The 72,089-nt window shown below is 44.8% G+C and overlaps 3 protein-coding genes and 2 long non-coding RNA genes across 6 annotated transcripts; 4 read left to right on the forward strand and 1 right to left on the reverse strand.

Moving 5' to 3' along the window:
* Positions 1–6,346: 6,346 nt before the first annotated feature.
* LOC135371757 (uncharacterized) lies at positions 6,347–8,614 on the forward strand. The gene is made up of 3 exons (XR_010415716.1): positions 6,347–6,374; positions 6,498–6,616; positions 7,600–8,614. It is a non-coding gene; the product is annotated as an uncharacterized LOC135371757 (long non-coding RNA).
* Positions 8,615–12,443: 3,829 nt separating this feature from the next.
* Positions 12,444–25,595, forward strand: LOC135371674 (uncharacterized). Of its 2 annotated transcripts, none has more exons than XM_064605649.1 (12): positions 12,444–13,112; positions 13,188–13,392; positions 13,760–13,876; positions 13,939–14,022; positions 14,286–14,360; positions 14,445–14,548; positions 17,030–17,148; positions 18,117–18,267; positions 22,208–22,381; positions 22,721–22,855; positions 22,997–23,161; positions 24,980–25,595. In XM_064605649.1, exons 2-12 carry the CDS (start codon positions 13,233–13,235, stop codon positions 25,310–25,312), a joined length of 1,617 nt encoding a protein of 538 aa, XP_064461719.1. In that variant the 5' UTR covers positions 12,444–13,112; positions 13,188–13,232; the 3' UTR covers positions 25,313–25,595. The 2 variants fall into 2 exon arrangements, with proteins under 2 accessions (XP_064461719.1, XP_064461721.1); XM_064605651.1 differs by having other exon boundaries at positions 13,969–14,022.
* Positions 25,596–27,409: 1,814 nt separating this feature from the next.
* LOC135371651 (uncharacterized) lies at positions 27,410–28,346 on the forward strand. The gene is made up of 3 exons (XR_010415675.1): positions 27,410–27,462; positions 27,537–27,583; positions 27,668–28,346. It is a non-coding gene; the product is annotated as an uncharacterized LOC135371651 (long non-coding RNA).
* Positions 28,347–28,607: 261 nt separating this feature from the next.
* LOC135371639 (uncharacterized) lies at positions 28,608–29,078 on the reverse strand. The gene has a single exon (XM_064605627.1). It carries the CDS (start codon positions 29,076–29,078, stop codon positions 28,608–28,610), a length of 471 nt encoding a protein of 156 aa, XP_064461697.1.
* Positions 29,079–54,543: 25,465 nt separating this feature from the next.
* On the forward strand, positions 54,544–55,434 carry LOC135371640 (DNA ligase 1-like). The gene has a single exon (XM_064605628.1). The coding sequence runs from the start codon at positions 54,544–54,546 to the stop codon at positions 55,432–55,434; it is 891 nt and encodes a 296-aa protein (XP_064461698.1).
* The last annotated feature ends 16,655 nt before the right edge of the window (positions 55,435–72,089 follow it).

Genomic DNA, 72,089 nt, shown 5'->3' on the forward strand with positions numbered 1-72,089 from the left:
GACATGATTTGGAAAGCTTGAAACGGCTCGTGCTTGAAGACTCAGCTAGAGGTCCACGGGAAAGGTGCCATCCAATCGACAGAATAACGTTAACTACGTTCGAAGAACTGCGCACCCGATGTTCCCTCGGTGTGGTGAGGGGAAGTGATTGGAACGAAACGGCTACTCCTGTCGCTCTGGAGAGAGGTCGCCGCTAGAGCGTGTGCAGATTTTAGACGTCACATCAATTCGCGTAGAATGCGAAACGCGGCTTCGCTCAATTTCAAATCCATGCATCTTGTGAAGGAGCTTGGCGAAATCCACGCGCAAATCCGCTGAAAAGGGGGCGATTCAATCAAAATCCGAATCATTCGTGGAAAATGCGATTGAATCCAAATCCAAATCATACCTGGAATATGCGATTGAATCCAAATCCAAATCATTAGTAGAAAATGCGATTCCTGCCCATATTTTTTCGCGCAAATCAAATCGCAAATCAAATCCTCCAGCCCTAAGGTGGATTTAAATCCGGATTTAAATCAAATCCGTGGATTCAAATCCGCAACACTGCTACCTAAGGGATTCCGGGGGGTGTCCTGGGCGAGGGAGTCGCCAATCCTCCTCTGTCCTTAGAAGGACTTTAGGACACAGCCACGGGCGGGAGTTTCCCTGTCTGCCCATTCTCTACATGTAGGAGTCAAGATGGCACTAGAGTTGGTTGAGAGTGTTGCAATCTCTAAGGAAATTCATAATGGAATCAGGTTCAACCATTGGCTCGTCACCTAGAAGAATGGCCGGATGAAGCGGAACCTTGTGCTTGTATAGTACGGCAAAGTGTTTCAAGCGAGCATTTTGAAACGAGGGGCAAGTTATAAGGAGGTGGACCACAGTGAGCTGGACATTGCAATGGCGGCATTCTGGTGAGTCTTCTCTGCGTAGTAGGTAGCCGTACGTCAGAAATGAATGGCCTATCCGCAATCTGCACAATATTACGTCAGTGAATCTGTCTGTCTGCTTCACATCTGTTTCTGCTATCCTAGGTTTAATCAAGTGTAGCTTATTGTTGACCTTGGTATCCCATTGCTGCTGCTATTCTTCTATAATTGCTCTCTTCATAACCGGTCTGAAATCTTGAAGAGGTATGGTGAGCAACGACACTTCAAGGATGATTCAACGACACTTCTTCATTCAAGGATGATGCAGCAGCGTTATCAGCTTGCTCGTTCCCATCAATGCCACAGTGACTGGGAACCCATACTAGCTTCACCTCAAGCCCTCTGGCATAAGTCTTGTTTAGGAGACTGCGAACATGTAAAGCAAGAAAGTTACGTGTGGTCCTCAGAGATACCAGTGTTTTAATGGAACTTAATGAGTCTGTATATATGACTGAACGTTGAATGCTGTTGCTTAGTATGTGCTCTAGTGCCATCTTGATTGCAGTGAGCTCAGCTGTGGATATACTGGCATAGTTGCGAAGCCTTTGCTTCTGAACCAAGTCAGCGCATATCATTGCACAGCCAGTGCCGGTTGTACGTTTTGTCCCATCCGTGTAAATGGGTTGGTGCTGTCCGAAGGTTCCTTTTAAAGTCAGGAATTCCTGTTTATACAGAGTGTGAGGTATCATTCTTGTCGTATCTCAACAGCGACAGGTCGTACTGAGGTACCTGAATGCTCCATGGTGCTGTTTCATTGATCATTGGGGCGACCAGATAATCTACCTGCATGCCATATTTCTGCATCGCATGTCGCACACGCAAATTTAGAGGTGGAGTGGCAGATGGCTTATTTTCAAATAGACGCTTAAACCGGGTTTCTTGGACTGCCACGTAAGCTGGGTTTCGGGGGTTGCTCCTGTTTTTTGTGCAGTAGAGCATCATCAAATAGTGCCTTCGTCTCTTCAGGGAGTATTGCCCCGATTGCACAAGGAGGCTGTCGATAGGAGAGGTCCTGAATGCACCAGTCGCTAGTCTCATGGCCTGGTTGTGAATGGGTGAGAGAGAGATTATGGTTTTAATGGCACAAAGGCCATAGAGCGCCAAAACTACGGTGAGTGTGTGAGAGATGTTTATGGGAGAGATGAGAGTGGGATGTGAGAGTGTGTGGTAGTTAAAAGCTATCTACAGGTATGAGCGATGAGATAGACCAGGATAAGAAAGAGAGGAGGGTGAATAGGCTAACATGCTTGGCGGACGATAACAAGTGAGTATCTACAAGTCTGAGCGATGAGGTGATCCAGGATGAGATGTTTACATGAGGAGTTCGGTGATATTAGATAAAAGCGGAGCAATACTTAACATCTACATCTGACTATGTAATCCACACATGGTCAAAAATTGGATGACATTATCAAACGGCACAAGAGGAGTGTCACCCAGTAGAAGGGCTGGGTGGAGTGGGACATGGTATCTGTAGAATGCGGTGAAATACTGTTGGCGTTGGTGTTCGAAGTGAGGGCAGGATGCCAGTATGTGCAAGCTGTCACCGCAGTGCGCACAAGCTGGCGGATCCTGACCTCTCAGTAGGTGGTGATGCGTGAGCCATGTGTGCCCAATCCTCAACCTCGCGTAAAGAACTTCGGATAATCTGTTGATGTGTTCAGTCCGATTCGGGGGGGGGGGGGGACGTGTGGCTGTGTGAGGTGTAGCTTGTTATTTTCTTCCATGTCCCACTCCTGCTGCCACTGTGTGTAGACAGCTCACTTTAACACTGGCAGGATGTCTTGGTAGGGTAGTCCTAGAGCTGACTCCTCTTGTGCCAACGCTCGCCGAGCCTCACGGTCGGCTCGTTCATTCCCCGGGATCCCAGTGTGGCTGGGGACCCAGCAGAGACAGATTGAAAAGCCTCGGGAACAAAGTTGGGTCGCAAGCGCTCGTACTCGCTTGACGAGGTGATTCTTGCTGTCATAGCATGAAAGCAGCGCACGCACAGAGCTTAGCGAATCGGAATAAATCACTGAATTTTGAAGGTCGTTTTGTTGAATGTGCCGCAGAGCCAGGAGAATCGCGTAAAGCTCTGCGGTGAAAACTGTGGCGTTCGTGTTCAGGCGTGCCGTCATAATAGAATCACCTTCAAGGGCAACGGCTGCCACACCATTGCTTACTTTAGTCCCATTAGTGTAGATTGCATGGTGGTTCCCGATGTTACGGTGAATCTCCAGGAATTCCTGGAGAATGACAGTGTGTGCAGTGGATTGTTTGTCAAACTGTGTCATTTTTAAATTGGATTGTATGAGATGTCTCTGCCAAGGCGCAGCATCGAGGACTGCCTGCTGCAGGGGAACGCCAAAGGGACTGAATCCCAGACGGGAACTCGCCGCCTGCACGCGAAGCGGAAACGAGGGTACAACAGAGGGCTTTGCAAGGAAGAGTCGCTCCAGAGCGGGGTTCACACTAGAGTGTACAACTGGGTCATCGCACTGGCATCTGTACTTTAGCGCAGCCTTCACATGCTCAAATTTTCTCCGTCTCTCGAGCGACCATTCATTGCCCTCAACATACAAACTCTTCACAGGGGACATCCGGAAGGCACCAGTGGCAAGTCGGATGCCTTCGTGGTGGATGGGGTCCAACACCTTCAATGCCGAAGGCTGCGCCGAGCCATACACGACACTCCCGTACTCAATTACTGATCGCACAACCGAGTGAGAGACCCGCAACAGTGTGACTGTGTCGGCTCCCCACGATCGATGGGATGAAACTTTGAGTATGTTGGAGGATTTTAGGCACTTCTGTTTTATATAGTTTATGTGTGGCACAAAAGACAGCTTCTTGTCAAACACCACCCCCAGAAATTTTTGCTCATCAGAAACTGGTAGTGTGTTGCCACCGAGGAGCAGCGAGGGCTCAGCAAATGTGCCTCGCCTCCTAGTAAAGACAACACACGCTGTCTTTTGCGCGGAAAACCTGAAGCAGTTTTCATCAGCCCACTTAGAAAGACGGTTGATCATGAGCTGCACTTGCCTTTCAGCTGTTGAAAGACTTGATGCTGAGTAGGAAACCTGGACATCGTCTACGTAATGGGAGTACTGGACGCCAGGTGGGATGGCTCTCGTTATCGAGTTCATTTTCACAACGAATAGCGTAACGCTGAGCACAGACCCCTGTGGAACCCCATTCTCTCGTACAAAGACGAGAGTGTGCCCAGACGGACAAGTGGAGCCCAGACGGACACGAAACTTTCGATCCCTGAGGAAATTCTCAATGCACCTGTATATGCACCCTGTGATACCACATGCGTGTAGATCCTGCAGAATCCCGAAGCGCCATGTGGTATCGTTCGCCTTTGCGAGATCAAAAAACACGGATACGCAGAACTGCCTACGAACAAAAGCCTCTCTGATTTTTGATTCTAGGTGGAGTAGGTTGTCCTGGGTGCTCCGGCCGGAACGAAAACCACTTTGGTGTTTGTCAAAGATGCCTGTCTCTTCCAAAACATATACGAGCCTTGCATTTACCATGCGCTCGAAAGTCTTCCCAAGGCAGCTGGTTAATGCGATGGGGCGATAACTAATAGCAGCAGACGGGTCTTTCCCTGGCTTGAGAACCGGAACCACTTCGGCTAGCTTCCAGGACGACGGAAGAGTTCTTTCTCTCCACACACGGTTAAAAAAGTGGAGTAAGATTTGTTGCGACTGGGGTGTTAAATGCCGCAACATGTCATAGTGTATGCCGTCAGGGCCAGGTGCAGTGTTCTTTCTTGCCTGCAAGGCTCTCTGAAGTTCATGTGCGTTAAAGGGTACATTGTAAGGTGCTGTATCTTGTTTAGGTTGTTTAAAGGTCAGATATGCCGATTTTGAAGTGCCGCAGAACTGAGCGATACTCGCGCTGTGTGTTCATTACCTGACACTGAATATGTGTGCGAAATATCTTGCTCCAACAATTCGTAGTTTTTTAGAAAACAGTTTTTTTAGTTCCCACGCCCGGCCGTCAGACCGTCGGCAAACCCTGCGCACGGGCGCACCGACGTCACTGCTCTCGGTTTATCTGTCTTTGGCTTGGCGTGGACTCTTGGCTTGGCCGCTTGGCTTCTTTCGTTTCGTCCTCTGTGTATCGTACCAATGCCGTACATAAGCGAACAGCTGTTATGTTATTGCTAAGCCGGAAACAAAGCATGTGAATATTTTTTTTTTTGCACGGCGTCGTTTGGAAAGTGCACTTCCTTGTTCTGACCTTGCCTTTTATGGTTGATTGATTGATTGATTATGTGTTTAATGGCACAAAGGCAACAAAGGCCATAGAGCGCCAAAACTATGCTGAGTGTGTCGGAGACGATTATGGGAAAGATGATGTGAGAGAGGGTGTGGTAGTTAAAACCTATCTACAGGTATGAGCGATGATTGATTGATCGACCAGGATAAGAGAGAGGGGGATGACGATAGCAAGTGAGCATGGCAGTTAAAAGCTATCTACAAGTGTGACAATGAGATATTTACATGAGGAGTTCGGTGATAATGGATAATGGATGGTGGATGGATAAAAGCGGAGCAATGCTTATCATCTACATCTGACTAAGAAACCCACACGTGGTCAAAAATTTGATTACGTTATCAAACGGCACAAGAGGGGTGTCACCCAGTAGAAGGGCTGGGTGGAGTGGGACATGGTATCTGTAGAATGCGGTGAAATACTGTTGGCGTTGGTGTTCGAAGTGAGGGCAGGATGCCAGTACGTGCAAGACAGTCAAGCTGTCACCGCAGTGCGCACAAGCTGGCGGATCCTGACCTCTGAGTAGGTGGTGATGCGTGAGCCATGTGTGTCCAATCCTCAATCTCGCGTAAAGAACTTCGGATGATCTGTTGATGTGTTCAGTCCGATGCGGGGGAGAAACGTGTGGCCTTTTATGGGCTGGAGCGATATGCCACGGCGAAGTTGTCGAAGATGCGACGGTGCTACGTGCTACGCTGTTAGAACAATTCATCGGAGCATTCAAGTGTTACCTTTTATAAGCTGCCAAAAGACCAAGCAGTGCGAAGCTCTTGGCTGACAGTGGTGCCTGCTAATTTCCACTGCAAGGATTTCGTCAACGAATGTTATCATAGGTTACGCGCGACGCCAGAGGCAATTTGGAATATCGGCACGAAATCGTCGGATGAAAATCTGAGGTGCCCGACGCACAACATTTTGAACGTGCCACGGAGGATCAAGGCAAAAAACGAGAGCAAAAAAGGTAAGTCGAGGTTCAGATACAAAAAATAGCAAGCCTAATGAGTCGATTGTGCAGCTGTCCTACTGCGCTTACTCTGATATAACCACGATTAACAACACAATAGTATTGATAATCTAACTTCTGAATTGTCACAGGTGCACGCTGAAGGCGGAAATGAAGCATGATCTGGCTTGCATCTGGTGCATGAAGAAATTGCTTGCACGTTAGTTGCAGTCTACCTCCACCAACAGGTACGACAGTGTGATGTTATAATTTGAGTATTCACCTATGTTCAACTTTTCATGTGCACTCGCATGCAGACATCTTGACACCACTTTTAAATCTGCCCTCAAAGTTACAACCTGTGCTTTCAGGGTGGAAAACAAAGGTCGCCATTCCGATTAGCTGCTATCTCCCAGTTCAAGCACTTTTGCTGTCTGGACACTGGTTCCTGTGGATGGGCTGTTACAAGCTTCACTGTCTGATATAGAAGGTACGTTACATTAGTTCAGTTAATTTGTCTTTTGCACATTTTCGTTACTGTTAGTTGGATTACTGTTGGACATACAATCCTTTGACACACAGAAGCTGATGTCGCCTCTGATAACGTTTTAGAATTTTCAGTGTCATCAACGTCCATTGAGGAAGGTACCTTTACTATCTGTGAACCTTTAATTGAAGAATAGCCCAGAATTCATGTTAACATTGTCTACTCTTATTAATTCACTGTCTGTGTTCTGAGAGCTTAGAAAAATCGAAACTATTTATTTGTCACAACTTCACACTGGATGTGGTACTGGCTTGACATGTAAGCTAAAATACCTGGATTCTACAATAATTGTGTTGAACTTGGTGCATTACCGTGGGCAATGCCACATTCACTACATTTTTAGTGGGTCTGGTGCACAAATACTGTGTGCATACTGCATATATACATACTGTTTGATAGGCAAAAATACCTGAGCAGTGCTGTGTAGTCTTTTTACCCAAAGCCCATACTCTTACTGCAAAGTCACAGTACGTAGAACAGCAATGTGCAGGTATGCTGCGATAGAGATTCACAACAGAAAGAAGACTGTTGAGAGCATCTAAATTTTAATGGGACGAGACTTTCGTGCACAAGGCTGCTCTTGTTAATGTCTAGCATGAAGTTACAAACTCCCAGAATATATAAAACATGTTGTAATGTAGAGAGCGAGGGTTGCTACAGACATAAAAATAATTACACAATCATATATAATAAAATAAAAAGGGGGTACAACTCCCCCCTCAACTCAACTTGACAGCTCAATAACTCTACTTATTCTCTACCTTACAACATGTCATATATTCTGGAATTTTGTAACTTGATGTTAGACCTCAAGAAGTACAGCCTTCCGTGCGAAAGTCTTCTTTCTGTTGTGCACAATCATTATACAGTAAATACGACTATCCATTTCTTGTCATTAAATGCTTTTTCTTTCTTTTTTTCTGCAGTGATGAGCATCCATAAGGACACATGGCAGAAAGGGAGTCTCTTTGAGATGACAAACCCTCATCACCTCATGAGGATACAATGGTTGACGAATGGTTCTCAAGTACATCGAAACTTCAACAAATAATTCATGAAAAAGCCAGTCAGTGCTAGCACCAGGAATTGAACGTGGACCGTCCTGCTACCAGTCAGAGATGTTACATTTCAGGCGCTCATTGACTTTTGGTGAATTACTTGTTGACTTTGTCCCAAGGTGGAGCTCGCCACAGCTCATTTGTCTATCTGTTAATGTTGTGGCGTGTGTTGCGTTTTTCTCTTTGTGTGTTCCAGACTCAGAACGGTTAATTTGGATCAGGTCAGGTACGTTTCATTTAGACATGGCAAACATAAAGTGGTGTTTCTCAACACAACTTAGCAGTGGCCTTCATGCATTACTGCCACGACCATTAAGCGTGAATGGAAGGCTGCACATTATGCATGATGTAAAACCCCAAGACTAGGAACACGAAGGGACAAACACAAACACGTCCCTTTGTGTTCCCTAGTCTCGGGGTTTTACATATGCATCATCTTCACCAGCTCACTTGCTTCCTAGCCATTTTTTCTGCACATTATGTTCACTCTACTTCTATCGTGTGCTATGTAATCTTGTTCAAGTTCTGTCAAACGACGTGTAATGCTATAAAAAAATTCAGTACACTGTTTATGTGGGTTGAATGGTAGCGCATAAATGCAGAAAGGGAACTGTCATGTTATGGAAAGTGTTTACGTATTGTACATTTAACTACTAATTTTATTGGTTAGCTTTCGCCGGCATATGATGTCAAGCCATGTTATATTAATTTGGAACATGTTCTTCTTAGTAGCCAGAGCAGCTGACACACATTGAGAACATAGGCCGTGTGTGTTTGTCTTTTCCACCGCAGCCCTTGGGTTTCCTCCCTGATGGCTACACATGTCAGGGATAGGTTTCAGAACCGGTAGTTCCCGCCAAGTGTGAATTACTTTTCAGGGGATCATCACGCTAGCAGATGAAACATATCGTTTAAATTATTTGCAGGACAGGAATTGCGTAGCTTCACACAAATACTACTACTACGACGTAAGAGTGGTTTCAAATCTAGCTTTTTTGTGTTCCTGACATTATCGCACGAGATGTAGTATCCACTATGATCCTTTATATGAGGGGTATGTACAGTGCAATCAACAGATGCTATTTACAAATCTGTGTTTTCTACTGTGTTGAAATGGGGTAGTTTGTATCTGAGAGATATAATGAAACACAGGCAGCCAAGGACAGACTTTTGATGCCCTCGAGAAACATGGCAACACATTGCAGGGATTCTGGATGCTGCATAAATTTCCAGAACACACAGCTCAAGGCAGCAGTTAAATAACAAGTGGTTACAGAAATACAAGACAGTTGCACGTGTAAGCAGTCTGCTGTTGGATTTGCTTCTGTCTGAGATACGTTATCTCAAAGGGAACACACGGACACACCCCGAATGATACTAGGGCTGCCTGTGAAATAGAATGAGGAGAGGGGAAGATATATAACCCTTTTTTCTTGTCTGTTATTCTATTGGTTAACTTGACATTTGCTTAGCAGCATATATGTGTATATTCCAGAGTCTGCTATTAAAGATATCAGTTGAGAGCTAGCAGTCGCATTGCAGATGTCTCATCCTGTCCTTGGCTGCTTGTGTTTCACTGTGGCCATGCTTGCTATTGCAAAAACAGAAAACAAAAAAGACAATAGAAAAACACGAAAAGAGCGACCTAAAAAGCTGCCTGTGCTAGTGCTCACATGGAGGGAATGCAATGAGGGGGCATGTTCCATTCATGAACTGTGCATAGTAGTACATATCACAACGACAACCGATTATTCAGATTTTTTTTTAAGTACTTTGTTTTTTTTTTAGCTTTGTTTGCACAGTCTATTATTGGAGCTTTATGTGACTCCCCTCTTGAGATACTTTAAGATTGCTGATGCTGTGCAGTTTGTTAATTTTGAAACTGTACTGTGCTGAGGTACAAAAACAGAATTGTCATATCTGCATTTGAGCACATAGGAATAATTTGTAAGTACTTTCCTTGTTGACATTAATATTTGCACCAGGTCACAACATTGTTGATTGATGGGAAATGTAAATAAATATATTGATTTCCTTGCCAAACAATGCACAAATGTCTTCTTTTCTAGTGAGATATTCGCTGTTGACCAGAAATAAATGTGGAAAAGTTAAAGGGGCACAATGATGGTAGAGTCTAGCATTGCTTTTTGCCACTTCACATATATTCACTGTTGTTCGTGTGCACATGTAGGAATAGGAAGGTAGAGCATGCGCATAAAAAATTTCGTGTGCAGCCACACATATGGTTCAGAAGATTAATTAGATGATGTCCAAGCATATATAATTGTGCTTCATGTGCAATGGGTATGCTAATGGATTGCTTCCATGAAGCCTTTTCATTTATTCTTTGTAAATTCTTTTTATAAATTTTATTTTTATTTTATATAAATTTCATATTACATATTGTATACTTATATTTTTATAAATTAAAAACTCAAATTACACGGCCCCTGTAAGTGTGCCCTTTTTAAATGGTTTGGTAACGTGTCTCAAACTGTAAAGGTAAGAGGCCATCGAGAATGCTGCAGACAAGGTTGCAACTTACATATTGCTTATCATGTCCTACATACAAAGTGATTTGTACAATAATTCCTGAGCACGGAATTAATTCCGAGGATGGCCAGTGATGTCACCCGGGACGACAAGTCACATAATTGCCTCTAACACTTTTACACCCCATGGGCTGAGTTGTGAATTGAAAGAGCACTCTACAGAAGGATAAGGTGCACCTGATTTCTAGTATATATGCTATGCTCTAACTGTTCAGACACCACATTTCTAAAAACACAATTTCTAAGTGGCAATATGTGCTCTGGTACTTCTTTTGCGTCTGCATAGTGTGCAACCACATGGCTACTGGAGCTTTCGTGTGCATGTTTTTGTGCGACGGTGTTCATTACAAACAATATCCAGATGTTAGACATAAAATGCAGTAGTTTGTAGCGTGCCACACAACGCAGCGTGGGGGTGTGATTCAAAGATAGCTTCTGGAAAATGCACAGAATCCCACAAAAAGTTTAAAATGTGATTTGTATTTCGTTTTACGTCTCTCGTCGTTACATACCATCGTCGACGCTGTTGCACATTGATAAATCGTACGTAAAACTTGTCCCGTAGTAGTATGCGGTTTCTCAAATACACAGCACACTTTTTGTCCTGCAGGAATAAAACGCTGTCGGCATTTTCTTGTTAACACGGCTGTCGAAACGTCAGTCTCTACAATGGGCAAGTGCTGTAAAGGGGCTAACGCAGACGAGACTTGATACAAATTGTACGTGCTCACAAAACACAAACGACGAATTCCAGTCACAGCATCGCACAGAGGTTGGTTCGCGAATGAGTTCGCAGCTGCTGCACTGTTTACTTATCGCGGAACGGTGGAACCCGGCTGTCCGCCATCCTCAAGCACAGATACGTGAAGCCGCGAGAAGCCGTAGCTGAAATCCACTGGCAAGTACGAAGGCGCGTACACGTCACAATGCCCGTTCGGGTGCATCTACGTCATAAAAATGGCTGCGCCCATGTGTGTTTCGGAATGAATTATCTATTTTTTTGACATGGTACTGTACCGAACTGAGAGAATGAAGGTGCATTTTGGGGAGAGCTGGATGTGGGCTTTCAGAATATCACAACCGTTTCGACTATTTGGGATATCGGCATAGCTGACCTTTAATGATGCGTTTTTCAGCAGCAGTTTTGTGTGACAGGAAACGCTGGCTGTAATGCGAGGAGCTAGACACGTGTTCAGAGTGTCCGCCAAGTACGTTAGCCTGTTCCTCCAAGGACGTACAGGGAACGCCATTCTGTGAAAGGCAAGGCACTGTAAACCCTTTGTATTTCCCGGAGATCTTATTGATACGGTCCCACACAACTTTGGCTGGAGTTCGCGAGTTCAATGTGCCCACAAACTCCTTCCACGAGTTGCGCTTGCCCTCCTCCCTTGTGCGTTTGGCTGCAGCATCCTTTTGTATTGCATCATGTTGTCAACTGTCGGGTATCTGGATATAGTCCAATTGCCGGGAGTAGACATCTTTACTAGTTTCAACCGCACCGGCTTTCAACAAACATAACAAAATACAGTTAACGTTTCGGGTCCCATTCGGGACCCATCATCAGAATGACGCTGTCCTGGTCGTCACCGGGTATTTACGTAGAAGAGGAGCGTAGCATTCTGGGAGGGGGCCTGGTTGTCGATTGATAGCTTCTTTTGCTTTCTTTATGTGCCATGACTCCAGCTGTCTCCTCACCCCCCATTTGTTCTTTTTCGCCAGAATGCATGGGTTGTCCAGGTCTAACACGTGTCCTGTTTTGCGCGCGTGTTCACACAGTTCTGTTGGGTTTGTTGCTGATTTCTCTATATCTTTCTTGTGTTCCTTCATTCTTGTTCGTGTCTTCCTTCCTGTTTCTCAGATGTACACGGCAGGGTAATCTTGACAAGATACCTTGTATACAACGCCTCGTTCTTCTTCCGGTGGTGTTCTGTCCTTGGGGTGGCTTAGTACGTTCCTCAGTGTTGTCGTGGGCTTAAATGCAGTTTTAATGTTCACCTGGGAGAGCACCCGTCTAATTGGTTCTGACACACCCTTCAGGTAGGGGATGGTGACGTACATGGGTCTTTCTTGACTACTTTCCGCCTGTTCCGGGCGTGTATTCATCATTCGGTGGTATGTATCACAGATAAATTGCTCGGGGTACACTCTAAATCGGCCCCCCGTTGGGTACCGCACGTGTACCGGCCCTGTAGTACCAGGCGCCACCGCAAAAGGTACACAACTGACACGCGAACACGAAGGGAACTTTGCAACGGGTACAGAGCCGCATGCACAAAAGAAGTTTCCAAGCTTCTAAGTCCATGGGGTACAAGTCAGGTACCGGGCGTTGTACCCGCTGAGTGAGGCATGTACCTGCTAAATGAAACGGGAGAGCGGCCCTTCTGTACCTGATGAAGATGACAAAATTTTCGTCGATCTGTAATGCGCGAGTGACACGGCCTACAAACAACGAAACAACGTGTGAACTGCGTGCGGTTTCGGATTAGATTTTCTCGGCGGAACCGGATGACGACTGCGGAGTAGGAAAGCTTTCCTGGCTTTCCTACCTCCACGGAGCCCACAAACCTTTTTATACTGCGACATTACTTTTAATTTGCTTTTCTAATTTGTTTTTCTGGAATTGCCTGACGACGTATGCTGACTGTGTCGAAAGTAATAAAATCGTTTATGCGGCCTATCGTCTCACGTCCGTGCGTCCGTCGTGGTTTCACGTTTCGCATGCGTTCCGCGGTTTCGTCTGCCGTCGTTTTGCTTTGTGTGAAGCAGAGGATCTGCCTTATTGGCTTCCCCCATCGGCAGTCTTAGCCCACACATGTTAATGGTATTCAGGTGAGTGAGTGTAAAGCTTATCTACGCCATGAGGGATTCCTAGGAGCATTTTCGGGACACGTAGTTTCCATTTAGCGTTCGTGACGCATCTTACGTCCGAGACGCCCTGGACCTCATACAATGAGCACGAACAAGGACGTAAGAGGCACCGTCCGGGGTGCGTGCACAACCTGTGAGTGCACATCATTCATGAGGAGCACTGAGCTGTGGACGTCAGGGCCTTTCCCGCCAGGATGGTGCGAATATTGTGGACACTCCCCTGTGTCTCACGTCGCGGTTGGTGAGTAGTCTTGAAAGTGAATTGTCGTAGAGAAGACCTCAAAGTGGGGGTTCAAGGTTATAAACAGTGATGAGCAGCAGTTCAACTGCATGTAGTTAAACTACTAGTTAGAATACTCTTTAGGTAATTACATGCTAGCAGCTACTTAATCGAAAGTAAATGAAAGCTTGTTAAATACTGTAATCTAACTACTGAGTTTGTGCTATTTCATTATTTTATAATGAAAAAGTAGTTTCAATTGCTTTCAAATTAAGTTGGTAGTTTTAGGCCACATATCAACAGTGGGTAATAAGTATGTTTCTGCTACAGCTACAGGCTGTGTATGATGAGCTCACCCGCCACTGCATAATTAAAGTATCTGTTTCAGACATATTTGCAAGCACAGAACGCACCCAGCGAACAGAGTCCACATTAGAGTTGATCACTTCAGGGCGAAGACAACCAGACCTGCCTTTTTCTGCTCACTCTGTTCTAAACACTTCAGGTAAAGGAGTGATATATCATAACTGTTTTGTTCTGTGAAAATTAAACTAAACACAAATTTAGCCTCTGCTGAGGTTACATCTGTTTTTGCAGGAAGTCAGAGTTCCACCACAGAAGAACCATGTCAGGGCCCAACGGCTGCAGCAGGTTTGTCCAGCATTCTGTAGATAAATAGGCGTTTAGTTTCCTTACGACAAGGAGTAATATTCCACCGCTTCAAAAATTTGCCAAGGCCCGAGTAGCCTGCTTTTTTTTACCGATAAGTGATGTCAAGGTATCACAGCCATACCATGTGTGTGAAATTTTTCAGCCATGTTTTCGAAGTAAAAAAAAAAAAGAACTGCGCCACAGATAGCCAGCGGCTGACTTTGGTGCGTAGATGGTGCTCTAATGAGTGGTCTATTTCGCAGGAACTGCAGGTTGCACATCTGCTATCAGAACTGGTGGTGGTAATATGATGGTGGATGACAGCTCGGGTATGGCAGGTATGTATGTGAACTTTTGCTACCTGCTTTCACAAGCAAAAATCAGTGCTATATACTTACAACATAAACTTGTCGTACTTGCAGAAATGCCAAGCACTTCTCAGGAGCATCCCCTTGGAACATCATCGATACTGCAGGCGGTTGAAAATGTTTGTCGTGCCGCGGTAGAACAGTCCTCCAGAGAAAAGGTGCTGAACACTTGTGGATACTGTGGATTCTCTACGACAAACTATCAGCGTTTCAGGGTGCACTCCAAAAATTGCTCAGAGTGTAGTCGCACCTCATTTATTTGCTCGCACTGCCATAGCAGCATACGGTACGCTAAACGTTTTAAGGAACATGTAGCTGTGTGCCGTGCAATGGTGCCTGCATCGCCCCTATCCGCAAGGACTGATGCTCCAGTCTTAAATTTAGAATTTGGCACATCTGATGTATGTGACAGTCAAAGTAGCCCTCCAGGTCATGACAGCTCAAACACTGCTGAGAATATTCTATGTGATGACGTTGAGTCACTTCTTCTAGACCTCTGTCGCAACTTAGAGGGGAACCATCGTTCATCAAAGAAAGCCATTGATGCAGTTGTAGTATCTGTAGCAAGTATCATGGCTTTTTGTAGTATTCCTTGTGAGCTATCTTCACTGTCTTGCGACAAGCATAGAAAACGTGAGTACATCAGACGTGGCATCTATGTTCAACCAGAACAGGTTATTTTACCGGATGGGAAAAAAGCATATTATGTCCCTGTCAGCCAGCTGCTTTGTAACTTGTTAAAGCATCCTGATTTGTATGGTTGGTTGTCGCAAAATAGCGAAATTAGTCCTACTGGTATTCTGAAAGACTTTCATGATGGCTTGCGGGTGAAGTCGCATCCTGCCCTGCTGGGGAAAGAACGTAACACCCTCAAGATGCTGCTGTACTGTGACGACATTGAAGTAGCAAATCCATTAGGAATGAAAAGAGGAAACAGAGGAAAACTGACAATATTTTACATAATTTTTGCAAATATGCCACCTTTTGTGCGGTCCCAAGTGTCAAATATATTCCTGCTTGCTATTGGCAATGCGAAAAGCTTGAAATCCACAGCGGCTAAGGAAGTGCTTCTTGCGGAATGCATTGAGACCGTAAACCGTTTGTCATCAGAGGGAATGACTTTTGTTACCGTGAGAGGTGCGGAACTGTTTAACGGAGCAGTTATTGCACTGATGGGCGACAGCCTTGCCTGTCATAATATTGCAGGCTTTAAGGAGTCTTTTGGGCCAAATGTGCAGTTAAGTTGTCGACGATGCAAAGTGCCCTCTTCTGAAATTACGGGGTACAGCTACCACACACAATGTCCACTAAGGACAGACAGTGAGGTGCATCAACAAGTTGACCAGCTCAAAAGTGCATCAACAGAAGGTGAACGCAAAAAGCTTTCTGCCACATTTGGTCTAAACGGTGACTCTGTTTTGAACAGGTTTCAGCACTTTTCACTGACAGGTGACATTTTGTTTGATCCCATGCACATCCTGTTAGAAGGAATTGTCATTAGGGAAGTGTCTCTCTTCTTCAGGTTTTGTGTACGAACTGCTTGCCTGTTCACGCGTAGGACTCTAAATGACTGTCTGCAGAAGTTCAAGTTTCATTCTAGTGTTAGCTCTAGCGATCACCCACGTGCACTTGAGGCTGACCTTTCTTTAGTCACGTCAGCAAGTGCAGCCTTGGTGCTCATTTTGCATCTTCCCTTTTTGCTAGATGACCTTGTACCTGAAGGTACACATGCATCATGTCTTGTGCTGCTGTGTCAGATCGTTCAGGTGTGCTTCTCACCAGTCATGACCGTCGACTGCTTAAGTGATTTAGAAACAGCAGTGGCAGATCACAGTAATCTGTTCATTGAATGTTATGGTGCATCCAATTTTATCCCAAAGATGCACATGCTGGTGCACCTAGTAGAGCAAGTCAGACAATTTGGACCACTAAAGCATCACTCAACAATGAGCTGTGAGACGACAAATTCTATCCCAAAATCGAAGAAGTTCAGTAACTTTAAGAACCTGCCATACTCTGTTAGTGAGCTTTACCAAGTGCACTCATCTGTGGCTCTGTGGAATAGTTCTGGTGCACCAAAGAAGGGTTACTGTATCAAGCAAGATGTTGAGCAGCTGACAGTTCCTGTGTCTGTAAATGAGCAGATGGTCTCAGCAGGCATGCCAGCTGAGTTACTTGGTGCCGATGTGATGGGTGCATTTAGCACGGTGATCAACAACGTTGATATCAGAGTAGGAGATATTCTGATTGCTAGTTCCCCAACAGCAGAAATCCGGTTTGTGAAAGTAGTGCAGGTGTTACGTGGTGACAGAGATCAGTACCTCCTCACAAAACTGATGGTGCAAAAGGAGTTTAAACGTAAAATCAATGCGTTTGTTCTTCAACTCACAGAACACAATATAATCGTGCATCCTGGCAAGCTTCTGTACCCCTGGCCGTGTTTTTCTTACAACCGGAACCTTGAAGTCATTTGCATACCCAGATGTTTACATTTTGTGCCTTAAGCCACCCTGTGAGTGGTTGACAATTTCGGCAACAGTTAAGAATATACTATACTCATATTAAAATATCGCTGTGTAGTCTGTTTTACGTGTTTGACTGTTTCTTTTTTCTTCTTTTCTCTTTATTGCCGCCCACAGTTTACGTTGCCAGAGTTTTCACCCATGGTGCAACCCCTTCTTAAAGGAAAATCTCTGTCCGAGAAGATGGAAAAAATGCTTCAGCAGCAACTCCAAGATGAGCTTATAGAATACCTAGAGTGAGTATTAATTAGAAAAATTACTGTAGAAGTGGTTTTTTCGCGCGGAATTATTTTTCGCGTTTTTCGCGCACACCTCCAAAATCGCGAATTTAAGTTCCCGCGAATAACTCTGGCCATATGAGGGCGAAAATCGTTCGGCGTTCGACGCTATACCGCGACTACCAGACCCTTTCTACTCCATGTAGCGTAGGCAGTTTAAGCAAGCGCAGAAGATTGATTTATCCCATCAGGCAAGATGAAATGAAATGAAAATTCATCATGCTTTTGTTACTCCTATAAACGCTTTGCACTATACATGCAATATACCACTATACCACGAAGCCAGAACATGCCTTTCCCCGCATTCTCAAAACCAGCTTGAATGATAGTACCACATCTCAACCGAACTGGTCAGTGCCCCGAGTGATAATTAATAAGAACTGCTAAAATAAACTGGCTAACTTGCACGCGGCCAGTACTATGGCCTCCTACGGGGCCTTTCCTCCCATCTCTGTGAGGAGAAGAAAGGAATAGACCTAGAATGCCGCAATCCACGTGAACAACGGATGTCTTAGTACGTGCCGAAATATGCCCGAGTATTGACGGCGGCACGATATGCAAGAGCAAAGCACTCCCGGAAACCGGTGTCGCGAATTTAAGTTCTCGCGAATCAATCCACAAAGCAGCTCTGCTCGAAAACGCGAAAATATTTTCCACGCGGAAAAAACCACTTCTACAGTAACTGCTTGCACCAGACTAACAATATTGAAGAGCTTGAAGATATCTGTCAGTGTTTGAGACCGAAACAAACCCTTCTGCCTTTGTGTTCTTGTTTTTCAGCTTCTTATATGAGTAAGTGGCTGTGCTGTGGCTTCCGCCGATATGCATGAGGCACAATATTAGAGCAAGATTGTGGGATAAAATTTTTGGGATTAGACTGACATGTGAATAATGTGGGCATACGTTGTGATGCTCTTTCATCCCAGTGAGAATCAACTCATAATAAATGAAGCACCATGGCAGTTGAGAGAGCAATATAAAGCACTTGGGCGGTGCCTGCTGAAGTGTCACCCATGCATACTGTGGCCTAGCGCCAAACCTGGCTCGAAAGCGGAGAGGAATGCAAAGTACTGTTGGGTGAGTCTTCGTTTCTGCAGCGTAATCAATACCAGAGTAGAGTTGCACAGGAATGGGCAGTCTCACAAAAGTGTTTTGGGACAGAAGAGCAGTAGTATAACTATGTCCGCGGCACCCAGATGCAAGAGGCCCCTGTGGCCCTCCTCACTCGGGCCCCCTTCCTTTGCCTTTCATGAATGCAAGCTCGACTGTCACGCAGCAAATATATGAGGCTGAGTCAGAGGGTCAGATGTGTTACACAGCAGCGGTGCAACTCAGTAGGGAGCCTCCATGCGCGTCCCCTTTTCAGGGAGGCGACAACTCCGTCGTCTGCTACGAGCGCCGGCATCTTGACTCCCACATCGCATTGGGCGTCAGCGGCGGGGTTGCGTTTGTCTCGATTTTTCGCGACAGGAAGAGGGTAAAAGCGGAATGAAGGATACTGGCGTAGCGAAACTGTCATATATGCTAGTAGAGCTGGTCATGGGTTGTAAAATATGTTGTTAATGCTTTGTAACGTTTGTCTAAAGTCATCACTGCACCTGCACATGCAGTCGTGTATCGACCAACGATTTACAATAGTAAACATGGGAATGTGTATAGACAACAGAAATATGTTAATTGCAAGCAGATTTTATTACAACATCTCATTCAATAAAATAGAATAGAAATAGAAAAAAATGGAAATTAGGTCGCATTGGTGCCGTTTTGCTTGAGGACGACGTTGTTTTACCAACATGTGCTCCTGTCGCAAGTGCACCCTCAATCGGAGTTGTACAAATTTGTACACGATTACATGATATAGTTCTTTGTGTTGGTCACAAGCCGGATTATTGTCCACGTTATTATGAATCAGTGGCGTATCTAGGGTGTGGCAGGTGTGGACAGGTGCCATGGGCGCCAGGTGAACAGGGGCGCCATTATGTGGTCGGGTGTGAATGTGCCAGGTCGGGCACTCAACCTGGCACATTCATAAATGATCTAAAGCACCCGCCAGTGTGCGGACCACACGAAAACGCATCCCCAAGGACATCATGTTAACCATGTTGCTATGGGCGCCGGTAGCTCTAGATACGCCACTGTTATGAATAAAAGTCGACACAGTCTTGAAAGGTGAGTGCATCGCATAAATGCGTTTCGAAGCAGATATCGCCCTGAATGCCTCTTCACATTGCATTGTACGAAGAAATGTGCTACGCTGCACGGTGCCCGAAATATACCGAAGATTCATTGCACCACGTACGTGTTCACGAAGCTCCATGAGCTTGTTGTGGCTTTCCGGAGACTTAACGTAATTTAATTTAATTTAACGTAAACGACCACTGAGCAATACCGGAATACACGGTACACACTGTACGCTGCAAAGGTGCTTGCTTACATCGCACACGTACGAGCTCCTTGTTGGTTCCCGTTCTGCTATCTTTACTTGCGCGAGCCAAACATCTTTCCGCTTTTTTGATGCTGGGACGCGATACAAATGCGCACCTTTCGGAGAGTGGGCACACAACACCCTGGCATTTTGCTGCACGACGTATCATGCGAGCAACGCGCATTGTAGATCTCCGCGCACGCTGGTCTTCGTCCACCAACCGAATGTATTTGCTCAATCAAAAAGGAACTGCTCAAACAAGAGCAAACGCTGGTTCGCGACCTAGCTCTTTAGCCGACAGATCAACGACCTCATACCAACAATACGGAGATGAACTGAGCCCTAGCAGTGGTTCTCAAAGAAATAGAGGAAAGAAAGGAGGACCACTTTCATGCGTAAATTCCAATGCAAAAGAACTGTGACCCGAACGTGGTACACGCAGAAAAAATGGGTCGGAACACTGGTACCCGAGGAAATGACTCGTGGAACGACCGATTTCAGCAGTAATAGAGGAAGTTCTGACACGCTTGTTGCACGCTGGATTTAAAATTCCGGAGGGATGTGCTGCGATATTTGTTCCCAAAACATACAATGACGTTAAGGTACAGAAGAAATGCAATCACTTGCGTGTACATGTGCCGGATGGCCGCTCGAACGCGCAAAATACACAGCAGGCAATGGTCAGCGCGTAGCAAGTTGGGAGTCAAAATGCGCGCTCCGCACGAGGGCGAGGAGGAAAGGCGGCGTTGGCACGGTTAAAGGGTGTCTCCTCCCTGAAAAGCGGAGAAGCCGCAGCAACCCATGGAGGCTCCCTACAACTCAGTTGGAAATAGCGCCATCTAATCTAACAAAGTAATCATGCTGCTCCTGATTACAGACCTTTCAAGTGGTATGCAGTTTGCATCAGATCATGCAATATCTTTCTCTCCGTTTTTTTTTTTTTTTTGCAAGGTTTGGCTTGGTGTGATCCCGATATATCTGCAAACACTGCTTTTGTTCTGCTGTGTCAGCGTTCGACGCCAGCTATGTTCGGCAGGAAACATGCGGCTTCTACAACAACAAAACAGCTGCAGAAGCATTCTCGAAATGAGGCTTTAGTTGGAAAAAGGCATACGACAGAGCCTTCTGCTATGAGGTCCCGTTGCAGATGGGACTACAAAACGGACTAGAGGCAACTTACCGCGGTCTCTCACGGGTCCGTGTGTGTCCTAATTCCGGCTCACTATGATCCACATTAATGTAACGCAACGAAAAAAAGTAAAAAGAAGGATACAACGAAAAAAAATAATGGCCGTAGGATTCGAACCCATGAACGTTCACACCACCAAAGAACCGTCGCGCTGTACCACTACGCTACGACCATAACACGTTCGGTTTTCATAGGGATGACCACGAAGGGAGAGCAGTAGGAACAGGTGTTGAATGTGAGCTCTAGGGACATAGTTGTGAGATTACCGTTGCTTTAGCTTCGTCCTGGGATAGGGTCAAGCCCGCATGTGTACGCTGCGTCGAATTCTAACTGTGTATAACCTATCATCCAGTCTGACGGGTATAAGGGACCGTTCACCGGCTAGATCCCAACGTTCGGGTGATCGGTGCCGTCCTGCTGAGGGCTAGAAATTTCCTTCGAAAATCTGTAGCTCTTTATTGGTCACCTCGATGCAAGAATGGCTGAAGCATTTATGTTATCTGCTAAATTATTGCCTCAAATACATAACATTACAAATCAGCAGATGTTTTTGCTCCCCTCTTTCCCGTGGTTACATGTGGGACAAATCGTAACGCAGTCTTGTGTTTTGTGCTTTACACCGCTTCTCTGCCTTGCATTTTGTTCGTTTTTGTTTTTTTTGTCGTTTTTTGGGATATTATCGTTGCACACTGCTCAGTTTGGAGTAACTCGAAGTAGCAGAGTGAGAGATGGGAGGCGGCCATCTTGTTGGCCAGTTGAGCACTGAACCACGGACAGTGAGCTCAGTCAAGAACCAACAACGGTTGCAACTCGACCACGGTTGGCGCAGTGGCGTAACAGCCCCAACCATGGTGGAACTCAACTGCGTTCAGGTCAACCGTGATCGAAACGGCTAGTGTAGCAGGGTTATTATTCCGCATAATGTGATTCCACAGTAGCCCCACTTTGCCAAATGGTGCTCCCCCGTCCCCCACTTTTTACACATCAATCAGGATCATGAAAAATGGGAATAGGCGGACTGGGATGAAACCGTTTCTAGTGATGCACCCTGTATATCTGGTCCTTTGTCATTACTGTAACAATAATGGAATTTCCTTGTTCCTACCAGCAGGCCAAAAATCTATATGAAGTGAGGTGGGGAGGTTTCGCCAATTAAACAATTTATCGGAAGTAAGAAATGAAGGAAGTTCAGTGCAGTTGTAAGGTTAATTTATATATAACCAAGTAGACGTCCTTGGGGGAGGGCGGTGGGCTTATGGGCCGCACGGCAGGTATTGAGGCTATGTGGTTCCCCTCGGGCCCGGCGTTTGAAACCCCTCTTTCAGAGCATCATCAATGTTTCCAAATGCTACATATTGTCCTCTGCTGTCTTGCCCCCTTTAATGTACGCTGTTTTCTTCCAGAGTGTATTCATGCACCGGCTATCGCTCAAGCGAAAGATACGGCGGCTAAGGGCAAAGTGGAGCAAGAACATGGCTGGGGTAGATACCCAGTGTCCTTCGACAGAGAACAGCATGCACGCTGTAGAAATTCTTGGGACAGCCATGAGCTGTAACGAGGCACAGAATGAGCTGAATGTGAGTGCTGTCAAGATCTTCATGATGGGAATTGGATGATCTTTGTTGTATTTTTGTGATAGTGACGCGGACGTGATGGCATCGGGTCGAATATCAATGCGGGAGCTTAAATCTACTAATTACTATTGATATAATCAATTTCCCCTAGGACAGGTGGAAACACAGAATAGAACATCAGAAGCCAGATGATGTGGCAGTAATCCCGTCTTCCTCTTCCTAATTCCATCCTATCTAAAAATACCATCTTGCTCCTAATTTGGGACTAGTCCTTTTCTATGGATGTGTACGTGTTGCTTGGGTGACTGTTCCCACAACCGATGGCAGCATTATTTTTTGCAGGTACTGGCAAGCTTCGAACACGGAACAGTAAGCTTCAACCTGGCACGCTTGAAACAACTGTTGCGTCTATCCTATGAAGTGAGAAGACTTGAATACCCTGAGAGACTGCCAGTGTACTTCTTAAACGAGGATGCGGTATGTGCCTTAGCCAACTGGAACTTGAAAATACCTTGCACAATTACACACGTGAAAAGCTGATCTTGAGCACATATTGAATGCACGCCAAGTGTGGTGAATTTGCATATGAGGTCGAAGCTTATGGTCCCCTGCTTTCAGCTCTGCGTTGAAGCTGAACTAAGGTTCCAGCTCTCGATCGAAGAAATGGTGGCGAAGTTGAACCATGTACGTCAAGAGTTCATTATGGAGCATGGTGGAGAAAGCTTTGCAGACATAGACTGCTACCTACGGTCCAGGAAGTGCAAAACTGCACTCATCACACTTGTATGTTAATTTTTCCTGAATTTGTATGGGGGCCACCATAATCAAAGCCTCACAGGCAATAGTGGTACAGGTGCAAAAAGGGCAATTTGAGAAAGTAAGCATTAATGCATTCAGGTCATTGCAGAAAATATTTGTCGGTTAGTATTGTTGTGACAAAATCCACCATCATGACAAAAATAGGGCGGGAAATTTTCATGTTCTAATTTCTTATCCTCTGGATTGCGTGTTTATAAGTTTGCTTCTTAGCATTGTTTGTCGGATGGGAATAATATTGGTATACAGAAACTTTAAAAACTTGAGACCATGAAAAATTGCTAAAGATCTGTGAAGAAATGTACCAAAATATTCCACCCACATTAGCATGTATTTCAAACATGAACTGATTTCCCCAGTTTTACCTAAAGCACCTATGCTTCGTAAAAGTAGCGCATACCTTTGAGGATCGCCGCTTTTCTCCTCCCTCACGTGGTCTACTGCGTCTCGCCTTTTTCATTGGCCTTTCGCTATCACGTGGTGCGGAGCCTCCTTCGGGGCCGCCATTCCTGCTGCAGAAAGGCGTAGGGAGTACCGGTCCAGGGCTCTACCAATTGAGCTAAGCTAACACACCTCCCCAGCGACTTCTAAGGGCACGTCATCTGAAGGGACAAATCAACCACTCTCTCTCACTCATTCCCCTTTCACTCTTGACTTCCATCTTTAATCGTTAATTTCTTAGGCAATTTGGGGCCTTGTATGCATTTGTCTATTCTATGTTGTTCCAGCCTCAGAACTTCAGTTCTCTCATGCTGTGTGGATTGAGCGGCTTTTGAATACGTTAAAGCATGGCAGGCCGTACAAAATTTTGAGATAGTTCGAATTAACCCAAAGTATGGCTTATCGGAGCTTTAATAAAGCACGACCTAACTTACTTAAGCAATGTTCTACGACAGCTACTCCTACATCTATTCTTATTACATCGATAGGTCCCTACTATGGGAAAGAGAGGTTTTATTTTTCAGAGTAATGTGCTTTCTGAAACGACAAACTGAGAAGCAAAAGGGGTAAAGGGCGTCCTATCAGTCGTATTTTTTTAATGAGAAGTTTGTAAAAATTGATAAGTAATCCCCTAACGGTCATCACCTACAACGCGAGTGGTGCCTCACTACAATGTATCGGCTCACTGCCACAGACAAGTGAGTGCTTTATTTCATGCGTTTAATTATTTTTCCCTTGACACTTCATTTTTCATAGAGGGACTAAATTTGACGAGGTCATTCAATGAAGACATATCCAGAACGCGCAAACAAAGCAAACAGTAATGTTCTGCTTGCCTGAACACGGCTATAACATGGCTGTCGTCTGCTACGGTGCAGCAATCCAGGCAGTGCCACTGTCGAGGTGAAGGGAGAGAAGCGTGTACGGGGGGAGAGGGAAGGAGGAGTTGTCGCTACTTTTAGTATTCAGGGACTTCAGTTTTACGCTATGAATTTCTAAAAAAATAAAACCCAAAAACCTCTGGCTGTATTTCTGATATACAGGGTGTCCAGCATAACTATAAAAGTGACGTCGCAAACAGAGCTATCGAAAGGAAACTAATGTCTTTTCCACAACACTTGTCTTGCAAAGAGGCATGTCTCACAATGGAGCACCTGTTTGCAACACAGTCCTTGTGACAAAGGCACCAGTTTTTCTTTGACAGCTCTGGTTCAGACAAACCTCTTCTATAGTTACTCTGGATAGCCCGTACGTAGTTGGCCATAACTAGGTAAGCTGATGTGGTAGCTACTGTGGTGACTGTACATTTGCATGATTGGTTAATTCACATTTACCATCACGCAGGAGGACGTAAATGAAGGTCAGCGTGTGCCAGGTCCCAGCCTATCCTTCACTGCGAAGAAGGAAATCCGCACAAGGCATGAAGCGATCGACCTCAGCAGTAGCTGCAGTATGGAGAAAGCACTCATTCTTGTACTCTGTGTGTACTATGTGAAAAACCTCAGCTACCCTCAAGCTTATGGCCAAACGCTGGGTCTCCTTCAAACCGTGCTAGTGAAGGACTCTTATTTCAACGCTGCTCTGCAGACAAAACGCCTTGCTATGTTGCTGAAGCATCTCGGTGTGTCCCGTCAGGAACCGCAAAAAGCTCAAAGCCTGCTTTCACTTATCCGCTAGTCTTCCCACATTGCCATAACATAGAGATGACGTAGTGGATGACTGGGCTTCTTGTGGTTTTCCCGCTGATATAAGCGTAGTACAAAGCCAACAAGCCTTCCTAACAGCTGTCTTACTGACATCACTAGAAGCTGCTGGCGACATTTCATTTTACCTTGAATGCATATTCGTTGAAAGTGTTAAAGCCAAGAGGGACATAAACAACAGGGCACGCTTTCAGCAGCTGTTTTATGCGCTGTCACAGTGGCTTAAATACATGTCAACCACTCTGTTTTTTCTCGCAGCGTCAGAGACGGTTAGTGGATCTCATCTTGTAATCTCAAACACTCGTCGTATTTTACGCCCACAGTGAGGAACCAAAGACTGCAATTTTCGGTTCACGGCTTCTGGTCTGCTCATCAAAGTGCCTGTTCCTTGTGTCCCTTTTAGCTCCTTTGTTTAATGTAACTGATATATATATGAGGGTCATTTCATAAATAACGCACAGTAATTTCTTAACGGCAGGCAGTTTTTCACTTGAGTACTCCCTTTTCCCAGTCAGTCTATGTAGCATTCCTGCTGTGCGATTACTGTGTCCCAAAATAGAGGAACGTTTTCTATTCCGCTGAGAGGGGCGCATTTGTTGAGTGTCCTTACACCTCAGGTAAACACTCGCTTCCTATACTGTAGTGTCCTCCAGGGATGGAAAACGTCCACTTATCAGCTCCCTCAACTTTGGGTAGCAGGCCGAAACTTGGTGGGCTTGGGTTGAGGTGAGCATGAGGTTATCTGTGATCTAGTTGCTGAGTAAGTACGAGTGGGGGCTGTTACCTCACCTGGACTGCAGCCAAGACGCAAGTCGATCAGACTTCGGCCTGTTCCCCAAGTTGAAAGAATCAATGTGTGGGCAACGTTTTTGTTCGCTAGTGGAGCCTAACAGAGTGTGTACCCAAGATATAAGAGCACCCAGCAAAAGTGCAGCTCTCATTGGGATAGAAATGCATCCTCGACGTTGAGACGCAGCAGTCGCATAGCATCCAGGGATACTACAAATTTGGACTGTGAAAAGGTATTGCTCGGGTGAAACATTGCCAGCCAGTAGCAAATTATGGTACATTAGTTATGAAATGACCCTCGTATTTGGTATAACAGTGTTGTTTGATACAAATGTTACGGTTAATATATTTGTGGCTGTGCACAAGGCAGCCCGTTATTTATTTTTGCGCAAGGTGCAGTGCAATATTTTCAAATATGTTTGTAGCCAACAAAGTCTAAGTGAGTGCAGTTAGGCTCCACCAATATGGCACTCCGTTTTTGGGATAATTTGTGGTATTGATATCACTTGAGGTTCGCGGCTAAGATATTGCATTGATGTCTTGGATGTTCCGTAGGATTGAAGTTCAATTCATTCTTGTTACATATAGTCAACTCGTACAAAGCTCTCATTGTAAACAGTACACAAAATAAATGGTCACACTGTCCAGTGTTGTTTGTGTGTGCTTGAAGCTTTCTCCTACTTTGTGGAGCTGCCTCACAGTCATTTCGCTATCAGAAACACAAGGGAATTAAGTGGCTGAGGGAACATAACTGTTGTGGAAGTCACCAAGTCATCCTTTCAAGTTTTTTGTCTTTTTTTTCTACGCTTGCATTTCCCATAGTCTGTAAGCAACGTGAGGGTCCACTAAGGTGTCATACTTTGGTTTGTTGACAACACAACAAGATCTTGTGCACATCAGGGCAGGATTTGAGTATTTATGGCAAGGAAGAAGTCACGCCAATACTTTTTTCTTTGCCCCTCCCAGCCCCAGTTGTTAATATGTAGTAGCAGAGACATGCTGAACACATTGACCTTCGTATATAATGGGTGTTTATTTTTGGAAAATGCGCGCTCCACAAGGAGAGCAATAAAAGGATACAGGGCGCCTCTTTCCTGCTACATGAGCTACAAACAGGCACTATATCAACCGTAACAGGTTTGTAACTGAAGTTTACCACAAAGACAGCCTCTGGTTTCCCTTTATTGCTCTTTGTGAAGCGCTCTCTCTCCAGGAATAAACACGCCAGCGCCGGTCGGTAATCATGATCATCATCATCATCATCATCATCATCACAGGCGGACAAAGGAGCAAGGCTTAGCTCGGTGTGTCAGCTAAGTAGCAGTTCGGGAACTGGTAAGGACAAAACTGGGTACCATTGTGACTCGATGTGTCATTGAGCATATGGAAATTAACTTCTACTGTTGTAGTACCCCGCAGGTCGGCACGTTAAGTGGGTGGCAGTTCGGGAGCCGAGGTAAAGACGAAATATGACTGTTGTGAGTCGACGATTCATTGACCGTACGAAAATTGACCTCCACTTTCTATGTTATACCCACAGAGGCGTGTTAGGTAAGTGGCAGTGCGGGAACCGAGGTAAGCACAAAATTGGGTACCGTCGTGACTGGACGACGTTTCACTGAGCGTACAAAGATCGGCGAGTTAGGTAAGCGGCAGTTCAGGAACCAAGGTAAGGACAAAACTTAATGCCGTTGTAACTTTTTTCACTGAGCGCATGAAAATCAACTTCAAATACTGTGATACCCACAGCATACTGCAGTTTCGGACAGAGGTAAGTTATTGACGTAGCAGATTGTGCGAGCTAAAGCAATGCGAACTTCTATGTGTATTTGCAGAGTGATGGCAAAAAGAACGGTAAGCGGATGGGCGAAGCAGCTTGCTATACAGAGTTGGAATGTTAACTATTTTTTTCTTTTCAGAGAGACTGCTGGTCCAGGCAGTCATCCAGGCGCACTGTCACTTCTTGACATGCGCTACGGAATTACTTCACAACCCGCACCCGGACACAGTTTGCCGTCAATGTACAGTGACTTATCGACGTGTGGCCTGCCTTGCACTGAACGCTTGTTCGTTTTGTTCTTGCCTGTTGTATGACTCCAAACTCCACAGTAACTATGTTGTGTTGTGCGCGGCTACTGTGTGTTTGCTGCTGGATATCATTAAAGGTATGTGCGGTATGTGGATGTAATAAAATGTTGGATGGCGCAGTCTGTCTGTGTGGCGACCCGGCTATCTAGACTACGTGTTTTATTATTATTATTATTCCCCGTCTGCTTGGAGCTCGGATTGGCACGACCGAGCAAGGGCGAGCAAACATGTTTGCTTGTCCTTGCTCGGTCGTGCCAATCCGGGCTGCGAGTCGACCGGGAATCGCGCATGCTACCTTTATGTACCCTATTAATAAAAGGGTGCGCTGTACCCCATCATCGCGGCTTCTGCTATGAGGTTCGCTGTACCGCGTAAATAATGAGGTACATTTTTTAAAAAATGTACCTCTTGTTGAGGCGGTACAGAAGCGTTACCGGGTTTAGAGTGTATGCCCTTCTTCGTAGATCCGCTTTGGCCTTTGTTATTTCTTCTTGTCTTGTCTGATGATCTGAAGGGATCTTCATGGCACGTGAAAGCAGGGAACGAACAACCGATCGCTTGTGTTCAAGAGGGTGCCCCGAACCATAATGCAGGACCTGACCTGTGCCGCACGGTTTTCTGTAAACCGAGGTCTTCAAGTTTCCGCACGGGTCTCTTTGCACGAGGACATCCAAGAAGGCGATCTTTTTCTCTTTCTCCTCCTCGCACGTGAACTGGATGTTAGGATGAATGCTGTTCAGCTTGTCAAAGAATGTGTTGGTGAAATTCTTCTTAATAATCACAAATGTGTCGTCAACATAACGTCTGTAAAAGGTGATGAATTGTCCTGCGTCCTCTAAGGCCTTGTCTTCAACAAACTCCATGACTAAGTTGGCAATGGTCGTTGAAATTGGGCTATTGGGGGATGTCAAAATCTGAACATCCCCACAAACGGATGTGTGCATTAAAATCCCCCAGAATGAATGGGGCTGCCAGCTGGTCTAAGAGATCTTCGATATCCTGTCGCTGCACGTCTGCTGCAGGAGGAAGATATATTGAGCAGAGCGTAAGTGGTGTAGAGAGATTCAATCGAACAGCCACAGCTTCCAATGTTGTTGTCAACGGCACCTCAACTGCAGCAACAGACCGGGGTGCTAGAATCGCCACTCCACCTGAGGATCGCGAAACCACAGGGCGATCCCTCCTAAACACTTGGTATTGTTGGAACGGATGTGTGTGTCCAGAGTTCAAATACGTCTCTTGGAGGGAGAGGCCAATTGGCCTGTGCGCCTCCAGGAGGTCACGCACATCATCAACATTTGGAAGCACTCCCCTGCAGTTCCACTGCATGAAAATCTTTTGCGTATTCAGCATGTTTGGTGTACTTAGGGCGCTTGCACCCTGGCTGGAGGTGCCTTCGGTGACACCTTCTGCGAATGTCCTCTACCTCGACCCGGCTCTTTCCCCTTCTGTTGATCTGGGGAATTCTGAGGGGTTGGCGATGCCTTCTGCGGCGTGCAGCAGTCATCGACATCCATCGACTGAGGTACGGTTTGGACCGAGCCCTCACCGCCCCCATTCCCTTCGGAAGAGGTATTGCCAGCCTGATTGGGGCTATCGACCTCCTTGTGGCCTGCCCAAGGGCTGGCCACGTTTCCCTTGGGAGACACATGAGCTGTGTCCCCAACGTTTGTGTTGGGAGTGTTGTGTGAGGACTCAGTCTGAGTCTCCACAGATTTCCGAGGTGGCGCCACTCCCCTGCGCATAACCTCGGAGTACGAGCCCTTTCTAGAAAATGCCACCTGTGCCTCCGCTGCAGTATAAGAAAGATTGTACTAAAATTTAACTGTCAGGATTTCCTTTTCGTCCTTCCACTGTGGGCAGGACCTGGAGTATGCTGGGTGGCTGCCACTACAGTTGATGCATTTCACGGCATTTTCACATGTTGGCGACAGGTCATATGTCATAACCTTTTGGTTCTATTAATTCACCCGACTGCAGCGCTAACTCCCGTAAGCAGTCGAGTGCGCTATTTGGATCAAAGGGATTACCCCTTGGCGTGCACTCGGCGCTCGAAATTGCCGATGGCAGACCGAGAATTCGGAGTTTACTGGTCACTGAACCGGCAGTCGCTGCGGTAGTGCTTTTCTTTTTCTTGCATTATGTTTTTAGTTACCCATTGTATACGTATTGCAGATACATATTCCGTTGGTATGAACACGTGATAAACGGCGAAGTGGTACGTCAACCACGAGGCCGTCCACTGCTTTGTCATGACGCCGTTTCAACTATCCTTCCCGAAGGTGAAGGCAGGAAAAGAAGCGCAAGTCCGGGCGACGACTATCAGCATGTCAAAAGGGCGTCGACTTAGCTACACCATTGCTACACGTCATGATGACGCCCCCAAGGATGCAGAGCTTTCGTCCGAAGTTGGAGAGAGAGAGTGTGTGCCGTGTGACGAAAGAGACCACTTTGCCGAATTCCTAACGTGCCCTACACAATATTGGTCCCGTATCACTTTACCAAATGAACAGGACATCGTAGCGTACGCTACATTCCATCTGTATGAAGGTGACCGGAGCACTGTCGGCCTACAAAAGACTGTTTTGTTAGATATCAGTCAACCTGCTGCAGTATGCAAGGTCTTTATTGGGGGACATTTGCACAAGACCACAACGATCACAAGCTAAATATCAGCAGAGGATCTTCTCCAAGACATTGACAAGGTTGACAAGATTGACAAGAGGATTTCTGAGCCGCGGCACTGCAGAAGGGCTGCGTGTTACCCTGACAAGCACCAAAGGACTTCTAATGGACTTAACTCAGGACGTAGGCTACGCATACCTTCTTACGTCACGACTCAGTCAAGACTGCGTCGAACGCCTGTTCGGCGTCGTACGGCAATCCCTCGGATGCAATCAACACCCTTCGGCTGCAGAGTTCTTAGCAGCAGTGAATTGCTTGAGCTTCTACAATCTCGCAAAGGCTCCAGAAAGCGGCGCCGTTGGCGGAGGAGTTGTTTCTGCTCTGTGGCGTCCTGAGGCTGCATCTCCAACGCCGTCTTCTTCAAGAGAACGTGTTGACGCACTGTTGGACGTCGGAAACCTTGCAGGTGCAGAAGCAGCACTGGACCATTTGCCGTATGTCACCGCGCAAAGCGATGCACGCCTGATACACTACATAGCAGGCTATGCTGCGCGCAAGTGTCTGTTCAAGCACCAATGCGTAGAGTGCAGAGAACTGTGTTTTGGAAACGGGGAACAGCCGCCGTGCGACATGCCCGATGATATCACGAGGATGTTTGACAGGGGAGGCTTGCTATATCCAACGCCAGCTCTTTACAGGTTTGTGCTTGCGGTCGAGAATGCTGTCTCGCAGTGCTTTAGCGCTATTGAGCTTCACTCGGAGGCGATACTAGACGTGATAGCGTCTGTGAACAGGGCTGGCGTACCACTTGTTGGGTGCCGTGAACACAACATTGCAGTAACAAGGAATGTTGTTAAATTTTATTGCCTGACGCGGGTACATTGTTTTTATCAAAGGCATCAACCGAGAAAAACAAGAACGCGACAAAAGGCGACGCCTCAATAAGCTGGCAAAATGTTGACTGAATTCTGCTGTGATTGGCGGCGGTTACAAGACGCGAACACACGTGGGTCTGCGCTTAAAGTCGCAGACCGGCCTCTCAGTACTTAGCTGTGTGTATAGTTTCATTCAGCGCGAATGCTTGTGAGTAGCTTTGTTGGTAGCTGAAGCGTTCTTTTCCCCCTCCCACGCGTATGTACAATGTTTCCATTTGTGTTCGCCCTGTGTTAAGTAACTGAGTACTGGGAACTATATACCTTTTGTGTATCTGGAGTAAAACAGCGAATGCATTTTGCTGCAGGTACTAGTAAGTGTAACCGAGTTACTTTCTACAGGTAACTTTTACTCTTTTTCAAGTATTGTTTCCGTACTTTTGAATCAGAAAATAATTGAAAAAAGATCCAGTCCCACATACCTCCTGGTTATGTGTCGTGTAGAAAGTACTTTAAATTATAGAAATAAATTGTAGAATTATGGTCTTTGTTCACGGGTCTAGTCGGTGTATAATCAATTTTAAATAAAGGCATTTTATGTTTCATATCTGATATGCGCGCAGTGATGCCATTCCTGCGCCATTTTGCGCCAATCTGATAAAAATCGAGAATTTTGCGCCAAAGTGCTACAAACGGAGCATCGACTTTCTTCTGCTGTCTCTGCGCTTCGCCTACTCCCGGTCCCGTGTGGCCCGCTCGTGGCTGCCAGTGGATCACCAAAGAGAGGGTGAGATTTCCTCCTTGCTTCACCACGTGCGTTGCTTGCATGACGCTGCACGCGCGTGCGTTCCTGTTGTTATTGCCGAGTCAGGCGTTTTGGCAACTTGAAACAAGTGTCAAAGGATAGGTCCACGGCTTGAAATTCTTCGAGCTGGAGCAGTGTACGTGTGGACGCGATGAAAAAAGGTATTTCCCTTGTTTGTAATGCGCGTCCGAACGTAGTGTTGTGTGTCAATCAGGCTGAAGTACAGGGTGTCCCAAGATAAGGTACCTTATTTTCCATTGATTGCCACTGCAAAATGGGTACTTTATCCTGGGACACCCTGTACATACTTAGCGAGAAAAATGCGATTACGTTTACCCGCATCGACGTTACCCGCATACTGCTCGTTTGTTTTACCATTTACTAGTTTTCAGAAGCCCCGCTTCCGTTGGCTCTGCACGAGTGCGTCGAGCTGAGTGTCGATTAGATTTGAACTCGACCCAATTGCCGTGCTCGACCCTTACAAAGTGAACTCGGTGTATGTCGTTCGCGGGGGGTGACGCGTTTAGTTGAATCGTACCAGTGGTGCTGTTGCTGATTAGTTTTCCCGATCTCGGCCGTAAACGCGGCAGCTCAAACTACATCATTATGAAAATCGATACCGATAGAGCATCTTCGAGGGCGGCCGACAGTTTACTGTCCATCTGCCACTGAAATAGTTCACATAGCCACGTCGTGACCGCGTAAATTATGTACCCGTGTATGCCACATGAGGCGGTAACACAACCCAAGTTAGCGCTCACAAATTTATTTCTATAGCATTTTTGAATGATTGACGTTGGACCCTTTGTAGAAGCGTGTATGTACCATGAACTTAAAGACTCCGCGTGCTGTTTCTTTTCAGCCCGACGGACTTCTTTCAACCCGTCAGTGCTTGATGAAACGGACAGCAATGGTGATGTCATCAAAGTTTGGTGCGTGGCTAGTGGTCAAGCGCTACGCCACTTTTCTTTACTAACCGCACATTTAAACCGATTCTGCTTAATTTTTATATTTTTTCATGTTATGTGTGTAATTTTTACCAGTTAGACTTCGAATTAGTGAAACATCACCTATCACAACCACTCTACGATAGTTTTTTCAGCACACGTTCACCGTTACAACGTACTTAGGCCAACGTTAAACTAGCCCCTCCCCTAGTTTAAAATACGTCCCATTCAAATACATGGGCCTTAACCGCCGGCTTAAGTATCTTGGGTGGATGATCTAAATGGAATATTTGAAGCGAATATTCGTCACATTGCGATAAAATTCATCTCCTGGGCGCTTCTAGTAACTATATCAATCAAAACTTACCCAAGATTTGATGAAAAATTATTCGTGAACCGGGGATTAGGCCTACCGATCACAACCGCTTCTGGCAGACTCTGGCGAAATGCGCCGTGCAGGAAGCTCGCTATGTGCGGTGCCATTGGCTTCACAGCAACTGGTGGTAGGGCATGGGGTGGTGATCCATGATCGGCGAACGAAAGTCTCACGTGATCGATTTAAACTCGACGTCACTAAACCAATGGTCTAAGTGAGCTGGTGAGTACGGGTACAAATGTTTTGTCTCCGACAAAAACAGACACTTCGCTCGCGTTAGCACGGGGGCGTGATGCCGCATTTCTCGGAGCTCTGTCAGCTCCAAAGGCAGCTCGCTCGGGGTACGTCAACATCGCCATCAACGGAGAAGCAGTCACAACAAAAGTCGATACTAGAGCAGAAGTTTCCGTACACCCACTTACCTTCCCCGGCGTTCCGAAGAAGCTGAATTCGGATCAGCAACTGAAAGGGCCAAGCGGCAAACAGCTCAACGTGGTCGGCAAGGTCACAGGCGAAGTCCGCTGGAAGGACAAGAACTGCCAAGAGCAATTCTATGTTGTGGATCCACTACAACTACCGCTGCTTGGAATGCCTCTCATTGAACGTCTTGGACTCGTAAAGTTCGTCGCTTACTTGAACAAGCAGACGGATGTACAGGAACAGTTTCCTGAACTTTTCCAAGGACTGGGAACGCTCTCCGGGGAATATACGATTCGTCTTGTGAAAGACTCCCAGCCTTACTCTATCAGTGTGCCTCGACATCCCCATTCCAATGCGGTAAGGAATCAAAAAAGATCTGCAACGACTGGAAGAGGCTGTGATAATCCGTCCAGTACAGGTCCCGACTTCGTGGTGTGCTGGGATAGTTCCAGTACTGAAACCGCATGGAGATATCAGGATCTGCGTCCACCTAACCAAGCTAAATGCACGCGTGCTACGTGAGGAATACATTCTCCCAAGCGTAGAAGAAACTTTGGGCCTGTTAGGCGACGCAACTGTTTTTTCAAAGCTTGACACCAACTCTGGTTTTCATCAGATCAAGCTAGCCTCAAGCTGCCAGGAGCTCACGACTTTTATTACGTCGTTTGGACGGTACTGTTTCACAAGTTTTCCTTTCGGAATCACGTCGGCTCCAGAGTACTTTCAAAAGTAAATGGCAGAAATTCTCAGTGGACTGCAAAGGGTGGCAAACCTCATAGACGTCGTCCTTGTGTATGGCAAGGACAAGGCACAGCACGACGAAAGACTCGAGAGTGTGCCGGAGCGCATTCGAACAGCGGGTATCACTTTGAATCGTGATAAGTGTGCCTTTGGCGTCAGCGAGATCACTTTTCTCGGCTGCAAGATCAACGAGGACGAAATTAGTCCAGATCCAAAGAAGGTGGAAGCGATAAAGAACCTCGGTCAGACGTGTCTGGAGTAAGAAGGATAATAGGAATGCTAAACCATTCGCCACGATTTCTCCCTGAGCTCGCGGACAAGACAAGATCACTTCGAGAGCTTCTCAAGAAAAATTGGAGTGCCATTGGGGCCACGAACAGGAGAAAGTGCTCCAAGAGCTGAAGGAGATGATTTGGTCAGCCAAATGTATGTTGAAGTACAATCACAAGTTCCCCACCATCGTTTCTGCAGACGCCTCATCGTACGGCCTAGGTGTTGTATTACTACAAGTTCAGCCGTCAGGGAAGCGCCGGCCAGTCTCCTTCGCATCTAGGTCTCTTGCTGATGCTGAAAATGATTACGCACAAATCGAGAAGGAAGCCTTGGCTGTGACATGGGAAGCGGAGCGTTTTTACGAGTTTCGAAGAGATTTACACGCAACTTTTCAGACAGGCCGTCGTCCTCTAGTAACGCATGTAGAGGACGATGGTCTTCCTCTACACGAGTCTTGACCGGCGATGATGGAATGTCCCAACCGGCAGATGATCGTGGCCTTACGCTAGGACGGTGCCGGTAGAGCTGTCGTGGCAGCGCCGTAGCGCGTGGCACCTCTTCATCGTCTTCCACAGGCCGCCACACGCTCTTAGGGAAGTCTCATTCCTGCACGCATTCAGCGGTTTCGGCTCCGGCTCATGAGGGTCGACTGCGGCATTGTTTACGTCTCTGGAAAGGTGATGATGATTCGGGGTTTAATGGCGCAAGGGCAGCTTAGGCCATAATCCATGGAAAGGACTTGGTCATCGCAGACACACTGTCAAAAGCGCCCCTGCAACAGGGCCCCAACACCGACTGTCTCGCAGTTACGAAGTCCAGATTTTTGGAAGCGGAGCAATGATTGGCATTTTTTCTCAACCATCGCAACTGCTACGCATCCAGGCGGCCCAACAAGACAAGGTCTGTCGTACCTAAAGAAGGTACTGCGAAACAGGATGGCCGCGATGGTCATCAACTCCTTTGGCACTTCGACCTTATTGGAAAGACCAAGGCTCCATGACTATCCATGAAGAAACATTGGCCTTCGGCACACGAATAATTGTCCCTGAGAAGATGAAGCCACAAATCCTAAGGACGCTTCACGAATGGCATCAGAGCATAGTTAGGTGCAGGGCACTTGCGCGTGAGACCGTATGATGGCCAGGTATCTCGACGAAACTAGCCAAGACAGTCAGATGATGTCAAACCTGCGCAAAAGGTAGAGAACAAGCGGAAGCACCTCTCCTTCCATCAGACACACCTCCGCTTTCATGGCAAATGGTTGGAATCGACCTTTTCGACCTCAGAAGACGCACTTACCTTCTTGTGGTTGACTACAGGTCGACTACCCGGAAATTGCCCTGCTCCCATCAACGACTTCATCGTGCACCACAAAAAGCATCAAGAGTATTTTTGCAAGACACGGAATACCCGACACCGTCATGTCGAACAACGGTCCCCAGTTCTCTTCGAGGGAGTTCAAAACCTTTGCAAAAGCCTACGGTTTGCAGCACGTGACCGGCAGGCCATCTTACCCCAAAGTGAACGGACAGGCACAGCGAATGCAAACTGTGAAGCAGTGAAGCGACTGCTGGAAAAAGAAGAGGACCCCTATCTGACATTGTTGACGTACAAGAACACGCGTGGGAACACCGGGTACAGCCCAGCACAAATACTGATTGGGAGACAGCTTACAAGCAGAATTCCGGTACTGCCATCAACACTTTCTCCAAGGATGTTGTATGAAGAAGAGATTGCCAAGATGATGGCAGCAGAAAAGGAAGATCAAAGGTTTCGTTACAACAGGAGACACCCTGCAAGACCTCTCCCGGATTTGAAACCAGGGGAGAGTGTCTGGGTCAAGGGCTCTGGAACGAAAGGAGTCATCGTTCGACCCTCTACTTAGCCATGGTCCTACGTGGTGCAGACCCAGTCAGGGGTGCTTTGAACGAGCAGAAGATGTCTGGTCCAGCTTGACGCCACCCGGGACGGCACCGAATATTACGCCCCCCTCTTAACTGTGCGTACACAGCGGCATTTCGGTGAGGCTGATCCTCCGGAGGAGGATGAAGCTGGAAGCATAGCACCCGAGGATACAACCTCTTCAGGCGTCACAGAAGAAGGACGGACACCAGCAGTGGAACAACCTGGCGACAATTCGCGTATGCAGCGATATGTATAGGGGTATTGCGGTACGGCCTACAGGTGTTCAGACCAGAAAGAATTGCGTTGTGAGATTTGGGATTTTGGGGCATGCATAACTGTCTGCGTGGTGGTACTGCGTTGTGTTGTGTGTTTCTCTCTTTTTAAAGAAAGGGAGATGTGCTCTAATAGCGTTTATTCTGATAACGATGTGGCTCGTTGAGAATGTGCGCATGCCTGAGAGGATTGCTACAAAAGGGCGCGCGCAGAATAAACTTGGCTTTTTTTTGGGAAGGGGGGGGGGGGGGAAGGCGGCATCGGACACCGGAGCGTGGACTTCCGGAGCGGACGTGTTGTTGTTTGGGGCTCGTGTGCCCCTAGAGTAGTAGAACACTACAGGTACTGGTTAAAAGTATAGTGATTTAGTTAAAACAAACAAACGAAACTTTACAGCTAGAACACCAAAGAACGTAAAAATCTAACTAAAATTACAATACGTTTAAAACATCAGAGTTTCGAAAGAAGATGGAAACAATAACACCGACTTAACATGACAAACTAACCAATTTATTCAGACGTTTCGTGTCCCATACGGGATACATCATCAGTGCACCCTCGGGAGGGAATGAGTGACCGAAAAACTCTGATTTTCGGTCACTCATTCCTGGTTCATCTTTTCACTCATCTTTTTCTGGTTTCAACAAAGGAAGGATTGTCGCTAATTTCCAGCGAGAAGGAAGCTGCCCTTCTTTCCAAACGAAGTTCAAGAAGTGGAGAAGACATTCTCGTGCTTCGGATGACAGGTGCCTTGGCATCGAGTATGTGATGCGATCTGGTCCTGGGATTGTGCCTTTCGATGGCAAAGCCCTCAGAAGCTCAGTCATATTGAAAGGCATATTATACTCGAAATGCTCACCATGACCGACAGATATACTCTTCTTTTCAGCAGATGTTTTAACCTTCAAGAATTCCTTACTGTAATGTTCGGAACTCGAAACGCTCTGAAAATGTTCGCCCAAGACGTTGGCTTGGTCTTCCAAACTGTCACAGGGAGACCCATTGATTTGCAGAAGAGGGGTTGAAAGGTTACGACAGTCGCCTTTAATATTTCTCAGCCTCTCCCAAACTTTCTTTGAGGGTGTATTTGATGTTAATGACGAAACAAAGCCTCTCCACGATTCTTTTTGAGCGTGTTTCCTTGTCCATCTCGCTTTCGCCCGTGCTTTCTCAAAGGTAAGTAAATTCCGTGTAGTGGGGTACCTGCGAAAGATGCCCCATACTCGGTTTTGTTCTTTTCGTGTTTTGTCACAGTCGCTCGTCCACCAAGGCTTGGGGCGCTTGGGGAGGCGACCAGATGTCTGTGGAATGGACTCAATAGCTGCCTCTATGATTGTGGCTGTATTAAAGTCATTAGCCTGGTTTACCTTTATGCCAGATAAGGGCCCCAATGGTAGTGTGGCTTTATCTTGAAAGCGGTTCCAATTTGCTAAGGATAGTTTCCATCGAGGACGTCGTGTATAGTGTTTAATGCATGGTTTAACCTTAGGACTAAAGGGAAGTGATCACTACCTCGAGGGTTGTCCTCTACTGCTCAGTCTATGTCCTGGAACAGAGATGGGCTGCAGAAGGAAAGGGTAATTGCTGAAAAGGACTCTGTGGCACTATTTACGTAGGTTGCAGCTCCTGTGTTGAGGATGCAAATCGACCTTGCAAGCAAAATCCTTTCTATCATCTTTCCCCGTCTGTCGATCTTTCGACTACCCCGTAAGCAGTTATGGGCATTGAAATCTCCAAGTACAAGATATGGTGATGGAAGTTCATCCAGTAAATGTTCCAGTTGTTTTTGCCCCACCACCACCGATGGAGGCAGATATAAAGAGCAAACTGTTAAAACCCAATGAAGACAAATTTGAACAGCAACTGCTTCAAGATCTGTTTTCAGTGGAAGGTGCTTCGTATGAACGGAATTCCGTGTGAGGATTGCAACACCTCCAGATGTACGTGTTGCATCTAGACGGTCTGTCGGAACAGGTTCCACCGCCTGAGAGTGTGTGTCTGTTGGTGATTCAGGTATGTTTCTTGTAACGCAACACAAAATGCATCATACCTGTCTGAAAGATCGTTGATGTCATCGAGATTCGTGAAAAGCCCTCGACAATTCCACTTTACGATGGCCATAATGAAGAACATCAGAGAGATGCATACAAGACGTGTCTGCAATATGGACAGGAGTGTACTGTTCAAGCAAACTTTCATTATTTTTTCTTTGGGGGCATTATGGGCTGTCTCGGGGTTTTCTTCCGAGCAGCCACTAGTTCCTTAGGCGATATATCGGGGAGTGAGCCACTCCCAGATAGACTACGTGCAGTCTGTCTTTTAGACTGGGAGCTCGCGCTCGCGAATGAGTCTTGCGAGCTTGCATCGTCATCGCATTCCATAGAAGTCATTTCTATGGGTGGGGATGACAGCAGTGGCGTCGATGACGGTGACGCCACAGAAGTGAGTGAAGTGGGGGGTGGATCTTCCACTCCCATGTTTTCCTCTGTGCTTATATGTGTTTCAGTCTGTGTGTATGTTTGGTGACCATTTGTGGCTTTCCTTTGACCGTCGCTGCAAAAGATTTTTCAAAGAAATATGGTGATACCTTTTTTCTTGCCTCCGGATAGCTGAGGTTTTCAGTAACCTTAACATGTAGAATCTCCTTCTCATATTTCCACTTCGGACAACCTCGTGAATATGAGTGGTGTTCACCGGAGCAATTGACGCAGCAGTCGGCCCCCTTGCACTCCTTTGTGTCGTGGCCTGCCTGACCACATCTTGCACAACACGGGGAACCCCGGCATGGATCAGCAACATGTCCATATCTATTGCAGCGAAAACAGCGCAACGGATTTGGGATATATGGCTGCACATCCGCTGGAAGATATCCTACTTTTAACTTGTCAGGTAACGTCGGTTTATCAAAGGTGAGCACGATGTTCCTCGTTGTGATATATTCACCATTCTTACGGATCTTAATTTCGCGAACATCTACGTCATCCTGATCCTTCAAGTTTTCCAGGATCTCTTCCACAGGTACGTCATTCAGCTCTGAAACTGAGATGACGCCCTTGCAAGTGTTGAGTGTTTTGTGTAGAGAAGCTGAAATATCTTTTTCCATCATCTCATGTGTGTTGAGGATGTGTTCGCAATCTTTGGCATTTGTACATTTTATGAGCAGATCACCAGATCGTATACGTTTGATTTCAGTGACGTTTCTGGACAGCGATGCCACCGCTTTCTCAATGAAAAAGGGTGACATCTTTCCAAGTGGTATGCTTTTGTCTCTCTCTGTGTCTGAAGAGGAAAGTTCGATGTATTTAGTTGTGAACTATTTTGATACAGTCTGTAAGACTTCGGTCCGTGGTCGCTTTGCGCCCACGATCTCAGGTGAAGAAGAAAATTTTCCCATACAGGTTTGATCAAATGAATATTCCTATCCGTCACCCGCACTTCATACTCATACGTACGGGAAGGTCCCGGAGTTTTCAGAAAACCCATCAGCCGGGACTTGACCAAGACCCCGACCGCAACCGTTCAAGGCTTCCACCCTTCACCTTAAATCCCCTCGGCACGGTACGGTTAACACCTTGGGACTGGGGGCTGGGGTCCGTGGTGGCGCGACTCACCAAACACCAGCCGAAGCTGGTGGCCCCTGCGGGGCGTATCTCTAAAGACCACTCATTGCCTTCAACATAAAGGCTTTCGACTGGTGTTGTGCGGAAAGCACCAGTTATGAAACGTAGCGCCTGATGATGTAACGGATCAAGAATTTTTACAACAGATTGGCGGGCAGATCCATAGGCAATGGAAGCATAATCCAATGTAGACCGTACTGTGGAAACATAAATCTTGTTTAATGTGTCTCGATCTGCTCCCCATTATCTCTGCGATAGTATCATTAGGAGGTTCAGGGACTTCATGCATTTGGTCTTAAGATTTTTAATGTGTGGTAAAAGGGTAAGTTTGCTGTCAAAGATGACGCCAAGAAATTTGTGTTCAGATTTGACCTGGATCTCGCGACCGCCCAGATGTAGAGACGGTGCTAGGAACATTCCTCTCACCGTCGAAAACAGGATTGACACAGTTTTCTCAGACGAGAATTTGAAACTGTTTTCAGATAACCACTTTTTGAGTCTATTCATTGCCAGCTGCACCTGTCTCTCGCATACTGTCAAGTTTGCAGAACAACAAGAGATCTGTATCTCATCTACATAGAGAGCATGATGTCGAACCTCGAGACTAGGGAACACGAAGGGGCAGACACAAACACGAGGTCTCAACGAAGTCTGTCCATTCGTGTTCCCTAGTCTCGGGGTTTTACATCATGCATCATCTTCACGAGCTCGCTTGCTTCCTACCATTTCTTCATTAGATAGAGAGAATGAAGAATTCTCAGTTTCTTCTCTCTTCAGAAGAAAATTCGTCTTCTTCTTCTTCATTAGATAGAGAGAAATATGATATGAATTTTCTATTTTGAAGAAAATCAGCAATGCATCTAACTAGGCGTCCCCTTATGCCGAAAGAATAGATGTCCTGAAGAACGCCATACCTCCATGCAGTGTCATAAGCCTTTTCTAAATAAAAAAAAAGGATAAAAAGTGTTGTCTTCTAACAAACGCTTCACGAATGGTCGTCTCTAAACGAATGAGATGAGCCACTGTGGAACGCCCCACCCTGAAACCACATTGCAGTGTTGGTGGACATTTGTTTTCCTCAAGAAAATGGACAGCCGACCATTGACCATTCGTTGAAAGGTCTTGACTGTACAGCTCGTTAGAGCGATAGGTCTGTAACTGCTCGGACAAGATGGTTGTTTGCCAGGCTTTAGAAGTGGAATAACCGTAGCAATTTTTCACGACGATGGTAATGTCCCTTCTACCCACACCCGATGAAAAAAATTTAACAAAACTTTCCTTGACTCGTCTGACATATGGTGAAGCATAGAGTACATGGGGCCAGTTTCTGGGCCAGGAGCAGTCGCCTTCGCAAAGGATAAAACTCGCGGAAGTTCCACCACGTCAAACGGCTGATTATATGAATGGTCATCACTGCCATTCATTCTAATTTTCTGTTTTTCAGCACTGTTTTTGTGTTTAAGAAAGTCTGCACTATAATGCGAAGAACCCGAAATGCTCTGAAAGTGTCGACCAAACACATTTGCCAGTTCTTGTAAGCTTTCACATGAGCGGCCACTGATTTGCAGCAATAGAATAGAAAAATTTGCGTATTCATTTTTAATTTTTCTGAGCCTGTCCCAAACCACCTTGGATGAGGTATCACGGGATAAACACGATACAAAGTTTTGCCAAGAGGACCGTTTGGCTTGTTTTCTTGTCCATCTGGCTTTTGCTCTTGCTCTTTTGAAGAGCAGAAGATTTTGGGTAGTGGGGTACCTCCAAATCTATTCCATCCACGGTTTTGAAGTTTCCGAGTCTCCTCACACTCACTCGTGCACCATGGTCGTCGTGGTAGATGGTGAGACGTTTGTGGTATAGATTGAGTAGATGCCTGCTGGATGACACTCGGGATTAGGTAACGGGCTTTCTCAATCTTTACCTCATAAAAAGGAATTAAGGATAAATCGCACTTTTCTGAAAACTTGGCGTTTGGCGTTTCTCCGTGTCCCTCGACGGGTGTGAGATGTAGCAGCTTCCGAGATGTAGCAGGTTCCGGTATGTGCGACCCTTTCGGCGTTTTCAGAGAGTAGACGTTATCCGCGAATTCTCGCGAGGCGTCCAGCTTGTGCGTCTGGAAATACTTGTTGAGTGTGTTACATAGGGACGTAGTTTCCGAATTCAAAGTGCCGTCGCCGAAAGCGACGTGTGCGGCGTGCTCCAATAAGATGGAGGTGGCTTTGCGTTCGCTCAATTTGGGAGGCTTCACCGCACAACCTGCTTCGCGCGATGCTAGTTAGGCGTCGAGCGCCTGTGCGAGCCAATGGTCCAATTCGACGGCCTTCACGTCTACGGGTAAGACGAAGTCGTATCGCGATTTATTGTGCGCGAAAGAAACGTTAAGTTCCGAAAGGGTTTTTCCCAAATCTCTCTTGAGATCCGAGGTGACACGAAAAGGTCTCCCGGCTTCGACCGTGTCCTCGAAAGAAACCCCGATTTTCGCATCTTGCCTTTCGTACCCGATATTTTGAAAATCGTTGCTTATGCTGAGATCCATCAGGCCGACTTTATAGCGATTCGAGAGCTGAAGCGGACTATCGAAAGCTACCGTGAAGGCTTTGAGCTTATTCGACGGAAAGTTATCCATGCTGGCATTCGAGAGCAGGTGGACGTAGATGTCTGACGTCATTTCCCAATCTTGACCACGTCGCTGCTCGGAACCCAACTGTCGTGCTCTTTGTCGTAACCGAACCAGCGAACCAATGAGAAGCTCTGACCGTTCACTTTCTTCTTGCTCAGCACTTTCGTTACTGGCCAAGGCTCATTGACATCTCGGGTTACGACGAGTACCTCCTCAGGGTAGAAAGATCCGTTCACTTCCTTACCCCGGTAATCTTCCAGGTGCACGACGGGAGGGGAGGTGTCTCTGAGGCGGGACACGGTGAAAATCTGAGGCGACCAATTCCCTTCCGAGCTCTTATGAAAACCTTTTCATAAGAGCTTTTCTGTGTAGTAGGAGCCTCACTTTATCCCCAACTTTGAGCTGGTTTTTCACAGAGGGTACTACGGGCTTCCCATTTCTCTTATTGAGCAGCTCCAATTCATTTTCGGGTGTGACTTCGGACGGGCTGATGCCCAATGTCCTGTGTTTGATGTTATTGTAGTCGCGCACGATTTTGGGAACTACGGAAACGAAGTGGTATTTTCCACTTACTCTAAAATAGCTAAATATTCTGTCGCGTAAAGTGCGTATCACCCGTTCCGCCTGCGATGCCTTGATTACGGGAGAGAAGGTGCAATACATGTAGACCTTCTTTCGTGACAGGTAATCCTTAACGATCTTGTTGTAGAATTCCCCTCCTCTGTCACAAAAGATGTGTGTAGGCTCTTTACCTCCCTGAAAAAGCCTTATCATGGCCCTTTTCCTTTCGGCGGGGCGCTTCGTCTTTAGCGGGAGGGTGTGCAGAAAGCGGGAGAGGGAATCGATCGCCACGAGAACGTAGTAGTAGCCGCCGTTGAATCTCTTGTATTTTGAAAAGTCGGCGAGATCCATTTGCCACACGTCGTTGATCTTGAGTGCGATGATGCGTCTCCTATTAAACTTTCTTCTGACTGGATGGTGTAACGTGTAGGCGTTCAGCTTTCTGAGAATGGCGAGAGCCTTGTTTTTGCTTATGTGACGCGCTTTTCTATAGTGGTCCACTCCCCCCAAACCACCCTCTGGCTTCGCCGTCGTCCACACAATGGAGGCTTGATGCTGCTGCTGCTGAGGCTCGCGAGATTTGGGCAGAGAAATCAGGCGCAATAGTTTCGACACTTTGGGGAACCAGGAAGGTTTCTTTCCCGTCTTATGTTGCAATAAATAACCGAAGAGTTCATAAATGGAGGTGTGCCTGATGGGCTTGCCCGACACGGGCAAGACACGGGAGACACAACCTTCGCGATCCCAGGAAAGAACCTTCTTTAATTCCGAGACGACCCTTTCCGCTTTCTCTTCGTCCACGTCTGGAGAGAGGAGCGAATCGTCAAAGTCCATTGTAGTGTCAGACGCCTTGTTTTTATTGTTGGCAAAGCATATCTCTGTATGTAGAATATTTGTGACGGAGGCCTGTCCACCACGACATTCAGGTTCCTCAGCATGTTTGCAACGAAAGTAGATTTGCCGCACATGGAGGGGCTGTTTAAGATACAGCGAACAGGATGACGGAAACAAAAAGGTTCGGGGAAGACATGTTGCGTGCGTACACGTTGCACGACGAAAAAGAAGAGACTGAGACTCGAACAGAAATAGCATTCCTTTTATTTACATGTCGTTGTCCTCTGCATCGGAACTGCGTTCCCAATACAGATTATGCAGGCTAAAGTTGGACTTCTTTTTCGTCAGTCTGTCGCTAAGATGCGGTCGATCGTCTTCATCTTGTCCTGACACATTTCTTGACGTGCTTGCAACCATTGCAGGCGGTGGACTTGAAAGGCTTCCTCCACAATGCCGCGAATAAATTCGCAAAGTTCTTCGCTTTTTGTCTTTTCCTGGCGACGACGAGAAACACAGGAGAATAAACCACACATGGCGTTTTCCACGTATCGGTCAGAATGATGACGCGAGTGCAGTGCGCGCTGCCTTGATACAAATAAACACGCGCAAAGAAACGAGAGCGAAGCCAAAACAGAAGCCACCCGTTACCGCTAGGTGCGCTCAGTTGCTCTGCAGTCTTGGTGTCCGCTCAGTTTCTGCCTGGCTCTCGGATGGAGCAGTCGCACTGTCGCCACGGGGGAAGAGGTGGGTGATTTACCGATGTTTGCACTTTGTTTTACCACGCTCCCTTTCTCGCATGTTTGCCGTGCCCCGTGTTTAGACTTGTTTCGCAGTGACCAACGAGTGATTTGCCGATGTTTGCACGTTGTTTGACCGCACTCGTGTTAAGCCTTTTGTCGCATATTTGCCGTACACGCATGTTTAGACTTGTTTAGCAGTGAGCAAGCTTTTTGTTCGTGTGACGCATGTTTAGCGATGTGTGCCCAGTGCTTCCCGCCTTGTGTTAGCTGCATAGTGTTGTGACGCTGTGGTTAGGGCTAACCAATCGCCCCCCTAAGCCTTTCCCCCGATGTGTACTGTTTTCTCTGTGCTGTTTAGCAGTAGCGGTTAGACCTTTTCTCTCGCATGCCTAGACTTATTTAGCAGTGTTGCCATTTTTACCTGCCGCTAGTACCTTGTTGTTCTCTCTCTTTCTCGCATAGAGCTATGATGGTGGCGCCATCTGGTGTGATGCCTTGCAACTAAGTGCCACATGTCATCGATCTCTACAACTGCCCGTCGCCAACTACCAACATGGCGGGCGCTGGTCACTCGGGCTTTCCAGAGCGGTTTATTCGCCACGGCGTCGTTGATTTTCGAATAAATTGTTTATCTCCACTCTATTTCTAGCTATTTTTTTTTTCTTTTTTATGGACACAGGTTGCCGCCAACTCACAGCTTGGTCTGGACACGAGATAGATGCTCCCCAATTAGTGTAATGACTCCCTGGAGGGTGCTGATTAACGTGGGGGTCCCAATTAGCTCTAATTGCTAATTAAATCGTGTTTAGACGAAGTTGTGAGTTGGCGGCAGTCTGTGTCCTGTCATTACTACTTGTAAGCAGCGAAATCTCCCAAGAGAGCGGCTTCAGCAGCAGCCTGGTCAGCCTATTCATTCCCCTGTATGCCTACATGGCTGGGTCACGTGTTGACCTCTGTTGGGCATTCTGTTGCAAGACATCGCGCGTGCTGGACAAGAGTGTTTTTCTTCAGTGCAGTCCACAAATAGCATGGAGAGAGCTGAGCGAATTTCTGTACACTAGGAATGACTGAATTCCATTTGTTAAGGATGAAGCGCAGTGCTAGCATCAGTCCAATGATTTCAGTGTGAAACTTGAAAAGTTTTTATAAAAAGTGTTTATAACACGCAGCATGGCCGCCGAAACTTCCCTCAAAGTCTCAAGCTCCTGCTTCAAAACTACAGTGGTCGTATTTCCCTTGTCACACCTTGTTAAGGATATGTTCGACAATATAACTAGCTCTCAAGGAGGTATTCCTTCGTTGCATTTCGAAAGTAAAAAATAATCGAACGTATAACCGTACAATTCTGCATCTGCCGTGTTCGCACGCTAAATGGACGAATGACTCATGGCTTGTTTGATAGACTTAGATAGATTTTGAAGTGTTCTGTTAAGAAACGTACTTGGAGATTTCTGAATGTGAAATCATAGGACAGAAAGGAAGGCACACAAATACAACAGAGGGTGCCGTTCATTTCTCACACTTCTGCTTTCAGGTGCAGGCAGACCTTGAAAATGGCATTCTTAGGTCCCTGGGCATTCAAAGGCCAGTGAGAACAAAGTGCTTGAAGCATTATGTCTAGATTCATCTCTTGCAGCTTTTGCATGGCAAATCGTTGTCTAGGGAGGTGCGTGAATGAATGTGCATGCTCCTGAAATTTGAATACTATTATGTTACACATCGAGATTACCAACAGCTGGTTTACAGAAAATGGAGGCACCTATAGTGACTGAAGTTATTCATGAGAGCGAAAATATTTTTTTTTCTTCTTGCAAACAAACAAAAAGTTTCGTCACATTCGTATGCAGATTATTTGCAGAAAGGCATTTCGAGAGTCTATGCAGTACCAGTTTCCTGCATTTACCAGAACGTAGGTTCCCAAGAAAAAAACACACGCGGGAAAGTACATAAGCGGTTTCCGATCTCACGATTCTACGATTCTGAGGCTGGAACACACACAGACTGACAGACACAACACATACAAAAGGTACCGTCATCGGGCTTTTTCGTCGATTGCCATTTTTCACCTCTCCGATTTTGGAACCAAGGCAACCCTGTATGGGAATGGCGACGTCCGCGACAATGTTCACAATATGGCAGGAGTCCACCATAGCTAGAACCGACGCCGGGAACTCTTTTGGTCACTGAGGACACGTATTCAGAGTTCGACATATTGAAATTTGGCAGCCGAGGAAACCACTATCTGCAATGTCAACAGAATCCTGATACCCAGCGAAAAATACAGCAAGCGATTCGTCCGGACTCGGTACTCTCGTTCCTAGGCCTCCACAAAGAACCACGCGCTGCTGGGAACTATTTTCATACGCGGGAGCAAGAAGCCTTCGCTGCCCTGGGGCTGCCGTGCCTGTCGACCAATCAGGGACGATTAATTTTTAAAGTTTGAATCTGAAGCGTTCATATCGCAGCAGATTAGTTCTACTACTTATCTTTACACCGTGACTTTTTTAGGAGTTTATTCTCGAAGACTATTTTGCGAAGTGTAAACCAGAGTGAGCCCTACCTCTGATGTGCCAAACGACCTCGGGGAGTCTCGGCGACGAAAACGGACAGCGCGGGCGCGTATAAGACATTCAGCACACTGAACGTCACATTCATACACGTTGGAGCGAAAAATTCACTGGACTAACGAGATTCCCAATGTCCCGCGGATCTCAGGAAAATAAGAGTAATGAGCACTCTGAGAAAACGATCGAACGATCCACAGATTTCAGGCTCAGGAAGCTAAGAGATAAATATATAGACGTAGAGCAAACCATACCTATCAAACACAAGCAAGAAGTACGAGGTGTTTTCAATGAGTACGAGATTTTGGTAAGAGAGTTGGAATTGAAACTCATGGAAATGAAAGTAAGGGCAAACATGGCTGAAGAAGAAAAGGAGGAAATATCCACAGACAAAGCAACGGTGGAGAGGAACTTAGAGGAAGCTACAAAACAACTAATTGAAACAGAGGGCGAAATTTCCATACTGAGGGAGGTATTGGAAAAAGAAGAAAACAAAGTGGCAACACTGGAACACAAACTGAAGGAAGTTCCTAAAATATCATGTGCGCAAATGGTGAGCTCCTCCCCAAACCCCAACCCACAGACGAATAAGACTAATATGGAAATAGCCTTTGTACATGTGAGGCACAAAAGAACCCAAGAAGAAATAGGGATCCAACTACGGGGACACTTCAACCCCTCGGAAATGGGAATACCAGACGCACAATACAATCAATGAGAAACGGAGGGGTCATGGTAAGGTCCCAATACATTGATGGACTGAAAAACTTGGTCGACGAAATCAACAGAAATGACAAGCTGTCTGAGATACTCCAGGCAGCTCTGCGAAAAAGAAAAAGACCCAGATTACGTATATCTGGTACGGAAAAAGGAATAACAAAAGACATCCTATTAGCCACAATAAACTTGAAGAACGACTTCAAAATCCAACAGGACGAGTTTTCAATAGTCAAAGAAATAAAAACTGGCCGGAATAAAGCATGCATAGTAGAGGTAGAGATGGAACAGGCTAAAACCCTACTTGAAAAAGGAACACTATATATGGGTTGGTCAGAAAGTAAAGTTACCGAGGAAATAATGACTAGAAGATGCAGTAAATGTCTACTCTACACTCATAGCACACGAGAATGTAGAGATGAAAGAAGAAGATGCCATCAATGTGGAGAAACGCATATGGCCAAAGACTGTCGCGTAAAAAATGAGGCATAGGCGCCGACTGTGGGGGGGCGCGGGGGCCCTCGCCCCCCCGGAACATGAACTAGGGGGGGGGGGTGCCGCCTCCCCCGGGAAGTCCCGCTAAGAGACTGACACCAACCTTTGGGGCTCGGCGGGCCCGCGTGATAAGAGCGAAGAGGCACCAACCCCAAAAAAGCATCTTCCAATTTGTAAAGTATGTATCCGCCCACCAGACTCAATATCACAGTAGAAGGTGAGGCGACGAAACACAGAGGATGACACAACACATAGCCTGAATTTCGCCCAAAGCAATCAGATCAATGAAACGAAGCAGTCGAAAAGGTACCAGCAGCTGCCAATGAGGTGTAACGGTAGGATCTTCGAAACGCATATCCGTTGGGAGCGGGTTCAACTCCCGCCGCTCCATTTCATTGACCATATTCATTATATTGCGCGCATTTCGGGTCAAACACCGAGGATTCAATGCATTTTGTTCCTTTTGCACTCAGTTTTCAAAGGCGTAATGCCTTCAGTTGTGCACATGTTCACTGTTTACGTTCTCTCTGTTTTCTTTTTTTTTTCCTGTTCTTCCTTCCTGTTATTTCTATACCAGTTCTGCATACATCATAGCATCCCACCAGAGTGTGTGATTCTTCAGCTTTAGTTTTGTGTTCTTCATTGTTCTTTTCCTTTTGTGTCCTTCTTTTTGTTTTCTATTGCTTTCTTCTTTTCTTTGCCTTTTTTGTCTTCCCCTTTCACTTTTTTTTTGGAACAACAAGCCGACATCCATCTGGCTTACCTTTCCTTTCTTTTTTTTTCATAACAAACATACCCCTCCCCCCCGCCAGAGTACTTACTTCGCGGTGCGCCCTTGCCCCCCCCCCCCCTGAGAAAATGAAAACTCTCCGCCTCTGGAATGAGGACTACTTCTGTAGAGCATGCGGATATGCAAATAGTGTCAAGGGCACAAATCATGACACAGCTCACTCAGCCTATTCCAGATCATGCCCGGAATACCAAAGAGAACTGGCGATAGCTAAAAAAAGAAGCGGTATCTAACATATAACAACTTCAACCCCCCAAAATGCTGAAATTTTTGCAAATTAACACCGCCAGAAGCAAGGCAGGTCTCCATAATTGTTAACCCACTATGAAAGAGCTGAATATAGGCATAACCTGTATACAAGGACCTTACTTAACAAATAAAAAAATTCAGAACACAATTCCCGAATATTTAAATATCCACGCACTCGAAAACCCGAAAACCGTAACTATTTGTAGAAATAAAAATTATTACTATTTTCTACGAGGGATCTCAAGTAATAAATTAATCCTGAAATGCTCAAATAAAATCAGAACTTTTATCCTGATTAATTTATATTTTGAACCGAATTCAGATATAAAAATGACTTAGAAACTCTAAACAACAAAATAAATGCATTTAAAACAGAAACGTTAATTATAATTGAAGACTTCGACGCAAAAAATAACTTATGGGGAGGGAACATAACAGACGAAAGAGGTGAAGACACCCTTGATTTTATAGTTGGAAATGACTTAGCACTAAAAAACTGCAGTTCCTCCCCAGCAAATTTTCACGGCCCTTGCGGAAAATCTTGAATTGACTTAACCATCATCTGAAAATGACTTTCAATTGATTGAAGACTGGGCAGTTACACAGATACATCATATTTAACGCATTTAAAGGCAGGATCCGCAACGGTTGTGCCCAAAATTAAGTGAAGGTTGGTTTCAGCAGAGACCACCCCCAGATGCTGACAACAGCCTCCGTTTCGTATAAACGTGCGCGTATAATTTATAAACAACGAAAACGATAAAGCGAAACCAAAACTATGAGAGCAGGCGGTGGCAGCGGAATCGAGGAGCGCCACGCCGTGACGTCAGTCGCGAGATTCGTCTGCCGTGATTCCCATGTGTTGTATTGCATTGAAGACGCAAGGAAGCACGTTACGCTCAACGTGCAATCATGGAAACCGACTCCGCATCAGAATAGAACTCCACGGGACTTCAGCCCGATTCAGACGTGTATTCTGATGAGGAGAATGACTTGACCGACACCATAAACCACAACGACTCACCGTATTCGACGGACCCTGTACCCCGTGTACCAGTGCGCGCGTCGCTTGAAACCGAGGCCTCGGACTCATACACTGAAGACTGTTGAACTCGGAGTAACTAATGATGAGTTTCTAATAGGTTGTCGCACATTCTTATACAGGGTGTCCCAGAAAACGTGGCATTGAATTATAATAAAAAAACTACACCAACTAGAGTCATGCGGTCAATGGCATTTGTTCTTACTTGGTTTTTGCCACCTCCTCATATGAATGTCGTATAACGTAAGTTTAATTATTTAAATTTTTGCGAGCTTAAGTCGGAAACTTGCCTAGTAAAGGTCACTTTTTTACCCCTCCAATGTGAAGAGCGTGTCTAATTAAGTCAAATTAATGATAATTGACAGGAATATTCAGGAGCTATCCCATCGGAAAAAATAGTCGAACATCATACTATACGGAGGTCGCACAGAATAACGCACGATGAATTTTTAGCGCAGTGTTTGTCAGTCCGACGAAATGAGGTTGGAAACCCAGCCCTCCCCGACATCGCAGAAAGAGATAAAACGTCCGGCTTAAAAAAAAAAAAACGGCTTATCGCGTCCGACTTTCGCTGGGATTTTGCTTTCCCTCTCCCAATTTTAGGAATTGTTACTTTTTCTACTAGCACTCTGTGGGCTGGCTTCGGAACCTCCTTTCGTCGCACTGAGAGCGATTGCGTTCAAAAAGTCATCGCGCGCTATTGTCCGGTGCTCCGAAAAGCATGATATTCGGCTATTTTTTCCGATGGAATAGCCCGTGAATATCACTGTGAATTATCATGAATTTGAGTGTATTCGGCACGCTCTTCATATTGGTGGGGTAAAAAAGTGACCTTTACTTGGCAAATTTCCGAGTTCAGTTCGCAAATATTTACATAATTAAACTTGGAGTACATGACATTCACATTAGGAGGTGGCAAGAACCTAATAAGAACAAATGCTGTTGACCGCATGATTCTAGGTGGCGTAGTTTTTTTATTAAAATTCAATGACACGTTTTCTGGGACACCCTGTATATGAGCCACGGGTGCACGCGTAACATGAAACATGTTGCAGGTGCACGTGCGGTCGGTGCCTCCCACAGGTGCCCGCAGGTGCCACTGCGAGCTCCCGCATGAGCCGTCTTTTCGTGTCGAACATTCCTGATGGGATGAGAACATATCGTTCTCGAGCTGGTCTTCCTCCACTTGATTTTGGGCAGCGCCATTTCCCACTCCAAACGACATTGTTTGTCCGTCGGAAACTGGAAATATGCTACGTCTGTTGTTGTATCCGACCTGTTGCCACAACTGATTACACAGCGTGTCTTACTGGCCATCCTGGTGGGTGTAATATGAATGTGCGACGTAACGAACACAATTGCTACGGAAAATTTCCTTCGTCAAAACTGCCAAAACACACAGCAAAGCAAGGCGGACGGCGCGGGATATCTCGCGACTTACATCACGCTCAGTGTTGCTTGCAGAAAAGCGCTCGTGGCTCGCACTACCCTGTCACCGAGCGCGTCATAGAAGAAAATCCTTTTTATCAAGTTTGACTCAGTTTTCGGTGGAGATATTTTACAGGCATGGTCGTTGATGGCTAAAGGTGACGAATATTCGAAAATCTCGGAAGGGACCTTATGCGGATTCTCCCTTTAAAGAGGACAGAAAAACAATATATAAACTAACCAAAAAGGGACAAATTCAATTAAACCACAAGCTACACAATGATAAATGATTTAGTATAACACCAAAAACAGAAACCTATACAAGAAATTACATTAATAGTCTAATCAAAAAAATTTATACAATAACGGAAACATACAGAATACAATGTATGCGTAAAATCCAACCCCGAAGGGAAACTATCAACTGGTGGAATCACCATTACTCGGTACTCTCCTTCCTAGGCCTCCGCAAAGAACCACACGCTGCTGGGAACTATTTTCGTACGCGGGAGCAACAAGCCTTCGCTGCCCTGGGGCTGCTGTGCCTGTCGACCAATCAGGGACGATTAATTTTGAAAGTTTGAATCCGAAGCGTTCATATCACCAGTGATGGCCAGTAGTTAACTACATGTAGTTAAACTACTAGTTAAACTACCTGATTGTAGTTAAAACATAGTTATCAACTACTTGCAGAAATGTAGTGGCAACTACTAGTTAAACTACTATTTTAAGTAGTTAACTACAGTAGTTAGGTTACTGAAGGCGCCAACTACTTCTGATTTTGCCGCAAGCTTTACGGCACGATTGGGCTTCCTACTTTTACCTTGAGCTCCTTGTTTGATGAGAACGGAGGTGCAGAGCAATTGTGTCGTGCATGTGTACTAAATCTTCACTTTTAATGCTTGTCTAGTGAAGCCTCATTTGCTGGGAAATAATTCTGCAACTTTGTTTATCGCGTAGGCACTGAAAGAATCCCGCCGCAAGCTTTGTATTTGACGATCGTAGCAATGGCTTGAGCCAACGTTTATCATTGTTTGTGATTCATATTTAGGTGTCCAATAACACTACAAGGGATTGGTGTTGGTGGACGACGTTAGGTAGTTATAGCTGTAGTCAAACTACAATGCAGTACTTTAAAAAGTAGTTTTAACTACTCCCGTAAAAAGTAGTTGAACTACTAGTTAAACTACTCAATCACAAAGTAGTTATAGTTATAGTTAAACTACTGTAGAAGTAGTTAGTGGCCATCACTGCATATCACAACAGTTTATTTCTACTACTTATCTTTACACCGTGGATTTTTGCGTGATTTTTTTTAGGAGTTTATTATCGAAGTCTATCTTGCGAAGTGTAAAGCAAAGTCAGCCCAGAGATGAAAACGGACAGCGCGGGCGTGTATAAAACATTCAACACACTGAAGACACCAACAAGATGCCCAGAAATAAACCTGAAGATAAAGGAAAGCGTCAGGAAAATGACAACCAAGCAAACGAACTGACAGCTACCTACGCAGAATCCGACTCAAGCACGGATGATACGGAGGATGAAACAAATGAACACTCACAGAAGACGAAGAAGAAGGAGACTGAATTGAGGGGGGAAAAGAAGAAGAAACAAAAGAAGAAAAAACAAGAACAAGAAGAAAACTATGAAGCATTCCCCCCTCTTGGACAATCCGCCAGCGGAGCCTCCAAGGAACACACGGAACGACCCCAGGAGGATGTCACAGACTCTTCATCCGAACAGTATGCAGATATCAATGCTGCTCTTAAAGATTTAAGAAATCATTATATCGACGCAGAGCACGAGCCACCCAAAGACAAGGGACACTGCATGCGTACTGTTTTTCACAAATATGAATGCCTCATCCGTTCCCTCGATATTCAGCGAGCTACGGAGAGAGCCAGGAGGAAAGAAGTCGAACGCACTGCAAAGGCTCTTAACGATGCACTCCAACAGGTGGAAATCCAGAACAAAGAAGCCTCAATCTTCTATGCTGAAATCACCCAAATCAACAAGAACAAACCAAGACCCAAACCAGCAAGGATCGCATCAGCTACAGTAAAGCCTAAACAAGGGAAAAGCCTGAAAAACTTGGCTGTCCTACTAAAGCAAGAAATCACTGAGGCTGACATACTCCTCACCGACGCCACAATAAGGCCTGCAAAATCTGGACTTCTCATCGTGGAAAGTAGGAAAAAGGAGGATCTAGATAAAATTGAACAAGTGTTTCAAGAGAGCGAACTCCTTACCGAAGCGGGCAGTCTGAAAATAAACAGACCTCCCCCCCCAACCGGAACTAAAAATAAAGTACATCGATGAGGACATGGACAAGGAATCAATCAAGCGGGAATTGATCCTTCGCAATGATCTCATGGATTACAAAGATCAAACAGAAGTCAAGTATACACGACAAGAGAGAGACATGCACCCAGACCGCCTTCGTATCCCTCCCCAAAGAAGCTTACAGCAAACTTCTTCTGGAAGACAAAACAAAGATCGGCTGGGCCAGATGCACGGTCGAGGGATACTTCAACGTGAAACGCTGCTCAAAATGCTTAGCGTACGGACATGTTGTCAAGTTTTGTAAGTCCACCCAAACATTCTGTCCCTTCTGTGGCAACAACCACAGGGAGGAAGACTGCAAATCAAACGAGCCAAGATGCAAGGCTTGCATCAACAGCAACCTCCAATGCAGTCACCCAGATGACATAGAACACAGATTCTATGAGAAGAACTGTCCTATATACCTCGCTCATGTCCAGAAGATAGAAGAACAATGGTAGACAAACCACTACATCTACACTTTCTTAAAGATAAATATGTCTTTATATTGTATTCAGAGCAACCAAGCCCATTCTAAAGCAGGGGCTTTAACTCTTTCCAAGTCCCTGGCCTTTCTTAATCCAAATATTGTTCTAATACAAGAGCCTTACTACCATGATACAACAATTTTACAAATTCCGAGAAATTACATAATCATCCAAGCAGTAGGAAAACCAACCGTATCCATTTTACTCAATACCAGCAATTACGATGTTATTCCAATCCTAATTCGAGAAAGTATAATAGCAGTAAAATTAGAAAATAGACTTCGTACCATACTAATTATTAACTCCTATTTATCACCCAGTCAAAACATGCAAGAACTACAATCCATTCAACAGCTTTTATATCAATATAAAAACATTGAAAGAGTCATCTGCGGAGACTTTAACGCCAGGCATCCCCTCTGGGGAAACCAGAACGCAGATCAAAAAGGAGAACATCTCGTTGATTTTACCTTAGCACATGATCTAGCAATAGTAAACGATCCGCAATCACCACCCACTTTCCATGGCCCAAGAGGTCATTCCTGGATAGATCTCACAATAACAACACAAAAAATATATGATCAAATCATTAACTGGACAGTCCTCTCAACAGAAACAGGAAGTGACCACAGTTATATATCTTTCCACATTTTTAAAAACAAACAGCAATCAATAAGAAAGCTCACAAGAAAAGGCCAAATCAAATTGAATGAATGCATAAACAAAGAATATGGTTCAATTACATCAAAGACAAATACTCCATCACAATCTTAAACGTTGATAAAACAATAGCTACATTAAACAAAAGATTTCAATTCTGGACCAACGCTTGTAAAAATAAATTAACAAACAACTACAATACAGTTCCCTGGTGGAATGAAAACTTAACACAACTAAGAAATAATTGTAGAAAACTCAGACGCCTATATCAAAAAGAGATAAGAAATAATCAAAACCAACCTCTACATATCAACTATAAAATGCACTTAGCAAAATACAAAAAAGAAATCATTAAAGCCAAACACACCTATTGGCAAAACATCATTAATGATACAAAATCTACAAACCCATATAATACTCTATACAAAATCTACACAAATAAAATTAAACGAAAAAATCCAATCCCATTACTCAAAAAACCAGATGGTACAACCACCAACACCACAACCGAAACCATAGAACTTTTATATAAAACCTCCTTCCCACAAAGAAACCGCAACCACATAAACATACCATTAATCAACACAAACATACAAGAAGAACCAAACATAACAAATCTAGAAATAATTGAAAAAAACTAAGGAAATAAAATTAAATACCGCCACAGGTGCAGACAAAATTGGTGCATATACAGCCAAGCACCTACTCACTACAAAAGTTGATTTTTTCAACTTGTTGTTCAACGCATGCCTTAAACAAGGAACCTACCCAGCTGACTGGAAATTAGGACAAGTCACTTTTATTACAAAACCCAACAGAGATCCACAAGAACCAAATTCCTATAGACCCATAACAATATTACCCATTATAGCTAGATTATTTGAAAAAATTATATTCAGTAGACTATACCATTTTTCCCACATGCACAATCTTTTACATCCAAAACAATATGGTTTCCGACACGGGAAATCTACCACACAAATGCTATTCGAAATAACCAAAGCCCTTAAAACAAATAGAAGCAATAAAATCCATTCAGCTTTAATCTCTTTAGATATAAAAAGTGCCTTCAACGCCCTAGATCACAACCAAATAAGAAAAACTCTAGCCAGTAACAAAATTCCAACTAATCTTTATCACCTCATCAGCAACTATCTTGACAACAGAAAATCTTACACTACAACACAATCCACTACTTTTACATATACAAATATTTTGGGATGCCCACAAGGCTCTCCATTAAGCCCACTTCTTTGGAATCTTACCATTAATACAATATTTGATATTCCAAACATAGATAATATAAAATTAATGTCATACGCCGATGATATAATCTTAGTAACAAAAGGAAACTCACGCCAAAAAATTGAAGATTCTGCCAACAAATTTTTATGTAAACTCACCGATTGGGCCTCCAATATTAATCTTGAATTTAACCCAAGCAAAACAACATGCCTTACCGTTACATATGGTAATAAATACAATTCAAAACCACCCAGTATTAAATTATACAATCAAAAAATCAAAAATCAAAATACTCTAAAAATTCTAGGTGTCACTTATGATAGCCAACTATCTTTTATCCCACATCTAAATGAAATTAAAGATAAAGTTGCATCCACCACAATTACCCTTTCAAGAATTTGCAAATCAAATAAAAACGCTAAAGGACATATTATGCAAACTTTCTATAATAATATAATTCAAAAAATCATACTTTATGCAGCACCAAGTTGGTGGAGGGAAGATAACAATTCCCACCTCCTAAGAAAAATTAATTCCATCGATAGAATACCTCTGCTTAAAATCTGCCACGCTTACAATACAATCAGTAATCTTAACCTTCATCTACTAAGCAATACTATACCTAGCCATTTACTAGCCACAATTGAATCTAAAATTTATCAACTACAACATGAAAATAAAGAATTAAATATACAAGACAACAACATAGCTCCTCACCAATTAGAAAAAACTTATGACACCTGGACTTTCCACCCCACTGCTGTACAACTCTTCAACTTTAATAAACCTGAAAAGGTAAACTACACAGGATATACCATTTTCACCTATGGATCCAAAGCTCAAAGTAGCACAGCAGCAGCTTTTTGCATCTTAAAAGATAAAGAACTAGTTTACACAGAAAAACACCGATTATCCCATAATGCCACCATATTCGACGCCGAGCTACATGCCATCCAAAAAGCATTATTAAAAATTTTAACTTATCCCACTAAAACAAGCTTTCAAATTTATTCAGACAGTTATTCAGTTTTAACAGCTTTAAAAAATCGTAATCATAAAAATTTAAGAATTCAAACCCTTGCACATTCTATAAAATTAGCACAAACACAATATCAAATCACATTCAATTTCATACACTCACATACAGAAATCACCGGTAACGATATTGCAGACAAACTTGCAAATGAAGCAAGATTCTTAGATAACATTCACTTCCTTCCTTATTCGAAAAAATATATCAAAACCCTATTAAAAAATCAAGCAAGAATTCAACAAATCAAAGAATTTCAAAAATCAGAAAGTAAATTGAAACAATGGGTCTTAGACCCAAACACAATCACATCTATTCTTCCTACAAATCATTACCTCACACAAATCATCACTGGACATGGTAACTTCCCTGAATACTTAGATCGTTTTAAATTAAAAGAAAATCTAGCCTGCAGATGCAACAAACTCAAAGCTAACAATGTCCATTACATAACAGAATGCCACCTAACTCTAAACTACAGAAAACAAATAGAACATTGTATAAATTGTAACCTTGACATTTCAAACCTACATAAAATCCTAATTAACGAACAAGCACTAAATATCTTATACTCCTTAGCAGAATATGTAATTACAGAATTAAACATAACAAACTAATGGTCAGCTGTTTGTGTCAACAAACAAATCCTGAAAAGGATAGGCACAAATAGTCCCCATTACCCTTATCTCTTCCTCAACACAACTACACACCACATACCATTGAAATTATTACCTTATCCTAATTCATATTACCTAAGAGTTTTACAGATAAACTCTCTACTCCAACTAAAAGACACTGGACAACTGCCAACTCCATTTCAACTACTACAAGCCCAAAAGGAATTCAAGATTCTACCAAGACTAGCAAGACCACAGTTCATAAGGATAGAACTAAAAACTGTAGTAGCTATTTTCAACACATTGTATCTCAATTTCTAAACAATTTCACCCAATAAATGCTGACAAGCCAAGCCCCTACCCTTGACTGTGGTTTTGCGGATAACTCACCTTTCTATTCTCTCATACTCTTTCCCATCCCTAGCCCCCATTTCCTATTTCCATCTCCTGATCTCTGCGATATCTTCGGGTGGTACAGAGAACAGGAGACTCTCATCTTCCTTCGTCCCACTTCTATATTCCCTCCCAAAAACCCCCACTATCCTTATTTTTCTGTCCCTATCAGAATATAGGTAGTGGGCAAATTCACATGCAATAGAAACAACAGCCGTTGCAGTAGCCTGGCCGCTTCCGCGGGACTTGTCTCGCATATGGGGGCTTGTCAGACCTGAACCAACACGGCGGCTATCTTCACAGATCAATGGACGTCGGGCTTGGTGGGGTCTTCCCTCCTCGTCGGTCCTGCCGCGGCCATTCCCCCGGCCGGGGATTCGCTGGAAGATAGCTGTATGTCTGCCCCCAGCATTATGTCGGGTGTATACCTTCGGGTCGGTACCGACGCTGGGCTCTCTTCGTCCCACTCTCTTCCCCTCCCCATTAGACCCTCGAGGTCTTCTTTCTTACTTCCATGTCCCTAAACGCCCAAAAACAAGGCAGAAGAAAGATGGAAGGGACAGGAGGCAGACGGGCATTTAAACGAAACCCCTGCAACTAACCAAGACAGAGATACAAGTACAAATGAATCAGAAGATGAAAACAACGAATGCACTCAGAAGACTAAAAAGAAAGTAATGGAAACAAAGGGCAAAAAGAAGAAAAAACAAAAGAAGAAAAAACTGGAAAAACAAGAGGAAAGTGAACGCCCCTTTACCCCACTTGGACAACAAAATACTCAGGTATCAGAACTTCATACCACCCAAACCCAGGAAGAATCTGCCGACTCCTCCCCGGAACAATATGCAGATTTAAATGAAGCACTCAAGGACCTGAGAAACAGTTATATCGATGCTGAACACGAACTCCCAAAGGACAAACGACATTCACTTAGGGCCGTATTCCATAAATATGAGAGCCTAATCCGAGCTCTCGACATCCAAAGAGCAACCGAACGTACAAGAAGAAAGGAGGTCGAGAGGACGGCACAAGCACTAAACCAGGCTCTCCAACATATGGAAGACTGCACCAAGGATCAGGCAAGAACATACGCCGAGATCACCCAAGTGAACCAGCACAAGCCAAAACAAGGTCCCTCCAAAATCCTTTCTGCCACAGTTAAGCCCAAACCAGGAAAGAGCTTAAAAAAACTGACTAACATTCTCAAGCAGGAAATAACGGAAGCCAACGTACCATTGACAGACGCAACCATACGACCCGCTAGAGCCGGCCTTCTAGTTCTTGAAAGTAAGAAGAAAGAGGACATAGATAAAATCGAAAAGATCTTCAAAGAAAGTGACTCTCTCAATGAAAACGGAACATTTGAGAATCAACAGACCTCCACAACCCGAAGTGAAGATAAGATTCATAGAAGAAGACTTCGACAAGGAATCGGTCATATACGACCTAATCCACTGCAATGACCTCGAAGAACACTCACAGCATATTGAAATCAAACATATGCGTTCCGAGAGAGATTCTACTCAAACCGCTTTCGTATCCTTGCCCAAAGAAGCCTATTACAAGCTAACCCAAGAAGGTAAGGCTAAGATAGGCTGGGCTAGATGCATCGTGGAAGGATACTACAACATCAAGAGATGTTCCAAATGTTTAGCATATGGTCATCTAACAAAGTACTGCAAATCCACCCAGACCTTCTGTCCTTTCTGTGCCAATTCACACAGAGAAGAGGACTGCAAGGCTATGGAACCTAGATGCAAAGCGTGCATCAACAACTTAAGCGGCGGAAATAACTCTGACGATATAGAACATCGTTTCTACGATCGACACTGCCCTGCCTATTTGGCACAGGTGCAGAAGATTGAAGACCAGTGGTAGATAAATAACTCACTGTTCTTCCCTTCCCCTTCCCATAAATTCAAAATGGCACTAAATTTTCTGCAAACAAACCAAGCCCATTCCAAGGCAGGGGCTTTGACTCTTTGAAAGTCCCTGGCCACACTTAACCCCAACATTGTCACCATAAAGGAACCTTACTATCACGACCTTTCCATTCTTCAATTTCCACAAACATATAACATAACCCAAGCCAAAGGAAAACCCACAGTCTCCCTCTTAATCAATTCAAACAGATATGACATTCTCCAACTCCTTGTAAAAGAAAGTATAATAGCAGTAAAACTCGAAAATCATGAAAGATCTTTACTTATAATAAATTGTTATCTCTCACCCAATCAAGACATGAAAGAACTTCGCATCATTCAAGAGCTCTTATTAAACGTCGAAACCATTATTTGCGGACAATTTTAACGCCAAACACCCCCTATGGGGGGGAATAGATGCCAACCAAATAGGTGAAGACCTTATTGACTTCATCATGGCAAACGACCTGGCTCTTGTAAACGACCCTCAATCTCCCCCAACTTTCAATGGCCCAAGAGGTTCATCATGGATTGATTTAACTATTACTACACAAAAAATATACGAACATATTAAAAACCTGGTCAGTACTATCAATAGAAACAGGAAGTGACCATAGTTACATCACATTTAATCTTTTCAACAATGAAGCAAACTCTAAACGAAAACTAACCAGAAAAGGGCAACTTAGGCTAAACGAATACATCAACAATGACCCTTGGTTCGACCACATTAAAAATAATTATACTTCCTTAAACCTAAATATCGACAAAACAGTTGCAATCTTAACTAAAAGAATTCACTGCTTGACTAACATATGTAAATCTAAAATAAATAACAATCACAAAACTGTTCCCTGGTGGAACGAAAATTTAACAATTTCAAGAAACCTTTGCAGAAACCTTAGACGCCTACATCAAAAAGAATTAAAAAACAATCCCACCCATCCCCTCCACATAAAATACAAACATGTATTAGCTAAATACAAAAAAAAAGATTTAATACATGCAAAAAATACATACTGGCAAAACCTTATCGACTCAACCAAAGCTTCTGATCCATATAATATCGTTTACAAAATATTTACCAACAAAATCAGAAGAAACAATCCAATACCAATTCTTGAAAAGCCCGATGGTTCCATTTCCACAACCTCTCAAGAATCCATTGATCTTCTATATAAAACAGCTTTCTCACAAACTACTTCCACTAAAAAATATCAACTTCCTAAAATCTCAAATCCACAAGAAGAACCCCTTATAAGAAATAAAGAAATTTTAGATAAAACAAAAGAAATCCAAAACAATACTGCAAGAGGAACAGATAATATAGGCGCTTACACAGCTAAACATTTGCTAATAACAAAAGTTGAATTTTTCAACCTTTTTTTTAATGCCTGTCTCGTACAAGGTTCTTACCCATCACAATGGAAAGTTGGTAAAGTAATAATCATAAAAAAACCCAATAAAAAAGACCAAGACCCTAATTCCTACAGACCTATAACTATATTACCTATATTATCTAGAATTTTTGAAAAAATTATATTCAGTAGACTATATCACTTTTCCCACATAAACAACCTTTAGATCCTAAGCAATTTGGTTTTAGACATGGTAAATCCACAACCCAAGCTCTATGCAAAATCTCAGATGAAATCAAAACAAATAAAAACAACAAACAACACTCTGTTTTAATTTCTTTATATATTAAAGGAGCTTTTAATGCCCTTCAACACAATCATATAATGAATACCTTAGCTAATTATAATACTCCAACTAATCTATTTCACTTAATTAGAGATTACCTTAACAACAGAAAATACCAAACTATTACAAAATCTTCCATCTTCAATTACTCCAATGTCATTGGATGTCCCCAAGGTTCCCCTAAGCCCCCTACTTTGGAATCTGACTATAAATACCATTTTTAACATTCCAACCCCCGATAACATAAAATGATTTTCCTATGCTGACGACATCATTGTAATTGTAAAAGGCAACTCCCGCCAAATATTAGAACACTCTGCAAATAATTTCTTAAAGAATTTAACGCAATGGGCCTCTCAGCTAAATTTGGAATTTAATCCAAATAAATCAATAGGCCTTACAATACGTATGGTAATAAATTTAAAACAAAACCCCCAAGTATTAAAACATACGACCAAAAAATTAAAAATCAAAACACTTTAAAAATTCTAGGTGTCACTTATGACAATCACTCAATCACTTTTCTCCGTGGGGGGCTTGGGGGGGACGGAATGCTCTGGCGGTGTGGTGTAGGTTCTTTTTCTCTTTTATTGTGTCGTTCCTGCACGTGGGATCGTCTTCCGCCGGTGGGGGTGGTTAATTACGCGAGAGCTGCAGCCCCCCACCGGTGGGGCCCCATGGTGGTCCCTTAGGCCATTTAGCGGCGTATAGATTCTGTACCTCCGTAGTGTAGTCAGTGTTACGTTGTAGGCCTCTCTCGTTCCCAGTTCGCATTGGTTGATCTGTATCCATATACGTTCAATGTTAATTTTCCGTGATATGCAAGTGTAGCGCTATTATGCAAATGTCAATAAATTTTTAGCATTTATCTAACTAACTAGCTCGTGCAGAAACTCTAACTAGCTCTCAACTGGATGGCAGAGCAGCCTGGAAGCGGTGCAGCTGTGGTGGCGGGTGCGGCTTGGACCCAGGTACAATGACGTGAAGGCGGCCCAGGACTGGCGGACCAACCGGCTGGAGAGTGCAACGCCAGCAGCCTGCAGGGAAAGACGTCCAGTACGGACTTGACGGGAGCTGTTACTCGGACGCCGGCGGGGAAGTCCACATCGAGGTGAAGAAGTTGGCCCAGGAAGACCCAGTGCCAGAGGAAGGGCTGAACTGGACGGCGGAGCAGCCTGGAAGCAGTGTAGTACTGATGGCGGGTGTGGCTTGGACCCTGGCATCAGGGCGAGATGGCGGCCCGGCAGGGAGATTGCAATGCCAGTAGTGCAACACCAGCAGTGTGCAGAGAAAGGCGATCAGTATGGACTACACGGGAGCGGTAACTCGGACCCCAGCTGGGTTCTCCAGAGGGAGGATTCCGATAGAAGACCCGACAGAAGACCTGGTCAACAATGAGCGAAGTCGACCCAAGCCGCGTAGGAACCACGAACTACAAAGTTCCAAGAACAAGTGCTGGGTGAACTGGACAGATGACGCCGTATGGTGGGGCCCAGGGACGTGCATGGTGATCTTATGGCACGTGGTGCTTTATGGAATGCGGTGATTAAAGTTTTTGTGTGTGTGTGTGTGTGTGATCCGGAAGGACTGGCTGCCTCCGGGGAGAAAATGTAAGTGATGTTCGTGTTCTGATATGTTATGTTGGTTGTGAATGCTGTAAAAGCCGTTGGCTTTGCCTGTTCCCTGTTCCCCTGGTTGTGGTTTCGCGGCTCCCCAACCATCTTTTTTTTTTCTGTTTTCGTCCTCTTTCTTGCTATACTAACCCTTGTATATGTACTTTCACTATTCTTAGCTTTTTCTTTTCTCTATGAGGCCCAGGTCTGCGATACCTTGTGTAGTGCGGGCCTGGGCCTCTCTTCCCTCTCCTCTCTTCTCTTGTCTGAAAGTAATGTCCCTATCAGAATATAGGCAGTGGGCAAATTCACATGCAAAAGAAACAAAAGCCGTTTCAGGAGTCTGTCAGCTTCCGCGGGACTTGTCTCGCTTATGGGGGTTTGTCAGACCTTAACCAACACGGCGGCTATCTTTGCAGATCAATGGACGTCGGGCTTGGTAGGGTCTTCCCTCCTCGTCGGTCCTGCCGTGGCCGTTCTCTCGGCCGGGGGTTCGATGGAAGATAGCTTCATGTCTGCCCCCCAGCATTTTTCCGGGTGTATACCTTCGGGTCGGTACCGGCGCTGGGGCTCTCTTCGTCCAACCCTCTTCCCCTCTCCATTGGCACCAGCCACTCTTTCATATTTCAATGTCCCTACCAGAATATAGGCAGTGGGCAAATTCACATGCAAAAGAAACAACAGCCGTTGCAGGAGCCTGGCCGCCTTCCGCGGGGACCTTCGGATCCCCATAATGGGGGTTTGTCAGACCTGAACCAACAGGGCGGCTATCTTCACAGATTGAATGGACGTCGGGCTTCATGGGGCCTTCACCTCCCCGCCCGGTCCAGCCGTGGTCGCTCCGTCGGCTGTGGCTTTGCTGGAAGATAGATCATCTCTCCTTCTCCCCTATATTATGTTTTATCTCCCAACAAACAATTAAAATACTAGGATTAACCATTGACTCAAAATTATCATTTCTACCCTATTTGGAGGATACTAAAACAAAAGTAATAAATATGACAAACAAACTCTCAAACCTTACAAAACTGGATAAAAACACTAAGGCATATGTTCTACGTCAGATATATATCTCAGTAATGGAAAAGTTAATTCTTTACGTTGCCCCAGTTTGGTGGTCGCCAACCAACAATACACAACTCTCACGCAAACAAACTACACTTCAACGTATCCCACTCCAAAAAATATGTAAGGGATACAGAACAACTCCAAATTCCGCCTTACCTGCATTATGCAACTTATTACCAATTGACCTACAGGCAACAAAGGAATACTACTCATTTCAAATCTTTGAAGTCGGAAGCTTTCTAACATATGGGAACATGAAAACAATCCCGTCTGATATCGAAAAGCCAGTAGATATCTGGAATAAACACCCCGCGGCCCCACACAATTTCCATTATACATGTCCTACTTCCATAATAACAAAAAATACTACCATCTACACAGACGGATCTAAATGTGGAAAGACTGTGGGGGCCGCCTTCTGCGTTCTCACAGACCAAACACTCACACACTCAGGAAAATATAATTTACCAGAACATGCTTCTATTTTTGACGCCGAACTTCTAGCATTAATGATGTGATTACATATCCTGTGATTACATAGATAACAACAATACTCTGGATCAGATAAACATATACTCGGATAGCCTTTCCGTACTGAAAGCATTGCAAAACAAGGAGCATAAACACCCCAGAATAAACACTTTATACAATCTAATAGACAACCTATACCATACAAATTAAAATTAAAAAAAGTTCCACTTTATTCACTCCCACACTGACATAGAGGGGAACGACATGGCCGACTACTTGGCAAATAAAGCTAGATATTCCGATACCCAAATTTTCATACCCAAATCCGAAAGATATATATAAAAAAAACAAATCAACGAAGAAAATAAAAGAACATATAGAAAAACGTGGAACGATATACAAGAAAATTCGATAAAAAATGGATCCCTGATATAGTTAACCCACCAAGAAATTTCATTACACAAATAATTACAGGTCACGGCAAATTCCCAAATTATCTGAAACGATTTAATATAAAAAATAACGACTGTTGTAAATGTGGAACTTCAGGAACCGATAACTGACATTATCTCTTCAACTGTAATCTGACAGAACATTTAAGAAAAGAAATAGAGATTGAACTTAAGCGACCTTAACCGAGTCAACAATTGTGGAGACGTTAAAAGAACCAAAACTTAGAACCTTACTACTTAAATTATCTAAATATATTATTGACCATATAAACATCGACCTATAAAAGGAAAAGGCGCGGAGATGCCGGACCCAACAAAAAATGGCTCATGGCCCATCCGTCCTTCTTCCGTCACTTCTCCTCATCTGATACCGCAAGTATATACTACACTTCAAGAAAGAAGAAACTTGGAGAGTACAACATAAATCATCAGCAACATCATAGAAGACTAGAAGCCATCAGGGGAACAGTCACCTCCTTCACCTTACAACTATGTAACCTAACCATTGTATAAACCCATCTCTACTCATGTACATTATATCAATAAACTCCCCATTGTATCTATTTTTTTAATGCTTTTGCCTGTTCCCTAACTGTGGTTTCGCTAGTTAATCTCTCTCCTACATTATCTCCTTCTCTACATCCTTTTTCTCACTCTTTTCTTACTCCTGCCTATTTCAATTTTCCTACTCTTTTTCAGGAGTTCTGCTATACCTTTTGGCGGTACAGAACTTCTGAAATTTACTTCCTTCAGCCCCTCTATATCCCCCCCAAACAATACCTTTCTCACCTCTCTGTCCCTATGAAAGGAATAGCGTGTGCTCTCTGTGCTCCTCAAGATTCGACAAAAAAAGACGTTTCAAGGACTTCCTAAGCGCCAAAAAGGGTCGACATCGTCTCATAAAGTACAATCGACAACAGAGAGAGGGCGCAGACAAGCTGGTTCATGATGACAAGGGTGCAACCCGAGGCAGGGAAATAAACAACAGACAACAATTTCCTCAGTGAGCACTGAGGAGTGAGCAGTGAGCACTGAGGAAATTGTTGTCTGTTGTTTATTTCCCTGCCTCGGGATGCATCCTTGTCTCATAAAGTACCCGGGAACGCTGGATGAGATTGTTCCTCTTCCTTCAATCTATCTTTTGAGCATGACAGCAGAACAGAGAGCAACCTTGAGGATAAACCCTTGCTGTCTGCGGCATCACGACGGCGCTAGTACTGATGGCCGAAACGTTCATGGGAAGATCCGGAGTTACGGATGGGGCCAACAGGGATGCAGCGCTGGAGGCGACATCACATAAGGAGGCTGCAGGTTGGAGCCCTTGTGGGGAAGAGTGTTCTCTAATCAAGACGCTTGTGGTCGGAGGAGTGGCTTCTCTGCAGCAAAGCGTAGTAAGGTGTTTTCCTCCGCAGACCCCACTGGTCAGCTTAGAAGAAGATCTGCACATTTTTGCCATATGGTACCGCCTTCCGCAGCGAAAACAACACCCTGCCTTCCTGAGTTTTAAGAGTTTGTCCGCCGATGAGAGTGCTGTGGAGCAGGTGTCCACCGAATGCTGCTTGGAACCGTAGAAGATACAGATGGGTTCCCTTGTAACAGTGTTGGCGGTGAGGGTGACCGCAGAAGGGGTGCGCAGTGAAGTTTCTTGAATAGGGAGACTGTGACTGTCCTTCGCGGACCGTCCCAGCAAGCTGTCTCTAAACTCAATTTCCCTCTAAGGAAGTTCAGCAGGAGACGAAATTCATCCGAGTCAGACTCCGGCGCTGGACTGTCTTACGCTGAAGTCAGTGCCGGCGCTGGCGCTGGAGTGGGGTTGCCTAAGCTGGGTAATCTGTTATGATCTTGGAATGTGTTGTATCGGTAGAACTCTAGCTCGAGGCTGTGAGGAAGCTTCTTCAGTAAGGCAGTTTTCACTACGACGGAATAACAACTTTCTGATACGCCCAAACTCTTCAGATTGCGCATTCGAACCGTCAACGTGTCGTACAACTGCCTTAATTTCCCGACTTCATCAGCGGAACGGATCGTAGGAAAGTCCAACAAGTGATTCAGATGCTCAGAGACCAATCTTTCTCGATTTCCAAACTGCTTCTGTAAGATCTCCACCGAAGCTTGGGCAGACTCACGGGACGAAGAACATTTTGATCTGAGTTGCGTGGACTCTCCGCAGGGCCCATTTCTTCATTTCTTGGTGGGTTCAAGTAGCGCTGTACAGCGAGGCGGGCCGTGGTGATTGTCTCAAGCTAGCGGTCACAGTCCTCTGCTTCAGCATCCGTGTTAGCTTCATCGATAATAGCGGCTATCTCCTGGTTCATTGCTTCCAGAACCGAAGTCTTCGTGCGTAGCACGTCGAGTTTTACTTCTAGTTCTTCCTTCGGTGGAGGAGATCGTTGAAGAAGCAATCGAATATCGTCCGCAAGCTTCGTAATCTTGGCCCGTACAGGAGCACGCTGTCTCCGAAGCCGGTCCATCGTGAAACTACCTCTCAGGTCTGGGGCCAGTTCCCGGGTTTCGGCACCAAAAATTCTCTGTACAATATCTCAGAGATCAAAGTCACCAGACCGTAAGAGGACAAAGGTTTATGGGCCAAACTGGGTAAACTAACGAACACAAAAGCAAGAATAGTCGGCGCTAGCCCGTGCCCCAAAAGACTCGTGCCGCCCCCGCTACCGCTTCGCCTTTTCCCAACAACCCTCTTTGGGGAGGTTTTGATACGGACCAAAGAGGAGATGATCTACTTGATTTTACCCTAGCAAGCGACTTAGCCATCGTAAACAACCCCCAATCTATCGCAACATTTCACGGTTCAAGAGGACACTCGTGGATAGATGTAACCATAACCACACAAAAAATATACGACAACACAACAGATTGAACAGTCCTTACTACCGAAACAGGTAGCAATCACAATTACATTACCTACAATGTTTTTAGCCAGCAGCTACGTAGTGAAAGAAAATTAACAAGAAAAGGTCAGAACAAACTTATTGACATAATAAAAACAGACCCTTGGTTTCATTACATTTTAAATAAATATGCAACTAGTACCTTAAATAGCAACAAAACAGTTACAGAACTAAACAAAATAATTCAGCATTGGACAGATACATGAAAAACAAAAATAAACAATCAATACAAAACCGTTCCGTGGTGGAATGTAACTTTATGCGAACATAGGAAAATATGTAGACAACTTCGAAGACATTACCAAAACAAAATGAAAACCATCCAGTCTCAAATATATCATATAAATTATAAAAAGCAATTAGCAAAATATAAAAAAAGAAAAGAAATCATCAATGCTAAAATGACATATTGGAAAAACTTAAGCCAGACGATAAAACCATCTAATCCATATAACGACATCTATAAAATTTTTACTAATAAATTAAGAAGAAAAGAAACAATACCCACCCTTCAAAAGCCTGATGGAACAACAACCAGTTCTACAGAAGAATCACTAAAACTTCTATATGAAACATCCTTTATTCAAAGAACAACATATCCAATAAAAGAACAAACAACCAATGATAGCCACCATAACGAACCGAGGCCTCGATCTTGAACTGCGCATAGCGATCGTTATAGCTATTATTTGAAATTGCCGCGCCGCCACGCCACGGAACGTCACTGAAACGCAATGAAGCTCCGCCCTCTCGTAGCGCGCGATATTTCACCGGAGATAGCGCTCGTTAAGTGCGTAGCGATCGTTATATTTTAACGCAAACCGTCGGCTTGCGTTATGTGGTAACGCAAATATGGCTGATGTCGTTAGTGTGATTGCAGCTGCTCTTGTTGCTAGAAGCTTCAGACAGGAGTGAGTTCTTCGCTCGCCCGAGGATGCTTTCGTATACGACGAACAACAATTTCGGGACTTCTTCCGTCTTCCGAAAGACGCCGTACGTGCGCTGTGTGATGAGCTTTGCGACATTCTCAGTCCGAGGACTGCGAGGAGAACAGCGCTTTCTGTGGAAGCTAAGGTACGCAAGAGCCTATTTGCTTCTTCTAAGATCGTCACAGTCAGTAAAATGTGCTGCAATTATGTTTTGCAGGTGCTGGCCGCACTGCGGTTCTACGCAACAGGGAGCTATCAAAGATGTGTCGGGCAGGAGGTCACTATATCTGTTGCACAATCTTGCGTCAGTGACTGCATCAGCAGTGTCAGTAAGGCGATATGTGACCTCCTGTACACCTGTGCCTCCTGTGTACACAGCAAAACAATACCAGTAGTGTACAATAGTGTACAAATAGTGTACAATAGTAGTACAATAGTGTACAAACAATAAATATGGCAAGCAAGCTGTAAAAATACATAGTAAAGCATTGATAATCTCCACATACAAGAACGTAGACATGCTGTCCAATGTCGTGTGTCCTATCCTTAGTGAGGTTCTTTGGTCATTCATGGGTACCTGAAAAATATAAGTAAAATGAATGATTATCTGTAATTTCAGGTGACAGTGGGTACCCGCTTGATCCGTGGCTTCTCACTCCAATTCTTGGTGAGCAACAGTCTCCTCAAGAAGAGATGTTCAGCATGGCACATGCACGTACAAGAATTTTTATTATTTTTATTGAGAGGTGTTTTGGGGTGCTAAATTCAAGGTTTCGGTGCCTTCTGCGCTTTAGAGCACTTCATTATAGCCCCACCAAAGTAGCATATATTGTCAATGCTTGTGAAGTCCTTCACAATATATGCAAGCTGTACCATGTTCCTGAACCTGACCCTGAACCTGCGGAAGATATGCCACTGGAAAACATGCAGGGCCTTATGAGTGGGAACATGCTCGACGGAAATGACGTAAGGGCTCGTGGGGCTGCGGTGCGACATTATGTTGTGCAGTACCTTGCAGAGGTGAGATTTCTGTGCAATACATATGTGCGTGCGTTTGTGGTGTATGTCTATATTTACTTTTCATTCCAATATGTCACATCTAACGTTACTTAGAAATTACAGATATACTTTCATGCATCTGTGTTTGGGTGTTG

This window comes from Ornithodoros turicata, unplaced genomic scaffold, assembly GCF_037126465.1.
Source record: "Ornithodoros turicata isolate Travis unplaced genomic scaffold, ASM3712646v1 Chromosome12, whole genome shotgun sequence".
NCBI classification, from domain to species: domain Eukaryota; kingdom Metazoa; phylum Arthropoda; class Arachnida; order Ixodida; family Argasidae; genus Ornithodoros; species Ornithodoros turicata.

Bases quoted from the DNA above. Each gene is read 5' to 3' on its own strand.
- LOC135371674 (XM_064605649.1), top strand. From the start codon at position 13,233: ATGAGCACGAACAAGGACGTAAGAGGCACCGTCCGGGGTGCGTGCACA. The intron at 14,361-14,444 runs GTATGTATGTGA...TCGTACTTGCAG, and splicing joins TGACAGCTCGGGTATGGCAG to AAATGCCAAGCACTTCTCAG. The intron at 14,549-17,029 runs GTGCTGAACACT...TGCCGCCCACAG, and splicing joins AACAGTCCTCCAGAGAAAAG to TTTACGTTGCCAGAGTTTTC.
- LOC135371640 (XM_064605628.1), top strand. From the start codon at position 54,544: ATGCCCAGAAATAAACCTGAAGATAAAGGAAAGCGTCAGGAAAATGAC.
- LOC135371639 (XM_064605627.1), bottom strand. From the start codon at position 29,078: ATGGAGTTTGTTGAAGACAAGGCCTTAGAGGACGCAGGACAATTCATC.